The sequence below is a fragment of the Hyperolius riggenbachi genome, chromosome 1 (genome assembly GCF_040937935.1).
Source record: "Hyperolius riggenbachi isolate aHypRig1 chromosome 1, aHypRig1.pri, whole genome shotgun sequence".
In the NCBI taxonomy this organism is placed as follows: domain Eukaryota; kingdom Metazoa; phylum Chordata; class Amphibia; order Anura; family Hyperoliidae; genus Hyperolius; species Hyperolius riggenbachi.
In genome coordinates, this window is record NC_090646.1 from 545117388 (window position 1) to 545189476 (window position 72089).

Genomic DNA, 72089 nt, shown 5'->3' on the forward strand with positions numbered 1-72089 from the left:
CTGCCCACCCGGCCGACCCCCTGTTCCGTCTTGTTCCTGTCCCAGGCTGTCTCTGTGGCACATGCGCAGTAGCGCAAATGCAGGAACGCACACACACAGGGACAAGACGCAGAGACACAGGGGTTTCATTATATAGGATTATATGGCATAAAGTGTATATAAGAGCAAGTATGCATCATGGGAGAAGTGACACCAGTGAACAAACTTGGATAAAGAAGACATGATTTATTTTCAGAGCTGAATAATATGTCTTAGTCAAATATGTTTAGTTTTTGCTTTTTTTTTATTTATGAATTGCAGCATCATCTCTGTATTGCATATAATCAGTCATATTGGTTTCTTCCAGGACATTAGATACAGGTAGTTCTGTTCTTACAGAACTTCTAAAATAATTGCTGGATCTGTGTGCCTCTCAAACTTCCAAACTTCTCAAAACTGTGAAGTGGAGCTAGGCTGCCTCTTATGAAATATGTCAAGCTCTTAGTCTGCTTGAAGTGCAATGAAAACCAGGTCATATTGCATTGTGAAAAGTTATTTTTGGTGGATGTTAGTTCAAGAGATGCCAAGAATCAAATGATTGGCTATGAACTTTGAGGATGTAGCAGTGCTGTTTAGTGTTCGGATATAGCTGAAGGGCGGGGACAAAAAGGTCAAACCTTTTCAGATTGTCTTATAATCTGTAAGAATTGCATTTTAAGCTATAAAGCCAATATGCCTAACCCTGAGGTTTGGTCTTTTTTTTATGCAGCTTTAAAAAAAAAAAAATAACAAATTGCATAAAGGTATCCACACAATGGGCTTGATTCACAAAGCAGTGCTAACTGTTAGCATGCTTGTGAAAAGCCCCCTTCACGCCTAAACTCAGTTTAGGCTTGACAAAATCAACTCGCGCGCAAAGTCTCAAAACTTTGCACACGCACAGCACAGCACGTCGCATCCGATGCGCCTATAAGGTCGCATGGAGTGGAACCTTATAGGCGCATCGGATGCAATGTTAAAGTCGCATCGGATGTGACGTTTTGCCCGCACCGTGCTGTGCAAGCAAAGTTTTGCGCACGGGACTTTACACATGATCTTATTGTCAAAACGGTGCTAACCTACTTAGCACCCTGCTTATCACACCCAAAGGTGCTAAGTAGGTTAGCACGGCTTTGTGAATCAAGCCCAATGGGTTTGATTCACTAAATGTTTTAACCACTTGAGGACCTCAGTGTTAAACCCCCATAAAGACCAGGACATTTTTCTGTTAATAGTCTACTGCAGCTTCAAGGCGTCGCTGCAGGGCCGCACAACTCAGCACACAAGTGATACCCCCCCCCCCACCAACAGAGCTCTCTGTTGGTGGGGTCCAATCGCTCCCCCATTGTGTTTTTTTTTTATAAATATTTATTTTTATTCTTGTAATAAATTTTACTATTTCTTTCTTTCTTTTTTTTTTTTTTTTTTAAATCTCTCTCACCCCAGCCAGCCAATCATGGTGATCAGCTGTCATAGGCTTCAGCCTATGAGAGCTGATCACTCTCCTGTGTCCCAGGGGAACAGCAGTGTCACACGGATGTCCCCAGTACAGCGCTGCCTTGGATCGCAGCGCTGAAACAGCCTAATTCGCCGTCTAACAGTTTCCGAGTGGCGAGATTTTGCATCGGCACACGCAATCTCCTGCTAGCCCCATAGAAGGCCGTTTACACCAATCTGCTTGGAGCAGTCCTGGGCTGCCGTCGCGTTTACGTCAATTGGCATGGAGCGGTCTGCTAGTGGTTATTAATTGGTGATATAATCATTTCTGTGGGTATTTGCTCATTTGCATATGATTTATCACCAAGGTGAATGCACTAAGCTGTTTGTTCTTATTTTTCTCCCTGCGATGCTAAAATAAAGATCATTCATAAATTACAGACTAAATTCATGAAATAAAGCATATGTGTCAAGTCATTAATGCTCTGTTATGTGGTAATAAAGTCTAAGCCTGTTCTTATTTTGCCTCACCTGTGGAGAGATAGTTATGTGCAAATGAAGCCTTTTGAGCGTGTTTTGTATATTTTTAAAAGGCTACAGGGAAGGTGGCAGAGAAGTAGAAGGGTCTGTGTAATTTCTATAAGAATATTTCAACCGGGAACATCTCTGAAAGATTATAGTGATGTTAAGCCAACATCAATTACAATTACCAGATCCCTTTAAAGCAGTCCTTGTATGTGTGTATGAATCTGAAGCGTCTGCCGCCTGAGCACACCACTATATTGCTAATATGCGGTGTCATCAGAAAGTACATAAACAGCACTGTCTGATGGACACACTGATGCTCCAAACATTTCAAGCAGCATATATTTCCACCAAAAAATTGGATCATCCCGCATTAACTTGTCATTATTTACATCTCATTGACCATCCCTAGTAGATTTAAGAAATGCAGTTTAAAACAAATATTCATTTTATTGCAGGTCTTTAGGTGAGCACTCATCTACTGATTCAAAATTGATTGTTTAATGCCATTCTTTATGTAATCAAGCTGGTAGTAAAGAGGAATGAGGATTGAGAGAGAATGATCTCCTGGGCCCCATACACCAGTCCTCCCACTCATGGTCTATCTGTGGCCCTATATGAATATGTGTGTTATAAATTATATACCTGTATATCAATTTTTAACTACCTCTGTTGCTTTAAAGACCTTTTATAAATGATTTTCCCATAAAGAAATGTTTCTGCATGAGGCCGCCTTTCCAGCACCAACAAAGGAAGGGTATATATTGACTTGACTGCACAGCTACACGGGTAAACAAGGCCTGACTTGAGGAATATAACAGCTGCATAAAACACAATGGCCCATATGCAATTATTTTTTTCACCTGAGTTATCTCCTAGGAGATAATTTTCAGCATCACTGTAAACTAAATTTTCAGCATTCTACAAATGAAAATGTACGCAAAAGTTGGTGAAAAAGTACTATCAAAATTATTTTGAGTATTTTCTTGCTTGCTGGTGACTTCAAAAGCATTTTATAACAAGTTGTAAAAATATCACCTAGGAGAAAACTCAGGAGAAAAACTTAATTGCATATGGCCCCTTGACCCATATGCAATTCACTATTTCTCCTAAGTTTTATTATAGGTGATAATTTTTAATTTTCTGTTTAAAGTGGAACTGTCAGCTATACTATCTCAGAAAAAAACACATAGATAAATACTTGCTCTACTTTCATAACATATGTATAGCACTGTCCGCATTTTGATTTTAGTGATTTTTCTATAGTAAAAAAAAGAAAATCCTTCTTAGGATTTTCCACTTTGTCTGTGTCTATCTTGAAGCCAATCCTGACATAATTTCATCCCTTTACTTTGTCTGTGTATCATTGCCCGTCCTCCTCTCAATCTTCAGACACTCCCACCCAGCTCTGCAGTAGAAAGTGCATTGAGAAATATTGGACAATCACAGAGGAAACGAGATGTGGGAGGGGAAAAGAGGAGGGAAAATGGCTTCAGCCAATCAGGTTGCATTAGTTGTGTCTGAGGTAAAAGTAAATAAGAAAAAAAGAAAACCCAGTACGCCCTGCAACTTCCTTTGTGTGGCAGATGTACCAGATTAGAGCCAGGGAAACTGGGGAGTGATGTTTTATAGAGAAGAAAAATAAGAGTGATGGATTACCTGGTTAGCATCCTTATTACTTGTTTACCTAGTAAAAATAAAGAATTTATTTATTTTATTTTATGCCTGACAGTTACTCTTTAAAATAACTTTTTAGCAAGTAGGTGAAACAGTACTATCAAGATCATTTGTGTATTTTCTTGACAAGGTGTGAAATTATCAACTTGGAGAAAACTAAGCAGAAAAGGTGAATTGCATATGGGCCAACAGGTTCAAGATATGCAGTTTCAGCACTACTTCACGAACACGGTAAATCCAGCGCTGGAGACTTTGACGCAGCAGCGCAGGAGACTTGGGCGCAGCCGGCGCCACCATAGGCCGTAATAGGAACTACAGCTATCGCAGGCACAGGGAGTAACTTCAGCGCCGTCAGAAGACGGACCTGAAGTTGCTTTTAAAACAATAATTCGGCTTCCAGCAATTGCTGGAAGCCGAATTATTTCATTCCCCCACTATCCATGTCGGCCTGGAGGGGGAAAAGTAATTAACACGGTAATTAAAAGTAATTAACATTGTGCGGCAGCAGGATCAGCCATATACTGGCTGTGTCCTGCGCCCAAGTCTCCGGCGCCGTTCTCTCTCGTACGCCTACTTCATGCATTCTGATTTAGACAAACATAACAATCCTAGGGGAAAAACAAAAATTGTAATTATGAACACAACATTCATATTCGGGAAGTAAAGTTTTATTTTCCTAGACTTCTACTTAAAGCAAAATCACACATCAAAAATTTTAGTCGCTTTGTTTGCTCAACACTTTACAAATGTAGAGCTTTGTGTAAATTACAACCTGACCCATAATTTGTTATTTTATTAGGTTGTTTAATCTCTAGACATTACTTAAAGGCTTGTTTATGTTTAATCAGTGCTTTAGACACAGAAAATATGACTTCCTGAAATCCTAGGAAAAAAATAATTTCACGGTGCATTTATCTTTTTTTTCCATTCTGAGTTAAATGAAATTCTGACGATATAATAAGATAAAAAGCTGCAACACAAATTAATGAATGCAGAGATTCAGGTTGATTTGTATCATTTGCATTGTAAATTAGGCCTGAAGTGCAGTCATCTTGTTTATGTTGGTATCAATAAGTTAAACAAATTACCTAGAAGAAAACAGTGATAATTTAGAGAGATTTATTATACACTTGTATTTTTCCATTTTTATTTATTTATTTTTGAATGGCTTGGCTATGCAGGCTTTGGAAAGTAAGGCCAGCATGTTACAATCCGCACACCTTATAACATAATAAGCAAAAGTAACTTTCATCTTGTAAAACAGGCAAAGGTTGCAAAATTTGCTAAAAAAGCTTTTATTCTAAGGGCGTCAATAAATGAAAGATGTGCTGACGTGCTGCAAATTACAGGGAGTGGAAATTGCTAGATTTTATTCTGTGCTGTGATGGACAGTTTAGTTTCTGTAGCTTATTCCGTGAAACGTTATTCAGAAAGAAGAATTCCCTTTGCTTTACATAAACAAAAGAACTGCTTAGTGTCTGAGTGCCGTGACATCTAGTGATAGCTCAGCATTTATTTAGCACAGACATTTTACCATGTTTTTACCATACTCTCTATAATAATTATAGTTCCTTGGTTCCATATCACAAACTGAAGAGGTTGTTTAACCTTTTCGGGACCGGCCGCCTGCCCCCCCTTAAGGACCAGTCATTTTGCGCTGGAGGGGAATGCGCGCATTTGGGGGGTCAGGCGGCCGGATCCCGTCTGTGGCTGGCTGGATTTGTGTCCCCCCATGGTGGCCTGTGCCCCCCCCTTCTGCCAGCAGCCTTCACGCACCTTTCAGGCTCCAGCAATGAGCTGCACGGGACCCTCTTCTACGGCCGGCATCTCCGTTCTGTCTGACGATCAGTTCCGGGTCGCGGCTTGATGACGTCATCAAGCCGGGACCCGGCGCTGACGTCAGACAGAACGGAGATACCGGCCAGAGCGGAGGAGGGCGCCGATCGTCGCGGGAACGACAGGAAGGTGAGTGGATCCTCTTCTTTTCCCCCCTGCCGCCGCAGCTGTCAAACTGATCACTACAATCCGACGGCGATCGTAGTGATCACGTTATCAGCACCCATACACGATGGCTGCTGATCACTCGGGGGAGATGTCGGCTGTCATATGACAGCTTAATCTCCCCCTCCGGGTGCGCACGATCGCGTCCAGAGCAGAAACTGCGGGCCGGCATAGATCCTACGCCGCATTAGGCTAGAACAGCCATAAGTGCAGCATAGGATATCATTCACGCGGTCCCGAAAAGGTTAAAGAGGAAATGTAGTGAAAATAACATAATTAATAAAATTGCTTATTTTTTACAATATTAACTCATAAATTAGTCAGTGTTTGCCCATTGTAAAATCTTTCCTCTCCCTGAATTATACTCTGAAATTTGTCAGAGGTGGTGACATCTTTAGTTTTGTCAGATGATCTATTCGGAATGTTCATTACTGAGAGTTCTATGCACAGAGGGAATTATTGCTTGCTTGGCAGTTGGAAACAGACGTTATCTCCCACAATGTAACGAGGATCAGAGACAGCAAACTGTCAGGACCATGGTCATGACATCACAGTGGGGGAGGGGATTCACCACAATATTAGCCATTCAGACCCCCCTGAAAATCAATTCAAGAAAGGGTAAATATTTTTCATGGGAAAGGGGGTATCAGCTACTGATTGGGATGAGTAGGTATTGGACCTGCAAGGTTGCCATCATGATGGACATCCTGTGCTATGTTTCTACCATGTTACTGTTGTAGTGCTCATCTGGAAAAGGACACATATAAGGGAATCTCTGTGACTCATATTATTTAGGCTCCCCAGCACTGTATAATATTATATAGAACTGACTACACCTATAAAGCCATAATCAGTGTTTCTACCCAAAGCCTCATTTTGTCATCCCCACCAAAGCTACTAAATTGCAAAATAAATAAATAATAGCAATATTTTTTTTTTACTGAAAATTCAGTAGCTGCACTTCTCTCTTCCTCTGGTAACTCCACCCTTCCTGCTATTGTGTAGTGTAGAGAATTGATCTCATTGCTAAAGGCGATGTGCTTCTTTAGTGTTCCATGGAGCCAGACTATACCCAACTGTCCTCCAGGGTTGGAGGAAAAGTGAAGCAGAAGTCATGGAACCTCTGTTAAGACAAGTTGTTAGTGATCTTTTTGCAGACACTTCTACATTTAATAGTTCAGGAAGTAAGACCACCACACTTTATTTTTTCTCAGCGTTAAGATGTTAGTGTTGCCCTTGTGATTGCCACAAGCTAAAATGAGCTACTGGAGTCTGACATTTGCTTCACAGGTCATTTGTTATGCTGGAAATTATCAAAGAGAGAGTAGATATACAGTATATCTTCAGAAACTACTCATAAAGAACCACTTCATATATGTGAGAAATATCCTGTAATACAATACAATACAATAAAATTTCTATAGCGCTTTTCTTCCATAGGACTCAAAGCGCTTAGGCTCTCTCAGATTCAGTAATTAGTAGGATGAAGTATTCACACAACAAAAGTTATATTTCTACAAATGCCAAACTGAACAGGTGGGTTTTCAGTCTGGATTTAAACACGTCCAGGGATGGAGCTGTCCTGATCTGTTGAGGTAAGGAGTTCCAAAACGTAGGGGCAGCATGACAGAAGGCTCTGGGACCAAAAATTTCCAAGTGGACTCTGGGTATGACTAGATTATTAGAACCTGTTGATCTGAGAATGCGGGGATTGCTACGCAGCTGCAACATATCTTTCATGTATCCAGGGCCTAGATTATTCAGGGATTTAAATGTCAGTAGGCCGATCTTGAATAGGACCCTCCATTCTATAGGTAGCCAGTGAAGGGAGTGCAGGACTGGCTTTATGTGGCAGTGATGGGGTTGGTTGGTTAGCAGTCTGGCAGCTGTATTCTGTATCAGCTGTAGGCGGTACAAGACCTTTTTTGGAAGGCCAGTGTAGAGAGCATTGGAGTAGTCCAGTCGGGATGTGATGAAGGCATGGACTAAGGTTGGCCGATCTTCTGGGGAGATGAGGTGCTTGATTTTTGCAATGTTCTTCAGGTGAAAATAGGATGATTTCACCACAGCAGAGATTTGGGTTCTGAAGTTTAAATCGCCATCAATTAGAACTCCCAGGCTACGCACATGATTAGAGCTGCGTAGATCCGTGCCTCCTATTCCCAGTGGTGAAGACTGCAAGTTAAGTTGTTTTGTTATCATGCTCTGCCCTCCAATCAGAAGGACTTCAGTTTTGTCTGCATTTAGTTTCAGCCAGTTGTCATTCATCCATTTCTGTAGTTCACGTAAGCAGGCGTTTATAGTTAGAGTTGGGTCTGTCACACCAGGCTTGAAGGAAAGATATAGTTGGGTGTCGTCTGCATAGCAGTGGTATGTCAGGCCATGTTTTTGGATTAGTTTTCCCAGCGGTAACATGTAAATCGTGAAAAGCAGGGGAGAGAGGATTGAGCCCTGGGGCACCCCATACTTAAGTGATACAGGGGTGGACAGGAAGGGCCCCACAGACACTTTGTGGGTTCTGCCACTCAAGACGGATTGGAACCACTGAAGAACTATGCCATCAATGCTGCAGTATTCCTGTAGCCTGTTTATCAAGATGTCATGGTCAACTGTATCAAAGGCTGCAGAAAGGTCTAGCAGTATCAGGATGGAGCACTCTCCTCTGTCTCTTGCCATGAGCAGGTGGTTGCATATTTGGATGAGGGCAGTTTCAGTGCTGTGGTGTTTCCTGAAGCCAGACTGGAATGGGTCATAACTGTTGTTTTGTAGGATTTTGGCTTCTAGCTGGAGGTAAACAGCTTTTTCAATTAGCTTGCCCAGAAAGGGGAGGTTAGAGACAGGTCTGTAGCTGGTCATTGCATCTGGGTCCAGGGAGGGTTTTTTGAGGAGAGGCCTGTAGAATTCTTACATTACCTCAGTAAGTTATCTCTGCTTTCTTCATACAATTCCAACAATCAAATTATTCTTGAAGTAAACCTGAACTGAGTAAAATGATTTAAAATAAACACATTATGTACCTGCAAATAAATATTACATACTTACCTTGTGCCAGTTTCTCTGAGAATCTCACTTTTCTTCAAAAAACAATTCCTTCCAGTTCTGACTATATCTAGTCAGACTTTTCTCTCCAAAAGCTGAAAACCTTAAAGAGAACCAGAGATGAAGCATCCTCATGTATTTTATAATATATATCAATGGGAACATGACAGTAAACACCTACCCTGCTCTTTGTTTCATTCTTCACTGGTTAGTCTGCCTGTTATCAGCTCTGATAAGAATCCCCAACTGAGAAATAAGTCTAGCTTTGCCCCGGAATGATTATATCTGAGTCAGTCTTCTGTGATGTCTTTTCAAGCCCAAGTCTGCCCCCTTGTGGCTCTGCTTTCCTGCTATGTATCCTCATAGCAGGAAAGCAGAGCCACAAGGGGGCAGGCTTGGGCTTGAAAAGACATCACAGAAGACTGGCTCAGCTATAATGATTCCAGGGCAAAGCTAGACTGAATGCTCGGTCAGGAATTATTATCAGAGCTGATAACAGGCAGACTGAGCAGTGAAGAATGAAACAAAGAGCAGAGTAGGTGTTTACTGTCATGTCCCCATTGATATATATGGTAAAATACATGAGGGTGCTTCGTCTCTGGTTCTCTTTAAGGCCCTTCTTTACTATATCAGTTAATGTCATTTATAACTGAAAGGCCAACTGATGTGCAAGGTAATGTTGATGTTTCCTTATGGCTCAAGCAATATTACTGGTTAATGGACTGCTGACCCAGAAGCTGTTACAGGGTCATTATCATTTTTAAATTGGAGGATGGAGAATCCCATCGATCTCAGTGGAAAACAAAATGTGGAAGTGGAGAAAGAGATTGAACAGCAAACTACACGGGAGGTACCGGTAAGTATGACATATGTATGTTTATTCTTTTATTTTTCGGTTCAAGTTTGCATAACTATGCTTAATGAAGCTGAGCAAAAAGCTTGGTGATATGGTGCTATAGAATAACTTTGTCTGCTTACTCTGAAACAATTGTCTTATACCTATAAAAAAAAAGTAGACCCATATGTTCTAATTGGCACATTTTCTATTTATTTCAGTAATACCGCATAACAAATGTACCAGGCTTATTAACTCTTTCAAGTTAGAAACCAGACACCCCAGTGAAGTTTGACTTGGGGATATCACAGCCAAGAATGAAAGTGTTTTTTTTTTTTTCGTTTGAAAGTCTTTTTTAATTTAGAAAACTATTACATGGCCAGGAAATCTCCAACAGACCAATGCAAGCTTTATTGTTCCCATTACAAACAAGAACATTAAAATATATTGATTTAAATTAAGCTAGCATAGTTGCAATAGGTTTCCATGGAAAAATAATTTGATTTACTGTAATAGAAAGTCCTGGTGGATTTCATATAATGCCATTTTGAAAAATAATTGGGCAAGCTATATCCAACCCCTACTGTTCATTATATTATACAGGGAGAGTTTTCTTGCCATAATATGTATGGTTTGTAAGATGAAAAATACAGCTGGTTTAAAGGTTTTGCATGTTTTCAGGTCCACAATCAATACGTTAAATTTATATTGAAGTTAAACAACTTTGATGTTTAACAACAGATCTAGGATCAAACAATAATATAATACATGTAATATATGTATACCAAGTTATTACAGCAAGGAAATATAAACTAAACTTATGACAGTTTATTAATCACAAAATCAAATTGTCTTGTGTAATACAGCAGGGATAATGTATAATATATATAACATGGCTATTTTGATTTTAGTTTTTAGGAAAATGTTTTACCTAGAGACTTAAAGATCCTGGATTATAAAAAAAATAAATGCTATGCTTTTGGTCCCATGGTCAAGAAAGCTGTTAATCACAATCATGTGCACCTGTGGTGTGTAAATGATCCCTGGCCATTGCTTAGGGATTTTATGCTGCTTTTTAAAGCATACTTCTAGCCAAATTATTTTTCCAGCAAAATATTTAGATTTAGCCTTTCTCGTGTGTTTACAGACTTTTGCTCAAAATAAGTGACATATTTCATGCTTACCTATGCCCTTAATCTCTTGTGGATAGCAGTGATTGAAATCTATGCCCTGTTTGTGTTTTGTTATTCCTGCCAGGGCATAGGATTTTATCACTCTCTCTGTGCAGATCCATCACTCCTGCCATTTGTGTCACTCTTAAATCCTTGAAAAGAGAAGCACCTGATTGGCACTAGATGCTTGGATCGGCAACCTTAATGGGGTATAGTGGATCCTCCTGTGCCTCCAGACAAAGATCAATTATGCAGACAACAAGAAAGGAAAATGTCCGGGCACCAGCAGTTGCAATGCACTCCACCGCTTTAATTACATCCCCATCACCAACAGATACAGACAAAAAAGACAAGGCCTTACAGCCGTTTCACAACACAAGTTGCTTCCTCAGAGACCAATAGAACACTCAGCAACGTCTGACTTAAATATACATTAACAATTGCTGCAGAATCAAGGAGGAGGAGAGAGGGAGGGACTTACCGCTCGCCGCGTCTGACCCATTACCGAGCGTACCGTGCAGAAGATTGGCCGCTCCGAGCCGACCCGCTCGCACACAGGGTTAGCCACGCCCCTTTCAGGGTTGGTTCGGGCAAGAGACTAGCTCCAATCAGAGTCGCAGCCATCACAGCTTGCGACGTCGCATCCCTTGTGCGTAATGCGGGGGGTATCAATGAGTCACTCTGCGCTTCAGCCTGGTACGTAACCATGGCAGCACAACGCAGGCCGGAAGTGGTAGCACCTAGAAAAAAAGAAAGAAAAAAGAAAGAAAGGCACAATTAATTAAAGAACAACAATTACAGAATTACATGCAAAATACTTTAAAATACAGTTTATAGCAGAGCACATATTCTCCATAGCAAACCATTTAAAAAACACAAGAGTCACAATATACCAAGGAAGAAGGTGGGTCAATTAAAATGAATGCCCAAAATAGGCTAATCATATATATACATAGATAGAAGTGGGCAAATTTTTAGAACTCCACCCTATACCTATATACACGGAAAATTGGACAATTAAAAACCCCTAGATTAATTACTTAAAGAGTCCCACTCATAATCAAACACATAAGGGGAGGGAGGGCTACTAGATAGACAGGGTTAGTGGCGATCCAAAAATCAATAAAGTTCATTACGCTCATTGAGACCCAATCTTCCACATGCCTCAGTGACAGAGATCAGTCTCGCCTCTTCCCTTCTCAGATTTTTCTCTCTATCCCCACCCCTATGTGGAATATCCAAACTCTTTAAACCTGTAAACCGTAAAACATTGGCATCACCTCCATGATCATCCCTTATATGTGCTATTAATCTACCGGCTCCTTTTCCTGTCTCAATAGAATGGAAATGTTCCTGGAATCTTGTACACATTTGTCTAGTAGTTTGTCCTACATAAAATCGACCGCAGGTACAGACCACTGCATACACTATAAATTTTGATTTGCAGTGCATATATTCCCGAATCGCAAGGGTAGTGCCCCCGAGTTGAATACTTTTTCCCGGTATAAACTGATTACAATGGGTACAGTAGTTTTAGCTCTACGAAACGAAATCAGTGGTCTGTCCTCCAAACCCGATCCAAGTTCCGGACAGTCCCTCAACTTTGACCAATTTTATCTGCCATGGGGGAATAATTGAAAACGAAAGGGACAGTTTTCCTGGGGGTAGTGTGCGAGATTATCCCAATATTCTGTCCCCTTCTCTTTTCCTTCAGAAGTGACTGCTGTGATGCCGCATTAGCCCTATTGTAGGCTAATGGCTCTGTTGTCACTGCAGCCTGCTCACTCTGCTGACAGTAGAGCTCCATATTTCAGCCAGGAGACAATTTCATTGGCTCCTGACCCCATGATCGCTGTGAGCCAATCACAGTGATCACAGCTCAAATTATCTCATTTTAGATCATTTTGGGCACGGCTGCCTCAGCCAGCTAATCTGAGGCTGCCAGCTCAATTCAGAGTGGCAGAGGATGCTTCATATTTACCTGATCCAGATGCAGGCTTCGCTCACCACTTGCAGGGTTGGCTTTCCTCTGCTACCACTGAGCGGGGCTGTAATGCCAACATACTCGGGACCCGAGGAGAGGATGTCAGCATTACAGCGTCATTCGGTGGTGGAAGAGTAGACTCGCTCAATAATGCTCAAATCTTCCTTTGTGTCCTGATCATATGACATACCATGTGATCGGGACCTGGAGGAAGATATCAGTATTACTGCGACACTTGGCGGTAAAAGAGGAGAGCCGATCCTGCAAGGGGAGAGCAAAGCCTGCATCTGGACCAGGTAAATATGAAGTGGCACAAAAAATGTGCCAATGCAGTGCAAGTAATTGAATAAAAATACATCAGACAAAAGGTTAATAAGGGGGTTACCAGATAGCTATCCCATTCTAACAAATAAGTAAAATGGGTCGTTTCATGTCCCTTACTTATTTGCAAATAATTAAAAATAACTAACCCCTTCAGCCCATGGGTTGTTTTCACATTAAAGACAAACAATTTTCACATGTCTGTGTTCCTCCCATTCATTTGCCAATTACTTTATCACTACTTAGCACACCTAAATAATCTACATCTTGTTTGTTTGTTTGTTTGCCGCAAATTAGACTATTTCTGTGTGATATTTGTTTTCAGTAATTACTTTATTTTCTATGCATTTTAAAAGGTTAGGGTGTCTTATGCTGGGAATACAACAAAATGAGTTTTTTCAGCAAATTTACTGTCCAATCTTTTTTCCAATTGATTTTCTGATCGTTTTTCTGATCGATTTCTATTCACTTGTATGAGAAAATCGATCAGGAAAATGATCGAAATCAAATCAGACCTGTCGCAAATTATCTATCAAGCCATCTATTTGCCAAAAACACTTATGGTATATTCCCAGTATTACAGTTTCAGTTGCAACATTTTATTGCTGTGGACTTGCACTTGCACTTGCAGATGGACCCTTACAAACTTGGAGTAAACTTGTATTTCACTGTATCTAGAGCTTGGATCACTGTGAAATCATAGACATTCCTCATTAGTTTGATTATGCCACACCTGTGAGATACCATCATGTAGGTGTGTTATAGAATAATAATAATAAAAAAAATAAGGCCTCCTAATTGAAGTCGTTTCCAGAAATTTCACTTGCTTGGCCCTGAGTGCTATTGGATTCTGAATCCAGACCACTCTGTTTCTTAACCACCCTGGCGTTCTATTAAGATCGCCAGGGCAGCTGCATGAGGGTTTTTTTTAAATAAAAAAAAAACTATTTCATGCAGCCAACTGAAAGTTGGCTGCATGAAAGCCCACTAGATGGCGCTCCGGAGGCGTTCTTCTGATCGCCTCCGGCGCCCAGAATAAACAAGGAAGGCCGCAATGAGCGGCCTTCCTTGTTTTGCTTAGATCGTCGCCATAGCGACGAGCGGAGTGACGTCATGGACGTCAGCCGACGTCCTGACGTCTGCCGCCTCCGATCCAGCCCTTAGCGCTGGCCGGAACTATTTGTTCCGGCTGCGCAGGGCTCAGGCGGCTGGGGGGACCCTCTTTCGCCGCTGCTCGCGGCGGATCGCCGCAGAGCGGCGGCGATCGGGCAGCACACGCGGCTGGCAAAGTGCCGGCTGCGTGTGCTGCTCTTTATTTGATCAAAATCGGCCCAGCAGGGCCTGAGCGGCACCCTCTGGCGGTAATGGACGAGCTGAGCTCGTCCATACCGCTAAGGTGGTTAATACGTGTCTGTCCTGTTATGTAGGTTACCTTGCTCTTACCTTCTCATTCTGGCTTTGACTCGCTGCCACCTGCTGATTTTCTACCCCTTATTGTTGTAATATAAATATATATATATATATATATATATATATATATATATATATACAGAGGGTGCTGCAGCACACAACAGGAAAACAGTGACAGGGGCTCTTGGTTACGCTTTAGCGCGTTTAAGCTCACCAACTGCGCCAAAGTGTCCCCGATCTGGTGAGTCCTACTCTAACCAGGCAAAAATGCTAGTTTTTATCAGCGTTCTAGTGGGAACCATGCCAAAAGCCCAGGGGTCAGCTAAATGGGAGAAATGAAATTAAAAACACCTCACCTTCTACTAGCTACTAACTGAACTATGAGCACCGCTCATTTATATGCTTAACTGTGCTAGACATCTGGCCGCCCGCTCACACGCCGCCCGATCAGCTCCCTGGCCCCGTCCCCGGCCTCCTGTCTCTGGGTCCATGCTGCACACATGCGCAGTAGCCAAAAGCACGGACAACGCTACACAGAGACAGGTGGCACACGCAGGGACACGGGTTTTATTATAGAGGATATATATATATATATATATATATATATATATACATACATGCATATATATATATATATATATATTGTGTATGACATTAGTCACTACTTATGTTTTGGTGTTTGTTCGGCTATTGATATTATTCACCTTATGCTTGCAGTGTTTTTACATATTAACATTGTGCACTTTTCTCAATGTGTCTTTTATCCAATGACTAGGTCTTCATTACGTGGCTTCAAAGAGTTATCGTCTGCTTTTTTTGCCTATGTAGTGTGTGACACTCCCCATTTATCCAGACCAGAGGACCAGTGGGAAATTCAAATTTGTCTTACTGGATCTTATTTGAGCTTGTCACCAAGAATTCCCAGTTGGGTTATTATTCAAGACAGGAGTAATGGGAAACCTCAGTAGGAAATTCAAATATGCTAATGTTGGTATTGGATGAAGTAGACATATAGTGCTGGATGGCAGGAATTACACTGATTTATGTTTTTGGACATCAGGGGATTTTTCTTTAAAGCCGTGTCGTTTTTTATTAAAATGATTTCACATGGGTGGGGAAGGCTATTTGATCCTCCTTTACTTATTAAACACATGATCATATTAACAGAAATACAGATCTAGTATAGATTTATATTATCTAGTACAGATTTGTCTTGTCATTACTACTTCACATTAAAATAAAATTGCTTTCTATTTATGATATGTGTCAATCAAATCAACAAATGGCTATCCAGAACTTAAAGAGGAACTGCAACAGCACATAGTAGAATTGTATAAATTTTTCAGGATACTCAATATTACCTTAATTAATTACCCTGATTTCAGTATCAAAAACACCTGTATATACTGTATCCCATTGTATTGGTATGTAGCCCACCTTCCCATTAACTTTTAGCCTAGGTTATTTAGTTATGCAGCTGTCTCCTCCCAGTGCACCCTGAGAGACCAAGTGTTGTTTCTGCTCAATTCATAACACACAACAAACATTCCACAGTATTGCTACTTGCCAGTAGTAAAGATGTTGCCAGTGGGATGAATGTAAGAATGCAAATTAAGGAGAGGAAGGAAATTACAATAGGCAAGTTTTGACTGAATAATTAAAAAAAAAACACTATTGTAAAACATAGGCAATTTTAACCATTAAGTTAAATTCATGTTTCTCTTTAAAGAATAATCATAATGACATTTAGTAGAATATAAAAACGTATTTATGATTCTGACCTCAATTGTCCTGGTTTCAGCATCAGAATTTATTTTTAAATCTATATATTGTGGTATTTTGGCATGTAACCTCACTCTCCTGTTAATGTTTAGCATAGGCAGTGATGTCATGCAGTCTTCTTTACTATAGCACTCTAGGAGATCATGTGATGTTCCTGCTCACTTCGCAGAAGGAAAAAAAAAACATTCCACAGTTTTTCACCTTGCCTGTAGTAAGATGCTGGCATCTCTGTAAAATTTAGCACTGTAAATCAGGCTAAGAAGTAAGAAGTAAGATTTCACATTGAGCAAACATTGAAAAATAATTTATAATTGAATATAGTAAAATAAGCAATTGTATTCTTTAAGTTGGATATATACAGTTTAGTAAAATTTATCTTTATTTATTTTTAATTCCTTAACCTGCTGAGCGGTCTGGACGAGCTCAGCTCGTCCAACACCGCCAGAGGCTGCCGCTCAGGCCCTGCTGGGCCGATTTTCACCAAATAAAGTGCAGCACACGCAGCCGGCACTTTGCCAGCCGCGTGTGCTGCCTGATCGCCGCTGCAGCGCGGCGATCCGCCGCGTGCAGCGGCGAAAGAGGGTCCCCCCAGCCGCCCGAGCCCAGCGTAGCCGGAACAAACAGTTCCGGCCAGCGCTAACGGCTGGATCGGAGGCGGCAGACGTCAGGACGTCGGCTGACGTCCATGACGTCACTCCGCTCGTCGCCATGGCGACGAGGGAAGCGAAACACGGAGGGCCGCTCATTGCGGCCTTCCGTGTTATTTCTTGCCGCCGGAGGCGATCAGAAGATCGCCTCCGGAGCGCCCTCTAGTGGGCTTTCATGCAGCCAACTTTCAGTTGGCTGCATGAAATAGTTTTTTTTTAATTAAAAAAAAACCCTCCCGCAGCCACCCTGGCGATTTAATCAGAACGCCAGGGTGGTTAAAGGGGTTCTTTCGCGAAAAAAGTAGGCAGTTAAAAAAATGTGACAGATGACAGGTTTTGGGCCAGTCCATCTTTTTAGGGGGGATTCTCAGGGCTTTCTTTTTTTTTAACAGCATTTCCTGAACAGCAGTTTAACTGCCAAAATAGCAAGATACCAGCCGGCCTCCCTAATCACTTGCACACTATTATGTCAGTTACATTTTGCAACTGTTGTTCAGGAAATGCTGTTGAAAACAAAGAAAGCCCTGAGAATCCCCCTTAAAAAGATGGACTGGCCCAAAACCTGTCATCTGTCACATTTTTTAACTGCCTACTTTTTTCACGAAAGAACCCCTTTAAAACAGAATAAAAATCTGACAATTAAATCAAGAATGTGAAATAAAAGAAAATATCCTCCTAGGATTTTTATTTTGTGATTAGTAGCTAAAAAATTCTCAAAAACTAAAAGTGGTTGAGGCGTTCCTTTGCACAGTAATAATTACAAGTATTGTCTGCTCTTTTTTTTAAAAAAAAATGTGAGTAGAGAACTGGCTAGGTCACTGTGTTCCATAAAAAAAAATTCTGTCAGAGCTTTGACAAGTCATTCTGCATCAAACTGGCAAAATGCGCAGGTGCTTTTCATGGAATAATTATTACTGTGGTAGTTACATGAAAATGCCTTTTTACACATAAATATTCAAAAATGAATAATGGTATAAAATGAACAACATTTTCTTGACAATTACTTAGTAGCCATAGAAATTACTAAAGAATTTTCTTTTTTTTAATTGATTCACGCAGCATTACTGTATTTTAGTAATCCATAATTAAAGGGGCACTATGGTGAAAAATTGTAAAATTTAAATAAGAAGTACGTTTTTTTCCAGAGTAAAATGAGCCATAAATTACTTTTCTCCTATGTTGCTGTCACTTACAGTAGGTAGTAGAAATCTGACAGAAGCGACAGGTTTTGGACTAGCCCATCTCTTGATAGGGGATTCTCAGCGAGGCTTTTATTCCTTATAAAGATACTCCCTTAAAAGGAATACTATCGATTCACATATTTTTTTCAATTGACACAGGACTTGTTTGGGAAGTGCTGCTAAGTACTGGTGTATACATTTTAGTAGCAACTTCATTGTTTACTGTTAGCAAAATGCTTTCAATCTTTACTGACGCCCAAACTGACGGCTGACTGAGCCATGAGGAGAGGGGAAATCCCCCTCACACTTGATCAGTGTAGCTCTGTGTGTGACAGAGAGAGAGAGTTTCCAACAGCTGCAGCTGCTGTGTCCTGTGTTTCTGACTGAAGTGTGTGAAGAGAGCAGAGGAAATGTAACGCATTGTCACAGCTTTTTCATACTGTTTTTGCTTTCAGAGTTTGATATGTTTGATATTTGCTTTCTGTAGTCCGATATGCAACTCTGGCTGTGCATTGAAGCAGACACCACTTCTGCAATTGATTTGTCCCAATATAGCTAAATCCTACCCTCAATAAATTACAGCTTTTGCCTCTGATATTTAACATGAAAAGTATTAAAATGTTTACACAGCTACTTAGACATAATTTGCACACTGTCATTTTAGAACACTTGGCTATCAATAGTATTCATTTAAAAGGATTTAAACAAGAATGCTGGCCAACTTCCCTGCTCGCTAGTACACAGTTTTTTGGCAGTTGGACAGAGTAACTGCCATTCACTAAGTGCTTTTGAAAATAAATAATTCCCTGAGAATCCCCTATGTAGAGATGGACTAGTCCAAAACCTGTCACTTCTCTCAGATTTCCACTACCTACCGTAAGTGACAGCAACATAGGAGAAAAGTAATTTATGGCTCATTTTACTCTGGAAAAAAACATACTTCTTATTTGTATATGTTTGCACATATTTTACAGTTTACAATTTTTCGCCATAGTGCTCCTTTAACCTCCTTGCCGGTTATCCCGAGCTCAGCTCGGGGTAACCTGCGCAGGAGGATATCTCAGGCCCCGCTGGGCCGATTTGCATAATTTTTTTTTGTTACAAGCAGCTAGCACTTTGCTAGCTGCTTGTAACTTCCGATCGCCGCCGCTCGCCGCCGATCCGCCGTAATCCGCCGCGCCGAGTCGCTCCCCCCCGCCCCAGAGCCCTGCGCTGCCTGGCCAATCAGTGCCAGGCAGCGTTGAGGGGCGGATCGGGATTCCCTATGACGTCCCGACGTCCATGACGTCGGTGACGTCATCCCGCCCCGTCGCCATGGCGACCGGGGAAGCCCTGCAGGAAATCCCGTCCTCAACGGGATTCCCTGCATACTCTGATCGCTACATGATTTAAAAAAAAAAAAATTAAAAAAATGTGCGGCGCTGCCTCCTTGCCGGATTTTTTAGACCGGCAAGGAGGTTAAAGGGACACTGTAGGGGCATCAGGCGAAAATGAGTTGAAGTTACCCAGGGCTTCTAATAGTCCCCCACAGACATCCTGTGCCCATGCAGCCACTCCCCAATGCTCTGGCCCCGCCTCCGGTTCACTTCTGGAATTTCAGACTTTAAAGTCTGAAAACCACTGCGCCTGCATTGCGGTGTCCTTGCTCCTGCTGATGGCACCAGGAGCGTACTACGCAGGCCCAGTATGGTCTGTGCCTGCGCCGTGCGCTCCTGGTGACATCAGGGGAACCAAGGACACGACAACGCAGGCGCAGTGGTTTTCAGACTTTAAAGTCTGAAATTCCAGAAGTGAACCGGAGGCGTGGCCGGAGCATTGGGGAGTGGCTGCACGTGCACAGGATGTCTGCGGGGGACCATTAGAAGCCCCGGGTAAGTCCAACTCATTTTCCTCCCACTCCCCTGCAGTATCCCTTTAAGGTTTGCACACACTTGCAATTTAGGTCACCCAAAGTGATCATTTGAGATTGATTCAAAGTATGTACAGGATGTTCTCTGAGGTCTGATGACAACTTAATAAGGATCAGCATTGCTGGAAGACAATGTTGGAAGACCATCCCCAATTGCTCAACTGCTGCAGGTAAAAGCAGCTCAATCCCCTCTTGCTCTCCCCTCTTCTCCTTAAGGTCTGTACACACACTAGAATAAACTCAGCCAAGGCAGCCACTGAAGGCTGCCTCCATCACAAATTTAGTGTACAGCTACCCGTGTCCCTACCCAATGCGCTAGTGAAAGATCTGGCCTGACAGTTTGTTTCGGCCGAATGCTGCCTGACATCATTGTTCTCCATCCTTACTCCTCCCATTCCACCATGTGCCACTCGCATCCCTTCACCCACATCCATAGTAACACTAGCCTGAAGGCTAGTGACACATCTGTACAACATCAATCCCAAACTGTCACCCAGGGGATTAATTCCCAATCCCTGCAGGCAACAATAATTGGGTGTGTTATAATTAGGGCCTGTTTCCATTGGATGCAGAATGGATGCAGAAAAACTGACTCCAATGAAAGCCTATGGGCCTGTTTCCACCAAACACGATTTTTCTGATGCAGATTATCCCATAGGCATTAATTGGAGTCAGTTTTTCTGCATCCATTCTGAATCCAGTCCGCGTAAATGGAGGGCCTGTTGCTGCTCCATCGCAGCCACAGAGGAGGTATGCTGCCCCTGGCCTGTCCACCACTGCTGCCCAGCAAGGGTGCCCCCCCACCCGGCCCTATGTCCACCAATGCTGCCCAGCCCGGGTGGCCCCAGGCCCCATGTCCACCACTGCTGCCCAGCAAAGGTGCCCCCTGATACCACAGGGCCCCCACTGTGTCTGCACCCTCATTACCCAGCCGTGCGGACTTGAAATTAGGAGCGCTTCTCCTCGAGCAACCTGGCTCAAGTGAACTCTGCTGTCCACCTCCATCATGGTCCCCCTCAGCTTCCTCTCTACTTTTTGTGGACAATTGGTAGCACTTGTCTTGTTGGGAGCGTGTCGCTGTATAGCGTCCAGTGCCGAAAATGGCAGTGCTCATATCAGCTCTCAGGCTGCTCCTCCAGTCCCACTCTTTTCTGTTCTTGCTATTAGTGTTGGGCGAACACCTGGATGTTCGGGTTCACGAACGTTCGCCGAACATGGCCGCGATGTTCGGGTGTTCGCGCCGAACTCCGAACATAATGGAAGTCAATGGGGACCCGAACTTTTGTGCTTTGTAAAGCCTCCTTACATGCTACATACCCCAAATTTACAGGGTATGTGCACCTTGGGAGTGGGTACAAGAGGAAAAAAATGTAGCAAAAAGAGCTTGTAGTTTTTGAGAAAATCGATTTTAAAGTTTCAAAGGGAAAACTGTCTTTAAAATGCGGGAAATGTCTGTTTTCTTTGCACAGGTAGCATGCATTTTGCCGCCATGCAGTCATAAATGTAATAAAGATAAGAGGTTCCATAAACAGGGACCGGCAACGCTAACCCAGCAGCAGCACACGTGATGGAACAGGAGGAGGCGCAGGAGGAGAAGGCCACGCTTTGAGACACAACAACCCAGGCCTTGCATGAGGACAAGAAGCGTGCGGATAGCATGCTTTTTGCCGCCATGCAGTCATAAATGTAATAAAGATAAGAGGTTCCATAAACAGGGACCGGCAACGCTAACCCAGCAGCAGCACACGTGATGGAACAGGAGGAGGCGCAGGAGGAGAAGGCCACGCTTTGAGACACAACAACCCAGGCCTTGCATGAAGACAAGAAGCGTGCGGATAGCATGCATTTTGCCGCCATGCAGTCATAAATGTAATAAAGATAAGAGGTTCCATAAACAGGGACCGGCAACGCTAACCCAGCAGCAACACACGTGATGGAACAGGAGGAGGCACAAGGCCACGCTTTGAGACACAACAACCCAGGCCTTGCATGAGGACAAGAAGCGTGCGGATAGCATGCTTTTTGCCGCCATGCAGTCATAAATGTAATAAAGATAAGAGGTTCCATAAACAGGGACCGGCAACGCTAACCCAGCAGCAGCACACGTGATGGAACAGGAGCAGGCGCAGGAGGAGAAGGCCACGCTTTGAGACACAACAACCCAGGCCTTGCATGAGGACAAGAAGCATGCGGATAGCATGCTTTTTGCCGCCATGCAGTCATAAATGTAATAAAGATAAGAGGTTCCATAAACAGGGACCGGCAACGCTAACCCAGCAGCAGCACACGTGATGGAACAGGAGGAGGCGCAGGAGGAGAAGGCCACGCTTTGAGACACAACAACCCAGGCCTTGCATGAAGACAAGAAGCGTGCGGATAGCATGCATTTTGCCGCCATGCAGTCATAAATGTAATAAAGATAAGAGGTTCCATAAACAGGGACCGGCAACGCTAACCCAGCAGCAGCACACGTGATGGAACAGGAGGAGGTGCAAGGCCACGCTTTGAGACACAACAACCCAGGCCTTGCATGAGGACAAGAAGCGTGCAGATAGCATGCTTTTTGCCGCCATGCAGTCATAAATGTAATAAAGATAAGAGGTTCCATAAACAGGGACCGGCAACGCTAACCCAGCAGCAGCACACGTGATGGAACAGGAGGAGGCGCAGGAGGAGAAGGCCACGCTTTCAGACACAACAACCCAGGCCTTGCATGAGGACAAGAAGCGTGCGGATAGCATGCTTTTTGCCGCCATGCAGTCATAAATGTAATACAGATAAGAGGTTCAATAAACAGGGACCGGAAACACTAACCCATCACAGATGGTCATTGTTCATGTTACTTGGTTGGGGTCCAGGAGTGTTGCATAGTCATTTCCAATCCAGGATTGATTCATTTTAATTTGAGTCAGACGGTCTGCATTTTCTGTGGAGAGGCGGATACGCCGATCTGTGACGATGCCTCCGGCAGCACTGAAACAGTGTTCCGACATAACGCTGGCTGCCGGGCAAGCCAGCACCTCTATTGCGTACATTGCCAGTTTGTGCCAGGTATCTAGCTTCGATACCCAATAGTTGAAGGGTGCAGATGGATTGTTCAACACAGCTACGCCATCTGACATGTAGTCCTTGACCATCTTCTCCAGGCGATCGGTGTTGGAGGTGGATCTGCACGCTTGCTGTTCTGTGGGCTGCTGCATGGGTGTCAGAAAATTTTCCCACTCCAAGGACACTGCCGATACCATTCCCTTTTGGGCACTAGCTGCAGCTTGTATTGTTTGCTGCCTTCCTGGGGTTTGCTGAAGTCATTCTGTCGGCGTACAACTGGCTAGAGGAGGGGGAGGATGTCAATCTCCTCTCTAAAGTCTCCACAAGGGCCTGCTGGTATTCTTCTATTTTGACCTGTCTGACTCTTTCTTCAAGCAGTTTTGGAACATTGTGTTTGTACCGTGGATCCAGAAGGGTATAAACCCAGTAATTGGTGTTGTCCAGAATGCGCACAATGCGTGAGTCGCGTTCAATGCAGTCTAGCATGAATTGAGCCATTTGTGCCAGAGTCCTGCCAGGATCCTCATCATCCTCTTGTGAGCGTTGTGATAGTTGTGATTCATCATAGTGGTCACTTTCTTCCTGGTCTGCTTCTGCTGACCATTCGCGCTGAATTGTGGAAGTCCAACGTGCACCGCTCTGGCCCTCATCAGTGGTGGCATGAAATTCCTGCTCCAACTCCAGCTGTTCCTCCTTCTCTGCTTCGTCATAGCTGCTGGGGCCAGCGTTTCCTGAGGCAGATGGCCTGATGTTGGTACCATCACGCTGATCGTTTTCTCCTTCAGATTCCCCCAGTTGCATCATGACAGCTGTTTCCTTGATTTTCAACATTGACTTCTTCAGTAAACACAGCAGTGGTATGGTAATGCTGACTGAAGAGTTGTCACTGCTCACAAGCAACGTGGATTGCTCAAAACTTTGGAGGACTTGACAGAGGTCCAACATGTTGGCCCAATCGGATCCACAGAAGCTTGGCAGCTGTCCGGATGCGCCTCGGTACTGCGCCGTCATGTACTGGACCACTGCACTCTTCTGCTCGCAAAAGCGGGCTAGCATGTGCAGCGTAGAATTCCAGCGCGTAGGGACATCACACAGCAAGCGATGGTGGGGGAGATTGAAGCACTCCTGCATCTTGACGAGTGCCCCCGAAGCAGTACTGGAATTTCTACAATGTTTGGCCACTCGTCGCACCTTCAACAGAAGATCGGCCACGCCTGGGTATGTCCTCAGGAACCGCTTAACTACTAGGTTCATCACGTGCGCCAGGCAAGGGATGTGTGTTAGCTTAGCCAACCTTAAAGCGCGAATGAGATTACTCCCATTATCACACACAACCATGCCCGGTTTCAGGTCCAGCGGTGCCAGCCACAAATCCGTCTGTTCCTTTATTCCCCTCCAAATTTCCTCCCCTGTGTGCTGCTTATCCCCAAGGCAGATCAGCTTCAGCAACGCTTGCTGACGCATGCCAACAGCTGTGCTGCACTGCTTCCACGATCCTACTGCTGCTGGGTTAGCGTTTCCGGATGAGGTACAGCTTTGAGATGCGTTGGAGGAGAAGGAGTCAGAGAGGTATGTGCTGCTGTTGTTATCCAGTGGGAGGGACGGCGGTGCAGTTTTTTGCGGCGTGGGAAACACCCGCGCTGAAGCAGGTGAGGAATCGCTGCCAGGCTCCACAAGGTTCACCCAGTGCGCGGTAAGGGAGATGTATCGACCCTGGCCGAACGCACTCGTCCAGGTGTCAGTGGTGAGGTGAACCTTGCAGGCAACGGCATTCTTCAAGCTTCGGGTTATTTTGCTGACCACGTGCTCATGCAACTCAGGCACTGCAGAGTGTGCAAAGTGGTAGCGGCTGGGAACCACGTAACGTGGGATGGCCACTGACATCATGCCCTTGAAGCTGTTTGTCTCCACCACTCGATATGGCAGCATTTCGCAGGCCAGAAGCTTGGCTATGCTGGCTGTTACTGCCACGGCCCGGGGGTCATTTGCTGGCAATTTCCTCTTGCGCTCAAGCATCTCCGAGACAGACAACTGAGCCGTAGGGCTGCACACTGAACGGCTGTTGGTTGTTGTGTTTGATGACTGGGAGACCTCAAGAGCACTATTCCGGAAAGTGACAGTGTCAGCGTCGTCTGATGTTTGTGAATGTTGTTGTAAACCACGCAATGGCTGGGCTACTGCTGCTGCTGAGGAGGGTCTGGTGGTGAGTCTGGTGACCCCAAGGGAGGCAGTGTTGCTGCTGGTACCCTGTCCTGGCGGCCACAGAGTGGGATGTTTGGATACCATGCGGCGGGTCATGCTGGTGGTGGAGAGGTTGTTAATATGTTTCCCCCTGCTCAGGCGGGTCTTGCACACCTTGCAAATCACCATGGTACCATCCTCACTGCAGTCTTCAAAGAAAGGCCAGACTTTGGAGCACCTGCCTTGCTGGCGATTTCTGTTTGCGCCTCTTTTGCGTCTCACTTGAACTTCCACGCTTGTGGTGCCTGAAATTTCATGCCGCCTACCTTGTGGCACAAGGCGAACTCGTGCAGCAGTGGGTTCTTCAACAGACTCATCTGTGCTGCTGCTACGACGGCTATGTTCTCCTTCACATACAAAATCTGGGTCTCTGTCAACATTGTCCATACCCTCCTCCTCTTCCATCTCCTCAAACTCGAGTCGTCATATGTGATTGTGGGCCGCCGCCGTGAATTAGAGCTCCCCACAACAACCTCTGCGCAGCACACTCCAACGTCGTCTTCAAGATCTTCTCGCCCGACCTCCTGCAATTGAAACCCCTCCTGCCCAACTTGCTCTGGGATTTGGGTTTCAAAGTCCTCCTCGGACTCACCTTGCATTTCAGTGCGCGGTGCATTTCCCACAGTCAATGGTTGTGAATCCGGGCACAACATTTCTGGCTGTTCCATTGTCCTTTGAAAGGTGGAAGTTTGTTGGGCTGGGAATAGCTCCTGCGAATACCCCATTGTGTCCTGAGGAAATTCTTCGGACTGGTTATTTGGCAGTTGTGTGCGTGGTGTCGCTGCCGGTTGTGTCAGCTTTGTGCCCACTGGCTCCTTGTAACTGGCTGAGGACTCGGACCTCGTGCGTGATGTGCTGGTGCTGCTTAACCCACTGCTGGACGCTTGAGAGGTCATCCAATTAATTATCTGGTCCTGTTCTTTTGGATTTGTGAGGGTTGATTTCCTGGACAACATGGGTGGTATTGAGTGGGTTTTCTTCGGTGCTCCACTGTGGCCTGTACGTGAACCGTCAGGGAGAACACCTCTTCCCTTGCCCCTCCCTCTTTCACAGGATTTCTTCTTCATTTCACTTATCCTTAAAGTACACGCTGACTGGCAGCAGTACAGTGGCAGTACAGAAATGCTATACAGTGGCGGGTGAGCGGTGTACTACTATTCCCAGCAGCGACAAAGAGCACAATGCTATACAGGGTGAGCGGTGTACTACTGTTCCCAGCAGACACACAGAGTGGCAGTAAACACAATGCTATATAGTGTGGGTGAGCGGTGTACTACTATTCCCAGCAGCGACACAGAGCACAATGCTATACAGGGTGAGCGGTGTACTACTGTTCCCAGCAGACACACAGAGTGGCAGTAAACACAATGCTATATAGTGTGGCTGAACGGTGTACTACTATTCCCAGCAGCGACACAGAGCACAATGCTATACAGGGTGAGCGGTGTACTACTGTTCCCAGCAGACACACAGAGTGGCAGTAAACACAATGCTATATAGTGTGGCTGAGCGGTGTACTACTATTCCCAGCAGCGACACAGAGCACAATGCTATACAGGGTGAGTGGTGTACTACTGTTCCCAGCAGACACACAGAGTGACAGTAAACACAATGCTATATAGTGTGGCTGAGCGGTGTACTACTATTCCCAGCAGCGACACAGAGCACAATGCTATACAGGGTGAGCGGTGTACTACTGTTCCCAGCAGACACACAGAGTGGCAGTAAACACAATGCTATATAGTGTGGCTGAGCGGTGTACTACTATTCCCAGCAGCGACACAATGACCGGGGGACCCTGGCTAGCCTGGCTGGAGAGAGAACTACCCTGCCTGCCTACCCAAAGCTAAACCCACAGACAAATGGCGGAGAAATTACGAGGATCGGATATTTATTTACCCGAACCACGTGACCCGTTCAGCCAATCAGAGCGCGTTCGGGTCCGAACCACGTGACCTGTTCGGCCAATCACAGCGCTAGCCGAACGTTCGGGTAACGTTCGGCCATGCGCTCTTAGTTCGGCCATAGGGCCGAACAGTTTGGCCGAACACCATCAGGTGTTCGGCCGAACTCGAACATCACCCGAACAGGGTGATGTTCTGCAGAACCCGAACAGTGGCGAACACTGTTCGCCCAACACTACCTGCTATCAGTGTATGTTTTGCTATGTTTGTATTACGTTAACTGTACGTGTATGCTGTAATGCTCTCTGTTTTTGTGCTTTTGATTTTGCTTTTATTGTTTATACGTATGTACCATGCTAAACTGCATATGATGCTCTGCTTAATTGTACGCACAAACTTTTATGTTGTCCTATGCATGCTTGTCCCATGTCTACGTATGTACCATGCTTAACCGTGCTATTTTCTTATTTTTCATCAACGACCCTGTATGCGCCAAAACCAATTCCGGGTACAATCCACCGTTGTACTTGGCGAAATAAATTCTGATTCTGATTCTGAAACAGGCCCTTAGTGTTAGAGCACAATTACAGTTGTTTGTAATGTGTTTGCATAAAGAGTGGCTGCTTGTCTGAAATTATCAGGAACGATAATTTCAGATTACCATTATTGTATGTGCTCCCGCCGGTCACGCCACTCTGTCCCCGCCGCAGGCTGCTCTGTCTGCCATCTCTGTGACGGCAGAGCGCTGTGCGCTGGTTAGGAGCCGCTTTGATTGGCTCCTGACCCTGTCACTCAATGTAAGCCAATGGGATTGGCTTACAGTAGTGACAGGGCCAGAAGCCAATTAAAACGGCTCCTGCCCGGCTCACAGTGCTCTGTCATCATAGAGGCGGCAGGGCAGCACATTGCGGCGGGAAGAAAGCGGCAAGAGCGGCAGGAACGGGCTGGGACGTGCGGTGAATGGGACGTAGAGTTTACGTCCGGTCAGAACCGCAGCGCCACCCCCCCCCCCCCCCCCCCCCCGATGTAGATTTAAACTGCGTCGGTCCGCATTTGGTTAAACAGGGTCAGAGAACTGGCTGATGGCCCCACAAGTTAATAGTGTGTGAGTTTGTACACAACCACAGGGATGGAGATCGAAGAACATAGGAGGGAAGCATAAGCCAGACAGGTGAGTGCACTCCACCATCACTGTTACCTATTAGGGGCCCCTAGAGAGTAGTATTAATTGGGGGACCATCATCTGGGGCCCCAGAGGGACAATACTATCATTGGTTCAATAGATTGGGTGCAAACTTCAGTCCACACCCAGATCCCCCAAGGGTGCAAGGATGCACTGCAGTAAAACAAAGATGACGGGGTCTCCACCTGGATTTTTGCAATTGTAGCTTACTTTATTCAAAGTATCATAGAACAAAATGCACACAACGTTTTGACCAATGGCCTTCTTCAAATGCTGCTGACATGCCACCTGTGCAAAGTCAAAAAATTAACTTGAACCACTACATCAAACACACCCACAGAGGGGCAGGCACATATCTTAAAGGAGAGACTGTTAAAGCGGTATAAAACTCTGACATAATATTCAATAAAAACATGTTTTTCTACTTTTTATATCCCTTACAGTTATCATATTTGCTTTTGTGCATAAGTATTATTATTCATTTAGAAATGACAAGTTCCCAAAGTACTATTTTTTTTGCTCTGAGAACTGATATTGCATTGTATTCATAACTGGGGTATTCATATTGTAATATATCCAAAAATGCTTTCTGAGGCTCTGTCTGTGTTCTGGAGTGTCTGAATTGCCAGAGAATGTTTACATTCCTCACTTGATACAATTAAGTAAACACACAATAATGTTATCTCCAGTTCGGATGCGTCCAGCTTTCCCTGAAGGGAGCTTGAAAGTCCTGTATTTAACTAGTTGAATGCTATTCTAGTAAAAAAAATGGTAGTAGTATATAATGTGCTGTAAATAATCTTTTAGAACAAAGAAGAAATGCTGGGTTTCATACCAATTTAAAGGAGAAGAAGAATGGAAAAAGCATGCAGTTATAGAAAGCATTTCAAATGATATTCATCATTTAGTCCGTTTGGAGAAAAAAGCGTATGGGTTTTGGGTCCTAAGGGAGAAAAGCATTTTACAAATGTTTCCTTGTTGTTGAAAGATAGTGGTTAACTAGTGTCCTGTCCTTGCTTCAGTATAATATGCTAGTACTAATGTAAGCAGAACATGTTATATGGGAATTTGGTCTGCCAAACCACTTTATCAGTCCTAGGTTTTCAAAAGGGAAAAGACAAGATGGAGTATTGGATGCCATGAAGGGGATGTTTTACAATGAGATGCAGGGAAAAAAGATGTTACCAGCCATTGATTGTCCACCATTAAATATAGCTTATTGCCTGGTGGAATAATTACTTTTCTTGGCAATCAAGGAGTGTATAAAATTCAGTATGGCTAAAAGAAATGTTTTCTCCATAAAGAATCAATGAGGTGTGCAAATATATTTTTTGCTGCAGTTATAAACCTAGTGTTCCATTCTAAAAAGATAGAAACCAGCCATGTGTGGGATTGTTAAAGTGAAAATAATGAAATTGGATGCACTTAACATCTGTTGACAGTAGAACATTGTGCTATGCGCTGCAGTTCTGTTTTCATATTATTAAGGTAAGACTAGCTTAGGCACACCTAACAATAAGCAGGAAACACATGCGTGATAGATATCAATTTAAAATTGCTCAGTCAATGTAAAACTGTTTTATTAATATTCTTCATAGATTCCCTAACAGATTCTCCCATTTTATCCTTAAAGGGAACCTAAACTGAGAAGGATATGGATTTTTCCTTTTAAATTAATACCAGTTGCCTGACTCTCTTGCTGATCCTGTGTCTCTAATACTTGTAGCCACAGCCCCTGAACAAGCATGCAGATCAGGTGCTCTGACTGAAGTCAGACTGGATTAGCTGTATGCTTGTTTCAGGTGTGTGATTCAGTCACTACTGCAGCCAAAGAGATCAGCAGGACTGCCAAGCAACTGGTATTGTTTAAAAGGAAACATCCATATCCCTCTCAGTAAAGGTTCCCTTTAAAGTGACACACAGGGTTTTTTTTTGGTTTGTTTGTTTTTTTAGAAAAGGTGAAGAGAACAGTCCATTCCAGGCAAGCACCTTACAGTGCAAGGGTATTTGGAAACGTTCCAGGCTTTCACTTTTTTGAATATTTTGCAAAGGCATTATAAAGATATCATAGCTGAAAACATTAAACGCCAGTCTTCACCTTGAGAAAGCCCTGCAAGGCGGGGCAAAACGCGTCAGTGGGCATGTCACTGCTGGCAGTGAGAGTTCCTGACCACGTAACCTCTTAGCTTCCCAATTGGATGAGCATCTACCCTGGTGTGTAGGCGAGGAGAGCCAGACTGCAAGCACCACCACCAGTGGAAGATCAGTCACTCAAGTCCTCTCCAGAGCACTATTGCCCGACTCTGATGGCAAATGAGCAGAAGCTCACCAACAAATTCACAGGTAAGCTAGTTCTTTGTTATGTGCCAATTATTTTTAGTCCAATTAAAGGAAACACTGAGTTCTGGACTTGCCATGCACTCATGCACTCATCGCATTAAAGTGACAACAGTCAGTGAATTACTGTGGAGCATTTCAGTGCAACCTCCTTTTAGACACATATGCCTCCAGGATAGTCAGCAGTATAGGGCCAGTGACAGGTTGTGCTTAGTGGGATGTATTTGGTGGTGGCCTAGGGGTTCTTAGTGACAGACAATGGGGCTGGTTGTTTACATAGGCATACACTGGGCGACAGACACTCACAATAACTGTCACTGTTCTCCCTATACATATCATATACTGAGCGCTCTCTGTCAGTAACACTGTTTTTACTGTAACTGCTTCAAAATTGCAACAATATTGATACCAATCACTTCCAAGACAATCATTAAACTATCTGTTGTACTTAGAGACCTTTGTAAATGTTTTGTGATTTTTGAGAAACTATGTTACCAGTCATTGATTGTCCACCATTAAATATAGCTAATTGCTTGGTGGAATAATTACTTTACTTGGCAACCAAGGAGTGTATAAAATCCAGTATGGCTAAAAGAAATGTTTTCTCCATAAAGAATCAATGAGGTATGCAAATACGGTATATTTTTAGCTGCAGTTATGAACGTAGTGTTCCATTCTAAAAAAGATAGAAACCAGCCATGTGTGGGATTGTTAAAGTGAAAATAATGAAATTGGATGATCTTAACATCTGTTGTCAGTAGAGCATTGTGCTATGTTTTCAGATTATTAAGGTAAGACTAATTTAGGCACACCTAACAAAAAACAGGAACAACACGTGTTATAGTTACCCATTTAAAATTGCTCAGTCAAAGCAAAGCCGTATTACTAATATTTTTCATAGATTTCCCACACAGATTACACATCACATCTCACATTATTAAAGTGAAACATAGGTGTTTTTGTTTGTTTGTTTTGTTGTTGGAAAAGATGTAGAGAAAAGACAGTCCATTCCAGGCAAGTACTTTACAGTGCAAGGATATTTGGAAACATTCCAGGCTTTCACTTTTTTGATTATTTTGCAAAGGTATTGCAAAGACATCATAGCTGGAAACACTAAAATAGAAATGTCAGTAGGCTCTAACAATGTGATCAGTACCAGATTTGCAGAAAATGGAAAAAGGAAAAAGATATGTTGGATTCCCAAAGTGTTGTTACTTAAAGGGGCACTACAGTAAAAAACTGTAAACTGTAGAATATGCACAAACACATACAAATGAGAAGTAAGTTTTTTTCCAGAGTAAAATGAGCCATAAATTACTTTTCTACCATGTTGCTGTCACTTACAGTAGGCAGTAGAAATCTGACAGAAGTGACAGGTTTTGGACTAGTCCATCTTTTTATAGAGGATTCTCAGGGATATATTTATTTTCAAAAGCACTTAGTGAATGGCAGTTGCTCTGTCCAACTGCCAAAAAACTGTGTAGGGAGCAGGGAAGCTGGCCAGCATCTTTGTATAAATCCTTTTCAGGGAATATCTTTATAAAGAATAAAAGCCTTACTGAGAATCCCCTATGAAGAAATGGACTAGTCAAAAACCTGTCACTTATGTCAGATTTCTACTGCCTACTGTAAGTGACAGCAACATAGGAGAAAAGTAATTTATGGCGCATTTTACTCTGGAAAAATACTTCTTATTTGTCTATGTTTGCACATATTTAAAATTTTAAAATTTTTCGCCGTAGTGCCCCTTTAACTGAAAGCTGGGGATGACATCATTTTACTTTCAACAGATTACTGCTATAATAGGGTTTGTCTGCCGGATGTCACAGTGAGTTACCTGTCCAGATCCTGCAGCTCCCACTTCTGGATGATGACAGGCGGTACAGCATGTCTGTCTAATCAAGATCCTGCGCAAAGGGTCTTGGTGGGGCATAACAGCATAATCATTCACACCATATGGTTGTACCCAGCAGCATTGCTTATACGGTGCAATGCTATGGGCTGCCAATCAACCGCCACTCCTGTCCCACCCTCTATAGATCTAAATCTTCCATCTGATCTGATTGTTAAAGAGACTCCGTAACAAAAATTGCATCCTGTTTTTTATCATCCTACAAGTTCTGAAAGCAATTCTAATGTGTTCTGGCTAACTGCAGCACTTTCTACTATCACCATCTCTGTAATAAATCAACTTATCTCTCTCTTGTCAGACTTGTCAGCCTGTGTCTGGAAGGCTGCCAAGTTCTTCAGTGTTGTGGTTCTGTGATGCATCTCCCCCCTCCAGGCCCCTCTCTGCATACTGCCTGTGTATTATTTAGATTAGGGCAGCTTCTCTCTTCTCTCTTATCTTTTACAAGCTGGATAAATCGTCCTCTAAGCTGGCTGAGCTTTCACATACTGAGGAATTACATACAGGCAGAGCTGTCTGCACTCTGCAGGAAGAAACAGCCTGACACTTCAGTAGAAGATAGCTGCAGGGGGAAAGAAACACACAAATGATCTCTTGAGATTCAAAAGGAAGGGTGTATACAGCCTGCTTGTGTATGAATTTATTTTCTATGTGTGGACATACTGTACATCAACCTACTTCCTGTTTTGGTGGCCATTTTGTTTGTTTATAAACAAACTTTTTAAAACTGTTTTTAACCACTTTTAATGTGGCGAGGAGCGGCGAAATTGTGACAGAGGGTAATAGGAGATGTCCCCTAACGCACTGGTATGTTTACTTTTGTGTGATTTTAACAATACAGATTCTCTTTAAGGAATATTTTTTAAATCCATTCTTAGCAGATTCAATCACTCTGATCAAATCTGCCTGGAAAATTGATAAGTGTATGGGCACCTTAAGGGGATAAATGGACCCCATCAATCAATTGCTGCTTAAAGATCTGGCATGAAAGGGGACCTCAATACCAATGCTAGAATCTAAGTGGAGAGAATATTCCCAGCTGAGAATAACCTAGCATTAGTATGGTCCTTAAAAGTTTATTTATTTAATCACTTTAAATTACAAAATAGCTTGTATAGTGACTGGAATGCAAGCTTGCTGTGTGAGTCATTTGCTTAAAGGGTACCAGAGATGAACATTTCACACAAAATAAACATATCAGTCGATAGCTTGTAAAGAATAAAATGAAAAAATCCAATATGGTCGCCAGCTCATATCCCTTCTGCTTCCGGGTTATGAGTTGTTCTGGATGTGCTGTCTAGGCTCTAGACAAGCACATTTGTGTGCATTCAGCTGTGTGCTTTCATCTGTGTGCTTTCAACTTTATTATTCTGGTGTGCTGTGTGGCTGCCTGTAGGAAGTGTCTATCATAGGAATGAAACTGCACAGATAATAATGATGATGACTGCACAGTGCACACAGATCACACAGGCAGCCACACTTGTCTGTTGTTTCAGAGCTTATTTCTCAGCAGAGCAGCCCCTCCCATGTCATTAGAACTCTGAGTATGCAAAGCAGGAAAACTGAGCCAGGAGGGGGCAGGCTTGCGCTTGAAATGACTTCACAGAACACTGACTTAGCTATAATGATTCCAGGTCAGACCTAGACTGAATGCTTAGTCGGGGATTCATATCACAGCTGATAACAGGCAGACTGAGCAGAGAAGAATGAAACTAAAAGCAGGGTAAGTATTTACTGTCATGTTCCCACTGATAAATGTAGTAAAATACATGAGGGTGCTTCGTTTCTGCTTCTCTTTAAAGCTGGCCATACGCATATGGATTTCAATGCAATGTTCCAAAATTATCTATTATTTTAGATTTAGAAGCAATCAATTGCTACCACACACAGCCCACCGATTTTTAGTAAATTCCACGGGGTATCTTTAAAAAATCGATCAAACCGCAGTGTTGCACTTTTTGATGCAGTGCAACATTATAGGCCCTTGATCTACCACCATCCCTGTCCTGCCCTGATCGACCTAGGTTGTCCCTCCTCTCCAATCAATCCTTTTGACCAATGTTTGCTCTAAATTTTGATCGATGGAATATTTCAAGGACTTCCATCTGATTGCAGTCTATGGAAAGAAGCTGATTAGCCTCCCTTCTCACTTGCATACTATTTAGGCAGCTGGGCTCAGCAACTTGTGTTCAGTAAATGCTTTTGAAAATAAGGAAAACCCTGAAAATTCCCCATGAGGAGATGGACTAGACCAAAAACTTTTAGATATTTTAAAGTTCAATAACCTACTGCAAGTGACAGCTACATAGGAAAACATACATTTATAGTACATTTTACTCTGGGGCAAATGTAAAATGTATATATTTGCATGCACATACAAATTCAATTTTACAGTGAGGCCCTTTAAATATTGTAAAGTGCTGCATAATATGTTGACAATTTATCAATTAAAGTGGACCTGGACTCTTGCACAGGACAGAAGGAAAACATAGAGAAATGCACCCTGTATGTATTTAGAGCATTTGGCCTGTCTAATATCCCCTTCAACTGTGTCTGATCACAAGTTGTCACAGGACTGCTATGGCAGATAAGCAGATAAGCTCATTTGAAAGCACAGGATGTTAACAATATGTCTGCTTCCACTAAAGCAGGAAGTAGAAACACTGTAGATTTATTGCAGGATTTTTATCAGCTGTAACAAATAAATATTTTTCTGTAAAGCTTATTATGCTGTTGGATATCTTTTAGAGCAGAGAGGAAGGTCTGAGTTCAGGTCCTCTTTAAAGATAATAATAGTACATTTTAATAAAGTGGAAAAGTCTATTCATTCTAGTGGCCTGCCAAGGAGCCTATGCATGGCACTGTGGACAAGCCCCTCCCACCCAGGGGACATTAATTATGGAGTTCGTCATGGTCCCTTCAGAGTAAAATCTTAGGTCACTTCCTATGGTCTGCACCTCTCACCTCTGTCAGTGTTTGGAGAAATCCCGCTGAATACGCTTGGCATGTAGTGCAGGCAAAGAGAGATGCAGGCTGACAGGTCTGAGAAATGGATCAGACATGGGATTCAAACAGGGAAACAAAAAGCAAATATATACAATGGGATCATTGGAATGAGTACAACTTGCACTCTTGGTGAACTGTGTATAAGTGGTGTGGGTTCTTGCTGTATGAATTACAAAATCTGTTCATGTAAAAAAATAGTATTAAAAAAACTCAATGAATTTCATGCAATGACTTAGTTTTAAACCAGCACAAAAAAAAAAATAAACATGAAAGCAAATTTGTATCTCTCTGGCCTGGGGCAAATCAGGCCACATAGATACTGTGGGTTTCAGTTTCCAAAAAGAAAACAAAGAGCACTGTCTATGCCATTGGACAGGGAAAAGATTTCCGATAGCTGTATAATGAGATAGAGGAAGAGATTACCAAAATCCCTTACACAGTTTTTTGTGATGTCATCTAGACTGGCACAAAACTACTGATATCCAGCCAAAGGAAGAAGCAATTCACTAAGAGAATCTATTTCTTTTAGCCACGCTACTGAGTTTAACAGATGCAATGACTATCTCCTTAGTGTGACTGTTGTAACCTGTAGAAAGTAACAAGTAAATTCAGGTGAGAATAAAAAAGTATTTAAGTTTTAAAGGTTGTTTCAGTTAATTAAGTTTATCAAGATCTGCTTGTTTCTACTCTGGAAACGGTTATAAAGAATTAAATTGCCTTCTCAGAAATGTAATTAATCCAATACACCTGCTAAGCCTTTGTTGGTAGAAATGTGTTTTTTCTTTCAAATATATTTATCTTGACTATGTTGGGAATAATGTCAATTTTTAATAGTAAGAATGAATTAAAGTAAAATGCTTACAAATATTATACTTATTTATTCATATCCATAACCTGACATTTTGGTGGAGCTCATGTAGAGAGAAGGGAAAACCAGGTTAGATTTAATTTCATTAAAAATGTAACCATTACTCTGCTTCTGTAAAGCTATTTTTATTATTTTTATTACTATACATTTCTATAGCACTTACAATTTCAGTGCATAGAGCAGTTCATGCTGCTTACTGTTCTTTATCCTTAACCCAATAACAATTATGCACCTATTATCTAAAGATAAATAATGCATGTCAGGGCATCTTCAAATTGCATATGCCAATCAGCTGATTGCACCTAATGCAGCTATGCAGATCTGCGGAGGGAGCATAACCACTTCTGTACCACAGGTTTTTTTCCCCTTCAAAAGCTCTTCCTATTCATTCAGTAATAATTTTATCACTACTTATCACACTGAAATGATCTATATATAATTTTTTGTGGGAAAAACTAGGCTTTCTTTGGACAGTACTTGTTGCTAAGAATTATTTTATTTTATATGCATTTTACAGGGAAGAAGAATAAAAAAATGAAAAAATTCACAATTTCTCAGCATTCAGCCATTATAGTTTAAAAATAAAATGTGCTATTGTAGATAAAACAGGCACATTTTATTTGGCAATATGGCCCGGTTATTATAACATTTAAATTGTGTCCCTAGTACAATGTATGGCGATAATAGTTTATTTTGGGGTAGGGGTGGAAGGAGTTAAAAAATAATGAAAATGTACTTCATTTTTCAATGGGAAAGTGTATAATGAGGTATTTGGATGTAGTGGATTACTTTTTGTCCACAAGATGGTGCTATACTAACTCCGTGTTTTAAAAACAGAAAACAGAACCAAGTGTTTACATGTGTTTACAGGTGTTTATATACAGGGACCTAGATCAGTGTGGCAGAAGTACAGAAGTGGTTCATTATAGTCACCTGTTCCGGGCAGCTGGATCAGCTTCTCCTCTTCATCCTCCAGCAGCGCTGCACTCCCAGCATCCTCTTTGGAGTACCAATCACAAAATAAGACGTGATTGTGATGTGATCGAGAGTGCCTGAAAACAATCCCAACAAACCTAGAGAGATCTTAAAATGACATTAAGATAGTATCCTAGAAAAGAATCAAACCTAGGGCTGAAGTGCTGGGGGCCCACCATGCCACCAATAAGTATAGGTTTTATGATTTTGAGGACAGCATGGTGGTCAAGTGGCTAACCATGGAATCTGAATATCCTGTGTTTGTGTTTTCTTCAATCATGTAGTAATCACCCTTTGGTATTCAGATACCATCCCTCCTTGAACCTTTGCTCTTCCCTTTAAAACCTCTTGTCCTCTAGCTTGATCACCTCCTCTCACTCTAGCATTCAAGACTTCTCATGAGTGTCACCTCTTCTTTGGAATTTTCTCCCATAGCATCATGCTACAAGCCTGGAAACCTTCAAACTCACCTTTCAAATGCACCTCCTTATAGAAGTGTATAATTGTTTATGGTTAGATTTGAGGTTCACAGTCTTATCTACTAACCCATTCATCTCCTCCCCTAGTGTCTCCACCCCACTACCCTCTAGATTGTAAGCCTGCATGTGCAAGGTTCTGCCACTAGTGTTTCCTGTATCTGTTGTACTTCATCAGTTGAACATGTACCAGTATTGGTGATGTTATAAACCTCACTTCAGTTATTTATGTATTTGTTGCTGGCTGTCCTGATTGTACATGTGTTGAACTACTTATGTATCTGTGCTGCCCACTATTGTATATTTTGTACTTTGTACAAAGCTATTGAGGATGTTGGTGCCATATAAAATAAGAAAAAATAATATCCTAACACACAAAGGCTGCAAAAGATTAGGTTTTCCTGTATAATTTAACCAGATGTTTTTGGAAGTTTGTACAATATCATTTGTGCATTGTACTTGCACTGTTAAATAATAAACCTGTAGGAAAACAAAATGTCCAAATTGGGTATTTATCTCAGTAGAGGGGAGTCTCTGGATGATTCTGGCTTCCTCCATCCTTCTCCACCAGCGATGTCCCCTCCACAAAACTGATTGTCAACCCTTGTGGATGGCTCGCACATGTGCAGTAGCACTCAGGCTTTGGCAGAAATAGCCAAGCCTGATTGGGTCCATGCAACTGCTATTTTTAAATTGCAAGAGTTTACTTTAAATCAATATTTTCAATCAATAAAGTTAAATGCACAGGTAAATGTATCTATTAAATGAAGGTACAGAGAAAGGTGCACAAATGTCCTCTCTTTTTGTGCTGTAAAAGAGAGATGGGAAAAGCTGTTCACATTTCGCTATTAGGGTTCATTGAACACTATGGAGGTGATTTTTTTTAAATTAGATTGACATCACATAGTTTTCCCAGTATGGTTACAATCAGTCCATTAGAATATGTTCCTTCTGAGCTGCTTGCTTTTGTGCTGGAAAGGCTGCATGAAGGCAATCTACCATACTGTATGTAATGCTCCATAGAGTTCAATAAACTCCATTAGCAGCACAGGGGTAGTCCTACTAGCTCTGCTTGGGGTGCAATTAGTGGACCTTAAAGCAGAACTGGTACGGATGAAGCAGCACCTGTGTGCTCCCCACATTACACATACTCCATTCCATTCTCTCTTTCTTCTGTGAATACTCATTTACCGTCCCTGTGGATTTCTTTCTATAACTTTGATCACTGATAATAAAAGCATTCAGCTTAATGTAATGCATCTTAAATTAAACTAATGAAATGTCTAGCCTTGGTAATTGTTAACTAGTTCATGTTTTACCTCTTTGATTGGCAAATAAGATCAAAGTAACATAACAATTTCAAAGTGTCCTTGGGATTTCCCAAAGGATATATTAATTAAAAAAAATGTCTCAGTGAAGTTTAAATTTAACTTGTGAATGTGGAACACCATGTAATAGAATCAGAATAAATATTTTTTTTCCCATAACTTAAAGTGGAACTATAGTTACAATCTCCTGTCTGCTTGAAGATATGCCACACCATAAAATATCTAGAGAGAAAAAAAAAATACTGAAATGGTTAATGGCCCATGTTTTACTTTGCTGGGAAGCTTATCAGCTACATCCTCCCACTGCAGTTGATAAGACTGTGCAAACATAGGAGAGACTGATTTTTTTTGCTTCTGGATAAAAAGATGGACTAGCCCAAAACCTGTCATCTGTCACATTTTTTAACTGCCTACTTTTTTCACGAAAGAACCCCTTTAAGGATCTTAAAACATAATTGTTGTTCTACATATGGCCTAGACTGTATGAAGATTGCCAAACTCCTGAAACTGAGGACAGGTTCCACTCAGAACAGGCTTCGCCATGGTCGATCACAAAAGTTCAGTGCCTATGCTCAGTGTCATATCCAGAGGTTGTCTTTTACAAATAGATGTATGAGTACTAGCAGCATTGCTGCAGAGGTTGAAGGGGTGGGGGGTGTCAGCCTGACAGTGCTCAGACCATGTGCAACACACTAGGCCTTATGTAATTCACTTTATCTCCAAAGTTTTCTCCTAGATCATAATTTTTTATCTTCCGTTTTAACTAATTTTTCAGCAATCTGCAATTGAAAAAGTACTAAAATGTTCTTGCTTGCTAGTATTTTCTTGCACGCTAGTGGCTTAAAAGCCATTTTATTACTAAGATATACAAATTTCACCTAGGAAAAAACTTAGGTGAAAAAGTGAATTGCATTTGGGCCTATGGGCTTGATTCACAAAGCTATGCTAAGTCATAGCACGGCTGTGCTATGCTACGCGCGCGGTTTACTGCACATAAAACTTTACGTACACTATAACATACATTTGCACGCGTTCACATGGCGCAACTCTTTTGGACGTTGAGCCACGTGAACGCGTGCAACAAACATTTTTATGTTTTATGTGCGAAGCATAACTAGCACGGCTTTGTGAATCAGGGCCCTTATCTCAAAAGGCCTTTTAAGCCACAAGCAAGCAAGAAAATACTGAGAATAATTTTAACAATACATTTTTTACCTACATTTTAGTACTTTTTCAATCGCAGAATGCTAAAAAGTTATTTTACACAGAAGTTGAAAAATTATCTCCTGGGAGAAAACATATGAGAAAAAAGTGAATTGGATAAGGGCCTGTATACAATTGCTCTGAAATGTGACATAATTGGTCTGAAATGTAACATAATGAAATAAACATGGGTACTAAGCCAACTTGCAACGTATCTGAGGTCCCATTCTATTTCTCTGTATTGCAAGAGTTAATAGATCTGTGTTCTGTGCATGCAAATGAGGCAGTGAAACTGCAGTTGAATACAGCCAGGACTCTTTTGAGAAGAAGCAAAACATGCTGGAAACCTCAAAGCTATTTCTTTTTCAGTATCTTAAGCAAAGAAAAAGTGATCTGGGAGTGGATCCAGGACCTGGGCTGCTCCACACACAAAGAAGTGCACTGTAAAAGACAAAAAAGGAGCACTCACAGGTGAAATGTGGCCTCTCTGGAAAGCTGACTCAAGCAGCGTGTCTTGCATTGACATCCACTTTTTAGCCGGGGGACTAGGCTCCATGATATGGTACAATCAAGCTCTCCTCCTAGGTTCGTCCAAGGTCCGAAGTGCAGCGAGGAGCTGGTAGGGGGCTGGCAAGGCTATGGCAGCATGTCTGTAATAAAGTTCAGTTTCTGAGAGCTTACTGAAACAGATTTAATGCACTGCTGTGATGTATTATATGTTACAAGTGGAAGGGAGCTGTCAAATCCTTTTTTCTGCTTACTGCACTCCATTAAAAGGTGAGCAAAACAACATCCGTTTGCTGTGATTTCTCAACAAATCTTAGAAAACAGAGCCAACAGCTATAGAATATGCAACAACAGTGTATCCAGCAATAGAAATGGCCCAAAACGGTTTGCCGACGAACAGTTCCAGGCGAACTTCCGGGGGTTCGCGATCGCGGAGAACCGCAAACTTTACCGGAAGTTCAGTTCGCCCCCATAGTGCACCATTAGGGTCAACTTTGACCCTCTACATCACAGTCAGCAGGCACACTGTATCCAATCAGGCTACACTCCCTCCTGGAGCCACTCCCCCTCCTTATAAAAGTCAGGCATGGCCAGCCATTGCACTCACTCGTGTGCCTGCAGTAAATAGAGAAGAGAGAGCTGCTGCAGACTCTCTCATAGGGAAAGATTAGTTAGGCTCTTGTAGGCTTCTTAGCTTGCTCCTTGCTGATTCTTATTGCTAAAATAGCACCCCACAACATCTCTTTTGAGAGCTAATCTTGTTCTTGTGATCATTTTTTTTCTGTTTGTCCCACTGACACTTGTGTTGCATAGACAGCCTTGATAATTCATACTGTGTGTGCCACTGCCAGGCCCAGCACATTCAGTGACTACCTGTGTGTGTGACAGGTGCACATTACCCATCACTGCATATACCTGTTGTTCACTGTGCACCCACCCACCTATGTGAGTGCACGCAGTGTCACTGTGCCTGTCCACTACCTGTCTGTGTGTGACAGGTGCACATTGTAATACCCATTACTGCATATACCTACCTGTTGTGTTCAGTGCACCCACCTACCTACGTGAGTGCACGCAGTGTGATATAACACTCTGTGCATACCTGTTAACTGCACCTGTGTAACTGCACATTGTATTAGTCAAGTCAGTGCATACCTTTCACTTCATCCCCCCAATATGGACAAAACAAAAGGCAGAGGCAGGCCACCTGGCAGGTCTGTTCGAGGTTGCGCTGTCGTGATTTCGTGCGTCCCTCGACCAAAGTACAGTGTTCAGAAGAAGGCATGTGGCATCAACCCCCAATATTGTCAGGATGTAGTTGACTATTTAACACAGAACATCACATCTTTCTCAGCTTCCCCACGGAAGAGTGACATATCTTCCTCCTCCTGCTCTGATTCTGGCACCCCACTTAACACTCAGTCAGCCACCACCACCAAAGTGCCATCACCCCAGGGCTAAGCGGTGTGGACATTTTTTTGTGTGTCTGCCTCAGATGACAGCAATGCCATCTGTACTCCTCTCTGACACCAAAAATTGAGCTGTGGTAAGACCAAGTTCCCAGAGGCGCTATTCGTGACCTTGAGACTATACTGTGTACTCCTATCTGTTTGTTGCCTGAGGAGGCGGGAACATACCCGTGAAAGGCGTTGCACTGTTTGTTTTGGAGTGTATTAATAAACCTGTTGTCATAAAACTGACAGTATCTTGTCTGCTTCGGGGAGGCGAGTCCACCACCACCTCCTGAGAGATTTTAAGCCTTTTAGAACCTTTTATCCTGCTGGCGCCTCTGTTCACTCTTACATTATGTAAATTAACTTCTTTCTGACCATTACATGCCTTATAACTCATTTAGTTCCCTCAACCACAAACCTGATCTGTCCTTACTGTACTCCAAAATCCCTCAATACTTACTTAGCGGCATGGGAACTGATAATTATTCATATATGTACCCCCCAAATCAGTGGGTACCCAAGTACTGAAAATAATTGATTTAACAAATTAATTGTCTTACAAAACTTTCATAAATATTTAAAGCTAGTAAGACTATGCATTACAATAAGAGCATCCCTTGTTGAGTTACCGTATATGTAAATTGTGCATATAACATTCAGTTCTATATCATGTCTCAAGAAGAAATTTAACATGGTTTTGAAAGCTTCCGTTTTCAGTCTACCAAGTGATCCAATACCTGGTAATTATCTTATTGAAAAATGTTTGCATAAACCCATAGAACAATGCCAATTTAATGTTGCAACTTTAAAACTCAATCAAGCCCTTTGTACAGTGCCATTTAAAGAGGATCTGTAATGAAAAAAAAACCGTCTGGGGGATACTTACCTTGGGAGGGGGAAGCCTCTGGATCCTAACAAGGTTTCCCCTGTCCTCCGGTGGCCCGGCAATCCAGCGCTGTGTCCCTCCGAAGTGCGTCGAGGTAAATATTTACCTACCGCGATCCTGCGCAGGCGCACTAGCGGCTTTTCAGTCGGGTAAGGTTTAAATAGCCGAACCCGATCATATATCCACTCTACTGCACAGACGTGAGTTCTTTGCGCCTGCACAGTAGAGCAGATACGATCAGGCTCAGCTATTTCCACCTAGCCTGAACGAAGAGCCGCTACTGCGCCTGCGCTGGATCCTGGAAAGGTAAATAAATCCTTGCTTGTCAAGCTGTTGGATACAAAGGCACCCTTATACAAATTCTATGAAACTGCAAAGCTATTGGAAGCTTTTTGGTAGCAGCATTTAAAAGTAGATCAAAAGTAATGGCAAATGTCTTTACACCAGCTACTGAGCTAGGAATTTTATTAATCTGGAAAATGTTCCTGTCCAACAATGAGCAATAGTAGGTCACGTTCTGCTCGTAGCTAAGCTGACCCTAACTAGAAAATAGATAATGATTAATGCTCTGAAGCATATTAGAAGTAATTTCGCAATTAAACCTATACTACCTCTGTGAATGCAAAATTGCATTTAAAGACCAAAATGTCTCGGCCTTTTTTAAAGCTTGAGACCTTTGGATCACATCTTCTAGATCTTTTCATTTTTCATCTGATTTTAATATACTGCGAAACCTGATATTGTATTGTAGATGTGTTACATCTTATTAATTTTGGAGCCCCTGAGAGAGACCTGAGCTTACTCTAAAATGTAAATTAACAACACTTAAACAGAGGTGTACTCCTTTAAATTGGGTTTCTTTAATTCTTGCTTTTACTAGACACTGCCAAAGTTTAATATTTGGTGGCAGAATCAATGTACACAGGTTTATACTATTACATTTTAGGCCTGTTCTTCCTTTTTGTTTCGGTTCGGTTGTGCCATAAATGGTCATTTATTGACCTGCAAGATGTGGGCTGTATACTTACAAACTGCACCAATTCTGTATGTCCTTTATTTATCTTTTTTTGATGGGAATAGAGATTGCTTGGGCTTTATGCAGTTAATTAAGTATAACAAATTCTTAGTTTTAGAAAAAGTTAATTCACACTTTTGAAATTTTAGGTTCAGGAACGTGAATTTGCCACAAATTCTTAAACTGGGTTAACTGCCTTAGACTTCAATGAGCAGCCGAATTCTAAAAACTATAGGGACTGTTTCTGGCCACAAAAGTGATGAAAAAGTTATTTCAAGGGGACTAACACCTGGACAGGGCATGCTTGAGGGGGATTCATAGCAAAAGTCGCAAGAAAAATTACATAGTGGATGCAGAGTCAAGTTTTAATCTCTAAAAGGCAGAAATCCCATTGCATCCCTAAAATTGTGGAATAAAGTGCTTTAACCACTTGCCGACCGCGCACTCATACCGCGCGTCGGCAAAGTGGCAGCTGCAGGACCAGCGACGCAGTACTGCGTCGCCAGCTGCAGGCTGATTAATAAGAAAGCAGCCGCTCGTGCGAGCGGCTGCTTCCTGTCAATTCACGGCGGGGGGCTCCGTGAATAGCCTGCGGGCCGCCGATGGCGGCTCGCAGGCTAAATGTAAACACAAGCGGAAATAATCCGCTTTGTTTACATTGTACGGCGCTGCTGCGCAGCAGCGCCGTAAGGCAGATCGGCGATTCCCGGCCAATCAGCGGCCGGGGATCGCCGCCATGAGACAGGAGGATGTCACTGGCTGCACAGGACGGATAGCGTCCTGTGCAGCCCAGATCTCCAGGGGGGGCCAGGTAGGAGAGGGAGGGGGAGGATTTCGCCGCGGAGGGGGGCTTTGAGGTGCCCCCCCCCCCCCCGCAACACCCGGCAGGCAGGAGCGATCAGACCCCCCCAGCACATCATCCCCCTAGTGGGGAAAAAAGGGGGGCGATCTGGTCGCTCTGCCTGCACGCTGATCTGTGCTGGGGGCTGCAGAGCCCACCCAGCACAGATCAGCTAAGACAGCGCTGGTCCTTAAGGGGGGGTAAAGGGTGAGTCCTCAAGTGGTTAAAACATCAATTGTGTGTACACGTCGATCAGGTAGTGTAAGGGTTAAGCCCACTTCACACTAACAGTCAAAACACCACATTGTCTTGCCGGCCTGCAAACAACCGCAAAAAGCATTAGTGATAACCTCAGGTGAGCCTATCAGTGTTTTTACTAGTTGACACCCTCAGGACATAAATGTTAGTCCTCTCAGTGGCAATCTTTGTGAAGTGGTGTGTAGTGGTGCGCACGTTCGCGGGAGTGCAGATGATGGTTGTTTTCCAGCCCCTACGGTCCGGCTAAGGTAGTTTAATGACAGTAAAGTGACCAAAAAAACACTGAATCTGCAGTTAGCAGGTCAGTCACCTGACCTGCTTGAAGTGAAATTCAGTTTCCTCAAAGAAAAAAAACCACTACACAAATATTGCCACTGAGAGGACTAACATTTATGTCCTGAGGGTGTCAACTAGTAAAAACACTGATAGGCTCACCTGAGGTTATCACTAATGCTTTTAGCATGATTATACTATTTGCAACAATCACTTCACAATATATGCCCTATACAGGGGGCAGTAGTGTATAGTAGTTGAAGGATTATTTGGTTATATAGTCAGTGCACTACTAGGACCAGCAGACTATTCTCCAACAGCTAATGTATGCACTGGACACAGCGGGCTGCAATATAACAAAAACAAAAAAAACAATAAAACAGCACTTAACAGTCAGTAGACACACAGAAATGCAATATAACAATAGCAAGAAAAAACAATGTACCAGCCCTTATAAGCAGAGGCGTCCGAGCCATTAGGCAGCTATAAATTTTCGCCTAAGGCGACAGGAAGAGGCAAGGGCGCTTCTGCACTGAGTAGTGAGAAAAGAAATGCCTCTCAGCTGACTCAGGTGTCAGTTTACACAGCAGCAGCGGGGCTGACTGGACTTCAGCTCAATGATTCAAAGAACCACAGTAATGAATGAGTCAGTGAGAGAAGGCACTCATCCTAGTCAGGGATCCGAGGAGTACAGCATCATCAGCTCCTGAGTCCAACTCCTGAGAATTCAGTCCCTCTCTCTCTGCTACTGCTAACTGCGTGGATGTAGAGACTGTGTAGCAGCCAGGCATTGACTTCCCCCCAGGCCGCCTTTCATTCAATGATTTAGGGTTGGTCCTGTGTCTGCTGTATTCAGGTTTGTTGATGTAAGGCAATGTAAAATACTAGGCTAGCTGATAAAAGTGCAATTAGAGGGCAGGCTAGCTGGTAAATATACACAGCATGATGTAGAACTCGTCTGGAGGGTCAGTGGGAAAAAATCTGTCTGGTCTCTCTCCATTGTTATAATGACTGCATGTGCAGATAAGGTCTTAAACAGGTTGAAAAGTTTTGACAGTCCCTAGACTCCAGGAGGGCTGCTTGCTGACTTGTGTAAGAGATTGGCAGGGACAGCAGTCCTATTACCAGCAACTAGTCTCTGTGTAATGTGGGACTGCAATACAGATAAACTGCTCCATCTCAGGCTATTCTCAGTCTCACTCCACTCCTCCTATCTCTGTATGTGTATAGTGTATGTCTACTGTGTGCTGTGTATAGTGTGCTCCCTGTGTGTGTGTGTGTGTGTGTGTGTGTGTGTTGTGTGTGTGTGTGTTGTGTGCAGTGTGTGTACTGTGTGTGTGTGTATGTTGTGTGCAGTGTGTGTACTGTGTGTGTGTGTGTGTGTGTGTGTGTGTGTGTGTGTGTGTGTGTGTGTGTGTGTGTGTGTGTGTGTGTGTGTGTGTGTGCGTGTGTGTGTGTGTGTACTGTGCTGTGCGTGTCTAAAGTGTGTGTGTGTGTGTGTGTGTACTGTGTATAGTGTGTATGTTGTGTGCAGTGTGTGTACTGTGTGTGTGTGTGTATGTTGTGTGCAGTGTGTGTGTGTGTGTGTGTGTGTGTGTGTGTGTGTGTGTGTGTGTGTGTATAGTGTGTGTACTGTGCTGTGCATGTCTAGTGTGTGTGTGTGTGTGTGTGTACTGTGTATAGTGTGTATGTTGTGTGCAGTGTGTGTACTGTGTGTGTGTGTGTGTGTACACTGTGTGTGTGTGTGTGTGTACTGTGTGTGGTGTGTGTGACTGTGAGTGCATGCCGCAATAAGTATATTTTATGGTGAAACGCTCTGCTGCATAACAACTATTTTCTGGTGAACCCATGCCGCAATAAGTACATTTTCTGGTGAAACGCTGCTGCATTATGATTTTCGGGGGTCTTGGGGGTGGGGTTCACCACAGGAGTGGTGTTCACCATGAGGGGTGCGGGGTATGGGACTGGGGGCAATCACGGGGGGGGGGGGGGGGCACAGGATTTCTCGCCTGGAGTGACAAAATGGCTAGAGACGCCCCTGCTTATAAGGGCTCTTAGGTGTTCAGGACAATGGACTAGAAGTAAGAAACTCCACTGGGGACACATAACAGAGGCCTAACTAAAGCTTTCCCTGTCAGCAGCACAGCTCTCTACCAACACTCCTTCACAGCAGCCACAGACAGAGTGTTAAATGGCTGCCATGCTGGCTTTTTATAGGAGGAGGTGTCCAGGAGGGAGATATAGCTGATTGGCTGCCATATGCCTGCTGGGGTGACGGGTCAAAGTTTGGCTCCATGATGATGTGTATGTGGCGGGTCAAATGTGGCATATGTTCACATGCAGATGCAAACACGCATTGTTTGCCAGGAACTGTCTGCCGGTGAACGGTTTGGGCCATCTCTACAGAGGACCAGTGGAGTCTCTATCTCCTTGCATTATCAGTGGGAAGGCTGGGCTAGTACTGGCTCATGCACTCAAGCTCCACACCACAATACACATGCACCAGCATGATTACTTAGCATCAGTAAATGCTAAAATTCTTTTTGCATTAATTTTTACAAAAAGAATCTTACACTTTTTTAGCAAAAATGCCATTGACTTTTTTTTTTGCTTTTTGAAAATGTTCATGGTAAATATATAATTTTTTCAGAAAGGGTAATATCATGTCAGTGATTCAAGGCCACAAAAATATATTTGGAGTAAGTTTTCCCTTCATTAGTTATACTATATTTAATTTATGAGGGAGAGAAGAGGTAAAGAAACTTTGATAAACTGTGCACAACATTTTACAAGGTTATGGGCTATATGCACAATTCAGTTTCTGTTACCACCCACTTAGAAATCATCACATGTAGTCCCTGTGCACTGAATGATGTTTGACTAAATAAGCAGAAATCTGTTGGCTCTCATATAGCTATTCAAATATAATTGGTTACACATCACTATTAAGCCATCCATTGTATTATAAAAAGACAATAATGTTGCTCTATTTTATTTACATTGATTACGACAAAGTTATTGTATTTACAATCCACTGCAAGGTCTCTTACAGACTCACTTGGCTTTGCTAGCTAGTTGAGATTATTTTTTATCTTTATACACTTCAAAGCTAAATTGCAGGCAGCCGTCCAGCTGTGACCTTATGAAAAATATATCCTTGCAGCATTTCTTGTAACTGTCATGTCACGGTTTATTAGCTAGTCTATCATAAAACATTATGAAGAGGAAATAAAAGAATTTGCAATCAGCTGTTATTAAATAATGAAAATGTTGAACATTCGGGTCCAGATGTTAAACATAAACACAATGATAAATGAGGCTTAATTCTTGAAAAAGGTTATAATAAAGTCACTCTTCAATTGGTGGTGACAATTTTGGATGTGTTGCTTTTAATTCATCAAGTGAACCTTAAACAAATTACAGTACTGGTATCCCCAAGTTGAGATGTACATAGCCCTGACACAACCGATTTTGAATAGAAAACAGATGTTCCATGTCCTATAACAGCATCCAGAGAATTACAGCTAGCGCAGAAGTATGACTTTAGAATTACGTCTATTATTGGCAAGGTGCAGAGCCCAAGTGAGTTTCATATAAAGTATATGCTTTAAAAAAAAAGACAAGAAGAATGTTACACTATTTGAAAGGTTCAGGACAAGTGTGATCATGCATTGTTCTATGTCATGGACTGATTAGGTTATGGCAAGGTACAATCATTTCATGAAGAAGTTGAAAAGGAATATACATCCCTCCATTTAAATCATTGCTAAATACAGTACTTACTTATTTTTTAAATCTAAAGGCATTTTTCCAAAGTAAATTTTCTCTGAGATCTTTTGACAGTGTCTTGTCAACCATAGTTGATTGTTTTATTTCAGTTGCACTAACAAGCACTAGAATGCTCCAGTAACAGGCGTATTTAGGATGAACTAAATGTTTACAGTTGAACACAAGGGGAAATCTGTTAGCTCCATGTACAATAGAAAATGTGGTTAAAGGCAAGCAGGCAAGCCTTCCATGAGGCAGCAGTGCAGAATATGTACAGAAGGCCACAGCACACCGGGTAGAGGATAAAATTCACTATTCTTTATTCACACATCAAAGAAAACGTACTGCAGCTAATGCATTTCAGACACTTTGGCGCATATACAATTCCCTTTTTTCATCAAAGTTTTCTCCTAGGTGATATTTTCAATTTTGTCAACAGAATGTCATTGAAACCATCAGCAGGCAAAAAAATACTCAAAATAATTTTGACAGTACCTTCTCACCTACTTTTTGGTACTTTTTCAATTGCAAAGTGCTGAAAAATTATTTTAAATAGTAGATGAAAAATGATCTCATAGGAGAAAACAAAGGTGAAAAAGTGAATTGCATATGGGCCATGGTCCTTAGCTTTGTTTATAAAACAGTAGCTATAGCACATTTTACTCTGGGACATATGTACATGCATACATGTATATATTTTATGTACTATGTATCTATTTAACATTTTACATTTTTTTCAATACTGTTTCTTAAGGGACCACTATTGCCAGAAATGTAAAAAAAAATATTTGTATGTATGCATATGTATAAAATGTACATTCACCCCAGAGTAATAAGAGCTATACAATTATATAATATTACTTTTCTCCTATGTTTGCAGTCTTAAACATGACAAGACAGAACATTTACAGTATATTGCACTTTTTTTCTAGATGACTCAAAGCACCAGAGCTGAAGCCACTAGGGCGTGCTCAGTAGGCACCAGCAGTGTTAGGAGGTCAAGATATCCTTACTGAATAGGTGCTGGCTTATTGAACAGGAAGAGACGAGATTCAAACCCTAGTGACCTGATTCAAATGCAGAGCCCTAAAGAGACTCCGTAACAAAAATTGCATCCTGTTTTTTATCATCCTACAAGTTCAAAAAGCTATTCTAATGTGTTCTGGCTTACTGCAGCACGTTCTACTATCACCATCTCTGTAATAAATCAACTTGTCTCTCTCTTGTCAGACTTGTCAGCCTGTGTCTGGAAGGCTGCCAAGTTCTTCAGTGTTGTGGTTCTGCTATGAACTCCCCCTTCCAGGCCCCTGTATGCACACTGCCTGTGTGTTATTTAGGATTAGAGCAGCTTCTCTCTTCTCTCTTATCTTTTATAAGCTGGATAAATCGTCCTCTGAGCTGGCTGGGCTTTCACATACTGAAGAATTACAGACAAGGGCAAAGCTGTTTGCAGGAAGAAACAAGCAGCCTGAAACTTCAGTGCATGAGAACAGGGGGAAAGAAACACACAAATAATCTCTTGAGATTCAAAAGGAAGGCTGTATACAGCCTGCTTGTGTATGAATGTATTTTGTATGTGTGGACATACTGTACATCAACCTACTTCCTGTTTTGGTGGCCATTTTGTTTGTTACATAGTTACATAGTTATTTTGGCTGAAAAAAGACATACGTCCATCGAGTTCAACCAGTACAAAGTACAACTCCAGCCCGTCCCCCACATACCCCTGTTGATCCAGAGGAAGGTGAAAAAAACCCCACCAGGCATGGTCCAATTAGCCCCAAATGGGAAAAATTCCTTCCCGACTCCAGATGGCAATCAGATAAAATCCCTGGATCAACATCATTAGGCATAACCTAGTAATTGTAGCCATGGATGTCTTTCAACGCAAGGAAAGCATCTAAGCCCCCTTTAAATGCAGGTATAGAGTTTGCCATAACGACTTCCTGTGGCAATGCATTCCACATCTTAACCACTCTTACTGTAAAGAACCCTTTCCTAAATAAATGGCTAAAACGTTTTTCCTCCATGCGCAGCTCATGTCCTCTAGTCCTTTGAGAAGGCCTAGGGACAAAAAGCTCATCCGCCAAGCTATTATATTGCCCTCTAATGTATTTATACATGTTAATTAGATCTCCTCTAAGGCGTCTTTTCTCTAGACTAAATAAACCCAGTTTATCTAACCTTTCTTGGTAAGCGAGACCTTCCATCCCACGTATCAATTTTGTAGCTCGTCTCTGCACCTGCTCTAAAACTGCAATATCTTTTTTGTAATGTGGTGCCCAGAACTGAATTCCATATTCCAGATGTGGCCTTACTAGAGAGTTAAACAGGGGCAATATTATGCTAGCATCTCGAGTTTTTATTTCCCTTTTAATGCATCCCAAAATTTTGTTCGCTTTAGCTGCAGCGGCTTGGCATTGAGTACGATTATTTAACTTGTTGTCGACGAGTACTCCTAAGTCCTTCTCCAAGTTTGATGTTCCCAACTGTATCCCATTTTTTTTGTATGGTGCTAGACCATTGGTACGACCAAAATGCATGACTTTACATTTGTCAACATTGAATTTCATCTGCCATGTATGTGCCCATATAGCCATCCTATCCAGATCCTGTTGCAATATGACACTATCTTCCTGAGAGTTGATGATTCTGCACAATTTTGTATCATCTGCAAAAATAGCAACATTGCTCACTACTGCATCTACTAGGTCATTAATAAATAAATTAAAGAGCACTGGACCCAGTACAGACCCCTGTGGGACCCCACTGCTAACAGTCTCCCATTTTGAGTACGATCCATTGACCACAACTCTTTGTTTTCTGTCCATTAGCCAGTTCCCTATCCATGCACACAAACTCTTCCCCAGTCCTTGCATCCTCAACTTTTGCACCAGACTTCTGTGGGGAACAGTGTCGAAGGCCTTTGCAAAGTCCAAGTATATCACATCTACAGCATTCCCAATATCCATATTAGCATTCACTACCTCATAAAAGCTGAGCATGTTAGTCAAACAGGACCTGTCTTTAGTAAACCCATGTTGATGCTGAGAAATAAGATTATTTTCTACTATGAAGTCATGTATAGTATCTCTTAGTAACCCCTCAAATAGTTTGCATACAACTGATGTTAAGCTTACAGGTCTATAATTTCCTGGATCAGATTTTTTGCCCTTCTTAAATAATGGGAAAACGTGGGCTGTACGCCAATCCACTGGGACTCTGCTAGTTGCAAGAGAGTCACAAAAGATAAGATAAAGGGGCTTAGCTATAACTGAACTTAATTCTCTTAGGACCCGAGGATGCATGCCATCCGGGCCAGGTGCCTTGTCTATTTTTCATTTATTTAGTCTTGCCTTTACTTCTTCCTGCGTTAAGTATTTAATATTACAGTTAGAAGATTGAGACTCTTCTGCCTCTGTAATTTGCAACAGTGCTGTTTCCTTTGTGAAGACAGAAGCAAAGAAAGCATTTAATAACTCTGCCTTACCTTGGTCGTCCACCATTGAGTTCCCACCCTCATCCTTTAGGATTCCTATACAGTCAACCTTTCTTTTTTTAGAGTTGATGTACTTGTAAAACTTTTTTGGGTTAGATTTGATATCCCTAACGATTTGATTTTCAGCTTCGATCTTTGCCAGCCTAATTTCTTTTTTACAATTTTTATTGCACTCCTTATAATTGCTTAGTGCAGCCTCAGTCCCCTCCTGTTTTAGGACCTTATAGGCATTCTTTTTCCTCTTCATTTTATCCCTAACCTTTCAATTCATCCATAGAGGCCTTTTTTTATTCCTAGACATTTTGTTTCCATATGGGATATACATACTACAATATTGATTGAGAATACGTTTAAAAGCTTGCCATTTCCCTTCAGTGTCGTCCCTTTGTAATACATTATCCCAGTTCACCAAACTTAGTGCCTGCCTAATTTAATTGAACTTTGCTTTTCTAAAATTCATAGTTTTAGTGGTCCCGCTGCCCCGTGGCCTATCAGTCACCAGATCAAACGTTATCATGTTGTGATCACTATTTCCCAAATGTTCTTGAACCTGCACATTTGATACATTATCTGGTCTATTAGAAATGATCAGATCCAGTAACGCATTCCCCCTAGTTGGTTCCGTTACCATTTGAGTCAAGTAATTGTCCTGTAGTGCTGCCAGAAATCTGCTGCTTTTACCAGAATGGGTAGCCTCAATACCCCAGTCAATGTCTGGAAAGTTGAAGTCGCCCATAATTATGACCTCGTTTTTACTTGCAGCTTTTTCAATCTGCTGTAGTAATCGCAGTTCTGCAGCTTCATTAATAAGAGGTGGTCTGTAGCATACACCAATAAGCAATTGGCAACTTTTATTTCCACCATGAATATTTACCCAAACGGACTCCACATCTTCGCAATCTTCCTCCATCTCATCGTTGAGGACAGCTGTAAAAGAATTCTTAACAAAGAGACAAACCCCTCCACCTTTTTTCCCTGTTCTATCCCTCCTAAACACATTGTATCCTTTTAAATTAGCTATCCAGTCATGGCTTTCATCCATCCATGTCTCGGTTATTCCCACAATGTCATAGCCTTTGTCATTCAGAATGAACTCTAGTTCGTCTATTTTATTTGCAAGGCTCCGAGCATTGGTTACCATGCACTTTATATTTTTACCAACACATTTACCAATTTTGTTTACACGAAATGGGCTACTTGAAGTTTTACCAACCTCCTTTATCTTTACACTGTCTCCACCCCCCTCTCCACCCCCCATAATGTTAGGCTCCCACTGTCTTTTTACCTCATCTTGTCTACATATTGAGACTTTATCCTCCCGCCTCCCCCCAGATCCTAGTTTAAAATCTCCTCCAACCGTTTAGCCATCTTCTCCCCCAATGCAGCTGCACCCTCCCCATTAAGGTGCAGCCCATCCCTGCTGTAGAACCTGTAGCCGACTGCAAAGTCTGCCCAGTTCTCCAGGAACCCAAACCCTTCCTTCCTACACCAATTTCTCAGCCACTTATTTAACTCCCTAAGCTCCCTCTGTCTCTCAGATGTAGCGCGTGGCACTGGCAGTATTTCAGAGAACACCACCTTGGAGGTCCTTGCTTTAAGTTTATCTCCAAGTACCTGAAAATCATTTTTGAGGACCTTCCATCTCCCACTAACTTTGTCATTGGTGCCAATGTGTACCATGACAGCTGGGTCTTCCCCAGCCCCATAAACAAACTTTTTAAAACTGTTTTTAACCACTTTTAATGCAGCGAGGAGCGGCGAAATTGTGTCAGAGGGTAACAGGAGATGTCCCTTAACGCACTGGTATGTTTACTTTTGTGCGATTTTAACAATACAGATTCTCTTTAAGCAGTACACTATCCAGCCACTCCAAAACATGTACTTATTAAAGTACCTCCATTGCGGAAATATTAAAATGTAAAATATATGTAAACGTATACAATTAGTAAGTTTCTTCCAGAGTAAAATGAGTCACAAATTACTTTTCTCCTATGTTGCTGTCACTTACAAAATAGGTAGTAGAAATTTGAAAGAACTGACAGGTTTTGGACTGGCCCATCTCCTCATGGGGGGTTCACAGGGATTTTCTTTATTGTTTAAAGGCACTTAGTGAATGGCAGTTGCTCTGTCTAACTGCCAAAAAAGTGTACGGTGAGCAGGGAGGCTGGTCAGCATCTTTGAATAAATCATTTTCACGGAGTGTCTTTATAAAGGATAAAGGCCATGCTGAGAATCCCCTATGGAGAGATGGAGTAGCCCAAAACCTGTTGGTAATGTCAGGTTTCTACTACTTACTGTGAATGCCAGCTAGATAGGAGAACAGTAATTTGTGGCTCATTTTACTCAGAAAGAAACGTACTTCTTATTTGTATGTGTTTTAAATTTCAAGATTTTCGTGACAGTTCCTCTTTAAAGTATGATGCTAAAGAGAAACTCCGACCAAAAATTGAACTTTATCCCAATCAGTAGCTGATACCTCCTTTTACATGAGAAATCTATTCCTTTTCACAAACGGATCATCAGGGGGCTCTGTATGGCGGATATTGTGGTGAAACCCCTCCCACAACAAACTCTGAGGACCATGGTCCTGGCAGTTTCCTGTCTGTGAACCTTGTTGCATTGTGGGAAATAGCTGTTTACAACTGTTTCCAACTGCCAAAAAAGCAAGCAGCAGCTACATCACCTGCCAGCAGTAAAAATGTCACCATGTGATAAATGTCAGAATGTAAATTAGGGATTTAAAAGATTTTGCAATGAGCAAACACTGACTAAATCATTTATACATAATTATTTTTAAAATAAAGAACGCTTTTATTACTTTATTTTCACTGTAGTTCCTCTTTAAAGCTGCTTTGCTGAGCAGGAAGACAAATGGAAAGAATGGCCCCTTGAACTTTTCATCTCCAAAGTGTTATCAACTGCCATTTCTCTGCAGGATAATGTACCTTTGGCTTCTAATTACTGAATTATACAAGCTATTCCAGAAGTTCATTTGCATACATAACATCTCTAGTTTCTTTTTTTTTTTAACTCTTGCTGCACTGGAAAATAGAAAGTGGCATCAGACAATTTCTTAGTATGACTAGTACTATATGTACCTATGTTCAGTGTTGCCAACTCATCCCTTTAATTACTGACACATGAATTATACAGGTTTTGTGGCTAGGTAGATGCAGTTAAGGCACTGATTATGTGCAAATAGCCCCAGAACCTGTATAACTTAGATGTGTCAGTAATTAAAGGTATGAGTTGGCAACACTGCCTATGTTTATATTCATAATGTCACTTCATCGATGCTTTGAAGAGATCATGAGGAAAGGACCCACTCAACTGGATGACTATAAGTCCGATTTTTATTGGAAAAACATCAGTATTGGACAGACAGGCTTTTTAGCTCACGCGTATCGGAGCTAGCAATCGCTCCTTAATCATACCTATGATTAAAGGAATACTTAAAGCGGAATATAACCCTGCATTTCAACTTTGCTCTAAAACATTATTTACAGTATATTATATGCAACCAGCATTTTTTTTTTACTAGACCAGCATTGGAAGGGTTACACAGGGCTTTAAAGTCCCTAGAGATTTCTGCAGACGCATTTCGAACTTCAGTTAGATACTTTTTGTTTACAAATATGTATCTTTTAAGTGTTTATTGTGACTCATCTCTCTCACTGAGAAGGAGCTTGGAGGACAGCCAAAGAGTGTGTAACTGTTTATCAATAGATACATCTAACTAAATAGAATGTAACTATCTGAACGTCTGCACGGAACTTAAAACCTCTGTGTTTAACCCTTCCAATGCTGGTCTAGTAAAAAAAAAATGCTTTTTGCATATAATATGCTGTAAATAATGTTTTAGAGCAAAGTTGAAATGCAGGGTTATATTCCGCTTTAAGTCTAAAAAAAAAATGATATTTACTCACCCGGGGCATCCCTCAGCCCCCTGAAGCTGGATGGTGCCCTCGCAAGCCCCGCTCCGATCATCCTGTCCCCGCCGGCGGCTATTTCCGGGTTCGGCAACAGCCGGCGACAGGCTAGGAACGCAAGTGATTTTCCGCGTTCCCAGCCGCTATACCATCCTCTATGCTGCTATAGCGCATAACATATACGCCAGCCTGTCGGCGGCTGTCGCCGAACCCGGAAGTAGCCGCTGGCAGGGACAGGACGATCGGAGCGGGGCTGCGAGGGCACCATCCAGCTTCAGGGGGCTGAGGGATGCCCCAGGTGAGTAAATATCATTTTTTTTTTTTTTAGACTTAAGTATTTCTTTAAGGACCAATTGCTAGCTCCGATACGCATGAGCTAATATGCCTGTCTGTCCAATACCGATGTTTTTCCAATAAAAATCTGACTTTTATTCATCCAGTTGAGCGGGTCCTTTCCTCATGTACTTAGTCAGCTTCGCTATGCCTAGTCCTGCTCCTGGTGATGTATGGCAGATTGATGAGCGGTATTTTCTTCCCTGCACGCTTTGAAGAGTACCCAAAATGACTTTTTTTCTGAGTTGAAGTGCTTGTACAATAGTTTGAAGAACTTCAGAAAAATTGTGAAAAATGTACTCAGTAACATTCCCCTATTTTTCCAAATGTAGGGCATACTTTTTCTCAAGTGAAGCAGGGAAAGAAAGCTATTGGTATAGTGTGGTGAGTATGTACAAAATCTTGCAGTGACCAAAATAATTAACAACACTCTTTAATTCAGAAACCTTCAACATTGACCTTAGGCGACCATATTTATCAAAGTAAACAGAGAAAATGTCTACAATCCTCCCAAGGGAACAAAGGTCAACTAGTAAGATTAGTACTACCACTAAGTACTACTGCACAAGTCAAAATGTAATAGGCATAACCATCTATGCATCTTACTCACTTCAGCTTTTCTTAAAATTTTCTGAAGTTTATTCTTGACTATAACTTATTAGCAATTAGGGTAGCTCGAATGTACCCAAATTCGATTCAAGTACATTCTAATCTGGGTCCGGGTCAAATCCGGATTCGGCTGTGATTACGACCATAGAATTCGATTTGAATTCGAGCCGTGAAAAATGTAATTGAATTCGGATAACGAGTCGTGATCACGAATTCGAATGGCCTTAAAGCATCTTGTTTTTTTTAAAGGGCAACCACATATATGTGGAGGTGTGATAAAAAAAATTGATGGAAAATGTTTTTTTCTGTATTTGTTTGTTTATTCTTCTTCACTGTCTTCACCTTCTTTTTCTTCTCTCCATCTTTTTCTTCACCGTCTTCTTTTTCTTTATCACCATCTTCCTTCTCATAAACCATCACCTGGTTCTTCTTCTTCACCTAGTTCCTCTTCTTCTTCTTCTTCTGGTTCATCTTAACTTGGTTTTTCATCTTCTTCTTTACTTGGTTCTTCTTCTTCTTTATCATCATCATCCGGTTCTTCTTCTTCTTCATCTGGTTCTTCTTCTTCTACATCATGATCTGTTTCTTCTTCTTCTTTTTCACCTGGTTCTTCTTCATCTTCTTCCTCATCATCTGGTTCTTCTTCTTCTTCACCTGGTTCTTCTTCTTCTTCTTTTTCTTCTCCATCCTCTTCTTCTTAATTTTTTTGTTCATATTCTTCCTCTTGTACCCAACTTAATGTTTTTTCCTTTACAGAATTGTTTTAAAATGTAGTCTTCAATAGCATAGCTAAATTTGTGGCATAATAGCTAGTGGCACATGGCAGCAGTGCATAATTCTGTGGACCCTGGCGGCGGGAACACAGACAGTAGGAGGTTAACTACAGCAGCAGGAGGAAGAGTGACGTGTGGCAGGCTGGCAGCAGGCAATGTAACAGCCCATGGTACCTAGCATTGGCACCACGGCTGTAATAAACACCATACAGCAGGAGGTTCCAGATAGCAGTCGGCAAGCCCACATTGTGTCCAATACACAACTGGGACAGCACAGTTTTCAACCCAGAAACCTCATATGTTTTTTTCCACAAAAAAATGTAGTTGTTGTAGTGGTGTAATAGCTAGTGGCGCATGGCAGAAGCACATAATTCTGTGGACCCTGGCAGTGGGAACACAGACAGCAGGAGGTTAAATACAGCAGGAGGAGGAGGAGTGACGTGTGGCAGAAGGCAATGTAACGGACCATGGTACCTAGCATTGGTACCACGGCTGTAATAAACACCATACAGCAGGAGGTTCCAGACAGCAGTTGTGAAACCCACATTGTGTCCAATACACAACTGGGACAGCACAGTTTTCATCCCAGATACCTCAGAATTTTTTTTTTTACCAAAAAATGTAGCTATTGTAGTGGCATAATAGCTAGTGGTGCATGGCAGCAGCGCATTATTCTGTGGACCCTGGTGGTGGGAACACAGACAGCAGGAGGTTAAATACAGCAGCAGCAGGAGGAGGAGGAAGAGTGACGTTTGGCAGCAGGCAATGTAACGGGCCATGGTACATAGCGGTGGTACCTTGACTGTAATAAACACCAGCAGGAGGGTCCAGAAAGCAGTCATGAAGCCCACATTGTGTCCAATACACAACTGAGACAGCACAGTTTTCAACCCAGACACCTCAGAAATTTTTTTTCACAAAAAAATGTAGCTATTGTAGTGGTGTAATAGCAAGGCAGCAGCGTATAATTCTGTGGACCCTGGTGGTGGGAACACAGACAGCAGGAGGTTAAATACAGCAGCAGGAGGAGGAGGAGTGACGTTTGGCAGCAGGCAATGTAACGGGCCATGGCACCTAGCGGTGGTACCACAGCACCTACAGAAAAACCAGGCCACATTAGCAGGGGACTGAATGTTGATGTTGTGAAAAAATAATTCCCAGGCACCTCATGTCCACCAGGCGCCTGGAACATGCCTTCAATCCAGGCCTGGTTGATCTTCAAAAATGTGAGTCTGTCCACGGACTCTGGGGACAGACGAGAGCACTTCTCCGTGACCACGCCACCGGCCGCACTGAAGCACCTCTCGGACAGCACGCTGGATAGGGGGGCAAGACAGGACTTCCAGGGCGTACTGCGCCAGCTCACTCCCATTACTCCAAGGGGTCCACAGGCTCCTCGCCGGTGTCAAGCCCACTGAAGAGCCCCATGTAGTCGGCCACCATCCGGGTCAGGCGCTGGCTGTGACTTTGAGAGGAGGATGCTGTTGCACGCACCTCCTCTCTCGGCTGCTCTACCATCATGTAGAGTGCCTTAGTCAAGGACAGCAGGTCTCCTGGGTGCCTGATGCTGCTTCTGCTGCTGGCTGCAGACACCAGCTGGTGTGCTGGCTGGACAGGGACAGAGGGGTTGGAAGGCTGGGGGAAGGCTTCCTCCAATCACCGAACAAGGATCTGCAGCAACTCCCTTGTTTGCTGCTCACGGTCTCCAGCAGGCAGGAACTGACCCATCTTCCCCTTCAGCCGTGGGTCCAGGATCATGCTGATGCAGGCGTCCTCCCGAGCTTGCATCTGCTTCACCCTGGGGTCTGTGTGCTGGCACCACAGCATGTGCGCTGCCATGGGGAACAGGGTGGTCCATCCAGCAGAGACATCAGGGTCAGTGGCCACAACGCTGTCCTCCTCCTCTGGCCCCCGAGCCTCTTCCTCCTCTCTCCACCCTCGTACCACTGCAGCTGCGCTCCGCTGTTCCCCCTCCACAGCAATGTCCAGGACCTCCAACTCTTCCTCCTCCTCCAACAACTCAAAATACTGCGCAGAAGTGGACTGCGCAGGCGGCTGCTGTTCCAGCTGGATCAGGGCCTCCTCTCCCACATTCAGCAGATCACACAGTGCCCTATCCAGCAGACAAACAAAGGGGACCCACTGGCAGAGGGATGCACGTTCCTGGCTCACCAGGTTGGTTCCCTGCAGGAAGGGAGCCAACACCAAGCAGACCTGCTGCATTTGCCCCCACTGTGCGTTTGAGAGGAGCTGGAGTTTGGTGGTGCCGGCAAGAGTGGCCTCAACGATGTGTCGGTTGACAGCCCTTCTCTCTCTGCTCAACCAGCCACTCCAGCATCACCAGGGTGGAGTTCCAGTGAGTTGGCAGGCCCTCGGGCTGCTGCATGTCAGCCAGGTTTTCTGCGACAGCGGCTGAGCGGTGGAAAGTGTGCACAATTTTCCGAGTAGCTTCCAACAGATTTTCCATCCCCTGGTAGGTGCGCAGGAACTTCTGCACCACCAGGTTCAGAATGTGGGCCAAGCAGGGACGTGGGTCAAGTGTCCCCTGGTGATGGCAGCCAGCAGGATGGCCGCATTGTCGGACACCACCAATCCGACTCTGAGGTCTCTGGGGGTCAGCCACATCTTCTCCTGCTCCCTCAGGTAGCGGAGCACGTTGGCTGCAGTTAAGCTGTTTTTCCCCAGACTGACCATCTCCAGCAGCACTTGGCAGTGGCGGGCCTTCATGCTGCTGTTGAGAAGGGGTCACTTGGCGGTGGGAGCTGCTGCTTCTCCCCTGAACCCGCGTGGTGGCACCACATAGTGGGCTACTGGTGCCGCTGATGCGCAGAGGATGGACCTGCTGCTTCCTCACTGGCACATTCCACCAGGCTGACCCAGTGGGCTGTGAAAGACAGGTAGCGGTCTGTCCCAAAACGGCTGCTCCATGAATCCATGGTGACTTGGTTCCACTCACTGACAGCGTGATCGAGCAAGTGGCCCACGTTCGCCATAGCAAAGCGGTGCAGTGCTGGGATCGCCGTGCGGGAGAAGTAGTGGCGGCTTGGGATTTGCCACTCCGGGATCCCGTACTGTAGGAGCGCTCTCATGTCACTCCCCTCCTGCACAAAGCACAAAAGCATTGGTGGAGGCCTGCTGCGGACTGGAGTGCTGGTGGTGGTGGCACTGGTCTCGCTGGTGCTGGAGGTCTGGCTGGAAATGGTGGCTTGCTGCTCCGCAATAATTTCCACTACAGTCTATGCCTGACTGTCCTCAATGGGCCGGGGGCGACGACCCATCTCAACTCTGCGGTCAGTGGCTGGCGGCGGACCAGTCACAGACCTGCTGGTGCTGGCAGTGGCTGAAGCAATGGCGCTGCCTCTCCTGGTGGGGCCTCACCCTCTACCTCTGCCAGTCATTGTGCAATAATATAGAAATACAATAAGAAAAACAAAACAAAAAAATATATATATATATAAAGGGCGGGAAAAACTGTAAACTTTATTAAATTGGTGGTGAGTGACAAAAAAAAGAAATGAAAGGGGTTTTTGTTGTTGTTGTTTTTTTAAATAGTAGTAGTACTACTACTAGTAATATAGTCTACAGTAGTCGATAACTAACTAGTGTGACAGACAGTGACAATCAAAGTCTGTCACACATGGACGCAATCAATAGGGTCAGGCAGATTCCGGTCACAGATCACAACAGATGCTGGCCTGTAAAGTAACTAATACACAGTAGTGAAGCTGTGGCACTAAATAAACTGACAGACTAGCAGTACAAATTAAGTAAACTAGTATGTAGGTAACACAACTACTACTAACTATAATCCCCAAGTCTACAGACAGTAGTCGATAACTAGTGTGGCAGACAGTGACAATAAAAGTTTGTCACACACGGACGCAATCAATAGGGTCAGGCAGATGCTGGTCACAGATCACAACAGATACTGGCCTGTAAAGTAATTATTACACAGTCGTATAGCTCTGGCACTAAATAAACTGACAGACTAGCAGTACAAATTAAGTAAAGTAGTACATCTGTAACAGAACTACTACTAACTATAATCCCCAAGTCTACAGACAGTAGTTGATAACTAGTGTGGCAGACAGTGACAATAAAAGTCTGTTACACACGGACGCAATCAATAGGGTCAGGCAGATGCAGTCTCAGATCACAACATATGCTGGCCTGTAAAGTAACTAACACACTACTGCAGCTGTGTCACTAAATAAACTCACAGACTAGCAGTACAAATTAACTAAACTAGTAGTACACAACAACTAACTATAATCCCTAACCTACCTAAGCCAGTAGGCTAAGGCTACCCAGGCTAGCAGGCCCTAGCCTGCACACAGACCTAACACTAGCCTAACACAGTATACAGTATATAGACTACACTAGCTGACTGAACTATAACAATCAAATCACTATTTATCTATAAATCAATATAATATATGTGTTCAGGAGGTGAATACAATGTAAAGCGCTGGGTTTAACAATAGGAAAGCACTTGCTGAGACCAACAGCAGCACTGGAGATGCTTTCAGTACCGCAGAGTCAGAAGCAAGGACGGGCTCCTTAAGATGGCCACCGCCTTATATAGAGGAGGGGAGGGCCAGGCTCCCCTCCTCTGATTGGTTGCTAGGGCCTCGGCTGGGGGCCTTCTGATTGGCCCGATGACGTCATCTTCTGGATACCGCAATCCGGATTCGTCATCACGGTGATCACGGCCGTATTCGATCGTCACTATCCAGATACATTCACATTCGAATTCGGGATTGGTATCAATCTTCGAATTCGAGTCTGGATTTATGAAAAACTACCCGTGATCACGGGTAAATTCGAATTCGCAAATAGTAATGAGCAACCCTGATAGCAATATATTACTTATAGAGGCTATTCTCAGACTTGTTCCTACATAACATAGCAGAATTGTTTAATTTTGTTACCTTTGAAAAAGAAATCTCTCTTCTGAATAATATTTATCCTTGACTTCACCTGCTTACGCCTACAGAGACCACTAAAACAGCCCATAAAAGGGAGAGATATTGAGAGCTTAATATAAGTACCGTGAAACATGCGGCTAACAAAAACGAACTAATGAAAACATTATATTTCCATCAGACAAAAGCAGAATGAAACCACTCTGACAAAATATAATTTTTTTTATTGTTGACTCATTTCCCTGCTGTTTTTAGGATGATAACTTTTTTCTCATATGGTGTTTCTCATATCTGAATGCTGGTTTTGTAATCAAACTTTAAGATTAATTAAATCTATTCCTACTTTAGCAATTCATTCTTCACACATTACAGCAAATAACAAACTGCATTCAATATTTAAAAAGGTATTGCACCCCTACTGGCTAACATCTGAGGAATAGTCAACGCTAGCACAATACATAAATGCCACAAATAATATAAATTGATGCAGACAGCAAGAGGCTCACTTTCAAAAAATAAAATGTGTAAACCAACTTTAAATCTCACTATTACTGAGGTATTATTAGAATGTGCCTATTATTAGAGATGGCCTGAACAGTTCGCAGACGAACAGTATTTTGCAAACTTCTGCTCTTCGCATTTGCGTTAAACAGCGAACATTTGGTGTGTTCGACACGCCACCTATACATCATCATTGAGCTAAAGTTTGATTCCCTTACCTCACAGTCAGCAGACACATGGCAGCCAATCAGCTTGCACCCCCTCCTGGACCCCCCACCCCCCTATCAAAAAGCAGTTGCGGTGGCCATATTGGATTAATTCTCTGCTGGCTGCTGACTGTTAGTGAAAGTAGGGTCAGACTTGCTGCAGATAGGTAGAGAAAGCATTAGCTAGGCCTGTGTTCTTGTTCCTCGCTTGCTGTAAAAGCACCCCAAACAGCCCTTTTTAAAGCTAGCACATCGGTCTCCTGTGTGTGACACTCCACAACCCACTGACACCCAGAGCTGTGCATAATGTGATTTCTGCCCTTTAGGGATTAAAACCCGACTTTGCGTCAACTCTGCAATTTTTGGTGGGACTTTTGGCATGGATCCCCCTCCGGCATGCCACAGTCCAGGTGTTTGACCACTTGAAACAACTTTTCCTTCACTTTTGTGGCCAGAAACAGTCTTTGGAGGTTTTAAAATTCGCCTGCCACTGAAGTCTACAGTGGTTCGCAGATTTGCATGTTCGGGAAAAATTTGCAGAAGTTCACGTTCAACGTTCGCGATTGGAAAATTTGATGTTCACGACATCTCTAGTACTTATGAAGGTGCAATATAGAACAGTGAGATTGGGATGGTATCAAGTAGCATCTCAGTTTGGCATGGCTATGCAGTACTGCTATAGTCCATGCCCTGTGTATGGGTAATTCAGGGATCTGGCGATTGCCGGACCCCAAATTACTTCACCCTCCAAGTTGCTATTTTCGGAGGGGGAATAATGACTAATGCTGCCAGTAATTTCAGCGGAAGCAGGGTGAGTCATCATTCCGCTCACTCTGTGCCAAAAAGACAGTGTAGTGAAAAACAAATGTACGCTATTTGGATGCAGCCCCACATTGTCCATCGTCAAATTTAAATGATTAGAATAAAGATATAATTTTTGGCTAACTAAATGAACTGGAAAAAAAACCTTTTAAAGTCCTTTAGGGATCTTCATCAGGCATCATATCCAGTGTTGTAGCAATAGGGGATGCAGAAGGGCCAAAAACATTACCAAGGACAACACTCACCCTGGAAACGCCTTGTTTGAGCTCCTTCCAAAAGGTAGATGTTATAGATCAATCCACATACATACAAACAGACTGAAAACAAGCTTTTTCCCATCCGCCATAACCTTGGTAAACTTTAAATCCTCTCTGAAATAATTAAAACTGTGTACAAATTGTTTAAATATTACTAATATCTGGCATACTTGTATAATGCATCTATTTCTACATTTGTTACTATCGCTATGTTCCCTTTATGCACCATGGGGTTGTCATGAAAAGTAGTAGTGCTTGAATTTGTGACCACACCAGGGTCCTTGGACCCACTAGAAGCACTCCATCAACCACAGTATTAGCTCTTCAATGGTGCTATGCTGCAAAGGAACACTTCTATACATGCTATGCATAGCGGTAATCCTTAACAAACTGTTCCCCTCCTCTGTTTACACCTCTCATACTGTAGATTTCCTTGGCAGGCCACATGAATAGTTATGTATAGAATCCCAATGTGTGACTTGCACTGGGGCCCAAAGCTCCACTGCATAATATTAAATGAAATATTAAATTGGGAATTGTAATAAAAAAAAGTGTTGTATGTTGGTAGTGGACCTGAAACAGAATGAAGTTTGTATAGCTCAGCATAGTGGTGTTCTGTCAATACATTTTGATGGACAGTTGTCAAGGCTGAAGCACAACAAAGAATTCAAAACAGGAGCAGAGTGCAAGAAATCTGGCATAGCAGGTCAGTTTAATTGTGGTAATATAAAACCTCCGCAGACCACCTCTTACAAGTGTCTGCTTTCTGTCTTGCATCAAGAATAAAACTGTCTTGAATGTTTGTGTTTCTGTCATTATAGATTGAGGTCCAAAGAGCCAGAAAACCATTACAAATCATAGGTCATAGTAAGAGAAATAGATCTCTTTGTTTACAAAGCTTAATGGGTGGTGCTGTTGCATCTTTGCTCAATACTTGCACTGTGATGGCAAAGAAGGGCATCCGTTTTTGTGCAAAATTAATTTTAAAGTAATAAGTGTCTTTTTTTATTGGTAAAATAACCATCAAGAAAATTACAAATCATAGGTCATAGTAAGAGAAATAGATCTCTTTGTTTACAAAGCTTAATGGGTGGTACTGTTGCATCTTTGCTCAATACTTGCACTGTGATGGCAAAGAAGGGCATCCGTTTGTGTGCAAAATTAATTTTACAGTAATAAGTGTCTTTTTTTATTGGTAAAATAACCATCAAGAAAATGTGGTTGTGCACACAATAGCCCAGCTTCTTCACCACCCTCCAGTTAAAAAGAAATGAAGGAAATAAAAATAAACCTCTGATTCTCCATAGCTATGACAGTAAAGGCACTGACAGGCCAGCAATGGTGCAGCTCCTGTGTTGCCCTGTGCATAGTTGTAAGGAACAATTGCCATGAAATTTTAAATGAAAATCAATTTTGGTAACAACAAATCCATCTGTGATGGATTATGTTGTGACATTATATGAATTTTATCTCAATAGCGTATCCAATAATAGTTCAAACATAAGTATGATTTGGTTAAAGTTTAAAAATTCAGTTGACAGTACTCTTTTTTTTCTGCTAGGTTCACAGTGGGGCAATGCATTGCATTTCCTGTAAAGCTGGAACGCAATGCAATGGAACGGGAAAGTCACAGTGCACACTATCTAACCTTTGTATCACATACAGGTAACCAGTGACAGTTAATGAAACGTATGCTTCACTGTCATTGTTAGGCCCCTTTTACATTGCATTGCAAGTGTGTGTTGTGTTACCCTAGGCAATGAGGCCTAGCACACTTACCGCGTCACGTTAGTCCGGAAGTTTCTGAATCACCGCCGAGCCACCACAAAGTCAGCAGCGATTTACTGCCAGACTTCCGTGTCAATGGAAGTAATGTAAGTCAGCGCTGCGTAATATGTTGGCGCTTTATAAATACAATAAATAAATAAAATAAATAAATAAGTCAATGGGCGACGCGTACCTTTTAAAAAGGTTGGCAGCGATATTGTGGTGTGCACACGCGCCGAATGACTGGAATACGGCAGAAAAATCTGTGACATATTTCCTATCTAGCAGGGAGAACATCACTGGCCGTGGGGTGTGCAGGGGAGTTGGGTGCAGCACTATGCATGTGACCCTGTCGGCATACTCTACCATAGGGTCGTATGTTTGTGTTTTATTATGCTGATGTGTGATGCGCCACGGGTGGGGCGTCATAAATAATGCACACTTTAAGTGTAAAACCAGCCTAAACGTGCACATTTTTTGGTAACACAATGTATCCCGTGCATTGGGATGCTACACACCATTAGATCACCATTGGCACAATGTGAACGTCACATTGATTTTGAATTGCAGTGCGACTTTCCACATTACAATGCGGATGTAATGCCCCACCACAAAGCCCCATAGCCTTAGGTGAAACGAAAAATCATCATGACACCAACCAGCACATACATATATACAAACTGAAAACCTACCACCGGTGGAATTGGCAAAAGCAGCCTCATATCCAGACATCGGGCACAAGTGTTTGCGCCATCTCTATCATACACTCTTGCCTTTTAAATTTGGGAGGGTGCCTTGGCACCTTCATATCTCAAATGGAGTGGGGGTAATTGAATTGGATGACTTACTGTGCAATCTGAAGCCCCATCCTTCATTATGGTCAACCATATATCTGCTCTTTTAACCATTTACCGCCATCCTAACGTATTAAAACGTCATGCTTACCGCTATTAACAGCAACATGACGTTTTAATACGTCGCGCATTCCCGCCGCTGCTACCGCCGTGTGTCCGCCGCTACCGCCGCCATTACCGTCGGGATCCCGTGCTGGGTGATTGGGGAAGAGGACCGAACAGTCCTCTACCCAATCGCAGTGCCTGGAGTGAATGGACGTGACCGCGAACAGCGGCTACGTCCATTCACATAAACAGGAAATGTAACAGTTTAATAAAGTGTAAAAAAAAAAAAAAAAGTGAACACGTCCTATGAGTGTTCACTAGCGCCATCTTGTGGCCAAAAAGTATATTACACCTACAAAATACATACATTTTCAAGTATATACACATCATTAATAAAATTACACTTCCAACCCTCCCCCCCAAAAAAAACACTTGTAAAAAAAAAAAATCAGCTTAAAAAAAATAAATAAATAGTTGCCTTAGGGACTCAGCTTTTTTTATTCTATATTTTATGGGGGAAAATTAATTTTAATTTATTACATAGGGGCTTGTAATTATGGCCAGAACAAACAGAAAAATAACCACTTATATTTCAAAATAATATACTGTCGCCATACATTGTGGTAGGGACATAATCTAAACGGTTTAATTATCGGGACCACTAGGCAAATAAAACGTGTTTGTTTTATCCACAGGAGAATGTTTAATTTTAAAACTATAAAGGCTGAACACTGAGAAATAATTATTTTTTTTCTTTTTTTTTCTGTTTTTCTCATTAAAATGCATTTAGAATAAAAACATTTTTAGCAAAATGTACTATCCACAGAAAGCCTAATTGGTGGCGAAAAAAACGAGGTATAGATCATTTTCTTGTGATAAGTAGTAATAAAGTTATTAGGGAATAAAAGGGAGGAGCGCTGACAACTGACAGCTCTGGTCCGTTAGGATAAAAACCCTTGGGGGTGAACTGGTTAAAGAGGAAAGGTTATAAGAAAACTTAAGTACTCTTTACCCATTTCAGCAGAGTTTAAAGAAGAAAAGTACAACAATTTAGAAGTGTTTTAATAGAATAAAACACTCACACTTACTTACACCCCTTTCTTCTTTAAAAATAAGCATCGTATGTGTTCCCAGAACTAAATCCACTGTCAATCATGATGTCCACCAATGTATCTGTCAATCTGCACTATAATCCCATTCAGACATGAATTCTAGGGTCTAATCTTAAAAAAAAAAAAGTATTTTGTTACCATTAGCAATAAACAACACGTATCCTCTCTTTTGGTAAATAATGCTGCCTGTTGGTCCTACTGAATTTCTAGAGTAAGAACATTTTAATTGAATTACCAATGTGACAATACATATCTGTTTTTTAGAAAAGGAAAATAATGGTGTGGAGCCCCTTTCGCTATAGCTACACCAACTGACCATCTATTTTGAGTTATTTTGAAGCTCATGGAAAATTGAGCATTAAAGGGACTCCGAGCTCAAAATAAAAACGAAATCGGTACTCACCTGGGGCTTTCTGCAGCCCAGTGTAGGTCGGGATTCGCGCATGTGCAGTACTGTCATGCCGGCTGCCATGATGACATGAGGCGGGCGGCGTGGTGATGACAGACATGATTTTCAGGAAGAAGGAGCCCGACACTCGGGCCCAGTGTCGTCGGGAGCTGCCGGGGAGCCATTTCTGACCAGGCTCTGAGTGAAGAGCCAGATGGACACCGTGGTACCTCCCAATCTACACTGGGCTGCAGAAAGCCCCAGGTGAGTACCGATTTCGTTTTTATTTTGAGCTCTGAGTCCATTTAAGGAGGTATCAGCAAGGTCTATTCCCCTTTTCAAACACTCTTGTTTGAAGGGACACACACCTGATGAAGGGCTAGTCCCTTAACATGTAGAGTGCTGTTCACATGCAATAACTTAAATGCAAGTTCTAGCCTATGGCATGCCTTCACCTTCTTCCCCTGACCAAATGGACTCAAAGTGTAGCAGTAATGGTATACCTGCCTGAGGGAGTACCCTGGTGTAGCTCTCCAAACCAGAATTGAGTTTCAACGGAATCCCGCAGTGTGTCACAAAGGTATCAGAAAGTCTATTTACCTTTCAAAGAACACTTGTCCCAATGTTGATGGACTAGGGCAGAAGATGGTAAGAAGGTTGTAAAAGTTTTAAAACTAGTGTCGGCGGAGGAGGGGTGGTACAAACAGCACATGTGGCCAAGATAGACTAGACAGACAATGGGAGCTAGCACAAAAAGTATGAAGAAGATTAAACTTACATTACTGAAAGTAACATTTGGGGATAAAAACATAAAACACACATTCACTAATGCAAAAACCTGACAAACTCAAGTTACTTATGAGTGATAAAGACCATGTTATTGTGGAAGTAAAAGAGACTTGGGCCCATATGCAATTAACTTTTTCTTCTGAGTTTTCACCTATGTGATATTGTTAAACTTGTCAATAAAATGCCCTTTAAAGCACCAGAACGCAAAAAGATACTCTAATAATTTTGATATTACCTCTTCACCTACTTTTTAATACTATTTTAGTTGAAAAGTGCTGGAAAGTTATTTTAAAACAAAGATGAAAAATTATCTCCCAGGAGAAAACTCACGTGAGAAAGTTAATTGCATATGGCCCATGGTTGGATGACAGCCATGAGTGGTTGGTAAATTCAGAGGGGTACAAAGTGTTTTGTAAGGGCAGATCAGACAGAAAAGGTGCATCCGCCCACACCCCCTTCTTCCATACAAATGGGAAGGGGTTGAGTCTTAACTTGGTGACCACCTATTTGTTCTAGGATGTAAAGCTCATCCACCTGATTGGGAGACTTGCAGCAGCAGAGCAGCTTTTATGACCCCACTGCTTATTGGGTATTTTGTAGTATTTTTAACTTTTTTTATCACTCCCAAATTATGTTAATTTACTTAAAAAAGTGAACATTATGCTAAGGGGGTATACCTAAAGGTGGATTTTTTTCTTTTAATCTCATTACTGTTTTGCAAAGGTAAATATTAATTATTATACACAGGACATTTTTAAAAATAGTTTTATTGTCTATGTTATTTAAGAGTTACATTGCCGATATGGTCTGCAAAACACCAATAATGGCTGTTTTAATGTATTACATGAATGTTTAATAGGCTGTAAATCAACTATATACAAGAGATAGTAAAATATATGTGATCAAAGTTATAGCCGGTTCTTTGCTTAGTGCGGCTTTGCCACTGTACGCCCACAAATGAAATCCTTTGCGCCGCTGACCTTGGGCTTTTGAAGCCTCTGTTCTTTTTATGTTTATGTCTTCATGTATTATTGAGATCATTTGCTCATTGAAATTGATGGTGTCAGTAGTGATGGGCGAACACCTGGATGTTCGGGTTCGGGAAAGTTCGCCGAACATGGCCGAGATGTTCGGCATGTTCGGGCCGAACCCCGAACTTCCCGAACATCCCTATTTTGGGGGCCCTATGGGGTCGCAGGCATAAGGGGGGAGCATGCCCCGATCGCGGGGGGGGTCGGAAATTCCCCCCACCCCCTCCGCTAGCGCTCCCCCCTCTGCCCGCTTCCCCATTCAAAAGTTTCAAGAAGTACCTGTATAGCGGATGGCCTGGCAGTGGGCGGCACTGTGGAGTGAGGAGGAGGAGGAGTCCGGAGAGTGACGAGTTGAGGGAGGCCGGGCAGCGGGCGTGAGGTCAGCGAAAGGGCGGAACTTCCGCCCTTTCTCTGACCTCACGCCCGCTGCCCGGCCTCCCTCAACTCGTCACTCTCCGGACTCCTCCTCCTCCTCACTCCACAGTGCCGCCCACTGCCAGGCCATCCGCTATACAGGTACTTCTTGAAACTTTTGAATGGGGAAGCGGGCAGAGGGGGGAGCGCTAGCGGAGGGGGTGGGGGGAATTTCCGACCCCCCCCGCGATCGGGGCATGCTCCCCCCTTATGCCTGCGACCCCATAGGGGGGCCGTATTGCGGCCTGTTCGGCCGAACAGGGCCCTGTTCGCCCGAACAGGGGCCCTGTTCGGCCCTGTTCGGGGGCATACAGAAGTTCGGGGCGAACCCGAACTTAAAAGGCCGAACACCATGAGGTGTTCGGCCGAACTCGAACATCACCCGAACAGGGTGATGTTCTGCAGAACCCGAACAGT